The sequence below is a fragment of the Sorex fumeus genome, unplaced genomic scaffold (genome assembly GCF_029834395.1).
Source record: "Sorex fumeus unplaced genomic scaffold, SorFum_2.1 ptg000044l, whole genome shotgun sequence".
Classification (NCBI taxonomy): Eukaryota; Metazoa; Chordata; class Mammalia; order Eulipotyphla; family Soricidae; genus Sorex; species Sorex fumeus.
Genome location: NW_026606101.1, coordinates 21,555,000 through 21,627,088, shown reverse-complemented (window position 1 = coordinate 21,627,088; position 72,089 = coordinate 21,555,000).

The following is a 72,089-nucleotide window of genomic DNA, read 5'->3' as shown; positions in this document are numbered from 1 at the left end:
TTGCAAACCACAACACCCAAAAGGAGAGAGAGAACAAAAGGGAATGCCCTGCCACGGGCGGTGGTGGGGGGGGGGGATGGGGGAGAGGGATACTGGGAGCACTGGAGGTGGGGATTGGGCACCAGTGGAGGGATGGGTACTCAATCATTGTATAACTGAAACCCAAGCACAAAAATTTGTAAGTCTACAACTGTACCTCATAGTGTTTCACTAATAATCAAAAAAAATAATGGTGATGGGACTGGGATTGGAATATTGAGTGTAACAAATTACTGTGAACAACTTTAAAATAAAATAAAAAATAAAATAACTGTTCAACTTTCAGAATTTGCATGCTCCACTTTCTTGCTTGTTTGTTTGGGGGCCACACTTGGCATTGCTCAGAGATTACTCCTACCTTTGCACTCAGGGATCACACCTGGCAGACTTGGGGATCATATGGGATGATGGGGATCAAAGCTGGGTTAGCTGTATGCAAGGCAAATACCCCATAGTGGTATTGCTCTGGTCCCATAAATGTTCCACTTTTAAAAATATATTCTTCTTATTGGATCCCCATTAAGAATGTGAGTCTCTTGGACTCCTCTCCCCTACATGGTCTGCTTACTAACTCCCACTCTGCCCCCAGGCTGCAGGAGGTCTACAACTGTGCTTGCATGGAAATGACACATAAGAAAACCAAGTTGGTCAGATCTTCCTTCACAGGCATCTCTCACCAAACTGGCATTTTGGTTTCTACTTGTTTGGATCCTTTTGTGATCTCCTCTTTGGTATAACATTTGGAGAAATATTGACGAAAGAGTGTGGTTTGTATTCACCTTAAACATCTAACTCTGGTGGAAAGGCCTGGAAATTTGATTCATGGGCACAAAGGCCAAGTATTTGGGACCAAAGGGGCAGCAGCTCTGAGCTCAGCCAAGGCTAGTCATTGTCCTTAGACTTTGTCAGATGGCAGCAGCAGCCTATATTGTGGCTCTTAGAGAGGGAAAATATCCTTGTCTGTCCTGTGTCAGAAGTACCGAAGCCCAGAGATATCTAACAGGAAAGAATTGCAGGAGTGACTTTCTCAGAGACAGACTAGATTTAAGAAATAATTGAACAGGGACTGGAGCAATAGCACAGCGGGTAGAGCATTTGCCTTGCATGCGGCTAACCTGGGTTTGATTACCAGCATCCCCAAGCACCGCCGGGAGTAATTCCTGAGTGCAGAGCCAGGAGGAACCCCTGAGCATCGGCTGGGTGTGACCCCCCAAAAAAGAAATAGTTGAACAGCTTCAGCTTTTTAAAGCAGAAGGCAGAGTCACTAATAAACTGAATGCTTAGAGAAGGGTCAGAGTTGAGAGAGCCTTAGTAAAGGTGTGTATTATGGTTAGCATACAACTAGGTGTAGGGAGAAATGTAGGAGAAGGGACACAAGAAAGAGCACTAGAAAAGACAACAAGAGGAGTTAGGAAAAGCAATAAGATGCGGGTCATACAGCTGAGATTTCCTGGTTCAGAGAAGAGAAGGTAGACAGACTTACCAGAGATGTGGACTTTATAACTCTGAGGTAGTTTGCTCTGGGTCAACTTGATTAAACTGGAGACTGGGTTTCCCCAAAACTCCCTATTCGGCTCTAGTTGAAAGTTAGCCAAATAGGGCTGGGGATGTAGCCCTGTGGTAGAGTGCAAGGCTCTGGATTGAATCTCTAACTCCACCAATTGTTGTTTTGCACCAATCTCCAGCTCCCTGCATTACCAGGCCTGAGCATCACTAGGTTATGCCCCACAATAATAAGATACATAAAAATAAACAAGGTGGGGGAAGGAACCTGAGAGCTCTGATGGAGGGAAGAAGACATTGGTGGCAAAATTAATGCTGAAACATAGAATGTCTAAAATCCAACTATGAATAACCTTAGAGCTTTAATAAAAAATGGAGGGGGAGGGATACTGGGGACACTATTGGTACACTTGTGGAGGAATGGGTGTTTGATCATTGTATGACTGAAACTCAGACATAAAAGTTTTGTAACTGTAGCTCACAGTGATTCAATTTTAAAAAACTGTAAAGGGGCTGGAGCGATAGCACAGCAGGTAGGGCGTTTGCCTTGCAAGCAGCCAACATGGGTTCGATTCCAAGCATCCCATATGGTCCCCTGAGCACTGCCAAGAGTAATTCCTGAGTGCAGAGCCAGGAGTAATCCCTTTACATTGCCAGGTGTGACCCAAAAAGCAAAAATAAATAAATAAAAGTAAATAAAATAATAATAAAAAATAACCAAATGAAGCTAGCCAAAGTGAATCATATACACAATTAGATGTCATTAGTCAAACAATGGCTATTGCTCTACAAGGGTTGTCATAGTCACATGTGTGACAAGATGCAGAGATGCCAGAAGTTTCCAAAAGGTTCCACATTGTTCATCTCCCTATTCAATTTCAAATTCTTTAACCTACTTGCTATGATCAAAATGCAAAAATATTATCCAGGTTGTCTGATATAAGTCACAAGGAAACAAATATTAAAGCTCTATGTGAATTTGAGCATGGTATGGAGATCCAGGTGACAGGAAAACTATCTTAATTCCCATTTAAGTGGTACAAATCCAAGGCTCTGGGGAAAATGACATGACCAAACAGTGACCCTTAACAGACCTTTGGTACCAAGAACTGAGACTATCACTGGTAGCTTCAGGCCTAGAATCTCAGAGGGAATGTGTCCAGCTAAAACACATGTGGGGATAATGACAACTTTTCTCAAGATGAACTCTATGAGCTTGATAAATTCAATATGGTTGGTGAACAAAAGGAGTTAGAGGTTCCATCTCTAATAAAGTAGACTAGGGCTCCCCAGAAACAGTCTGAGACAAGGAACTTGGTAGAAGTAGTTCAGTGGAGAGATATTCCCAAGAAGTACCAATGAAAGATGCTGAAATAGAAGAATGAAGGGAGGAAAATCAGGAAGAGATGCTTCTTAGGGGAAAAGGAGACACAGGCCACTGGGACCTCTCTGTGAGACAGTTTGTGTCCTACTTGAGCCTAAGGAAGTCAGGCTATCTGTCTACCAATCTCTCCTTCACCGTTTTATTAAGGACACAGCCTCTGGGAACGTCAGCTATCCAGAAGTTCTGGCCAATTCCATATCAGTTTGAACATACTCCCATACCCAGAGAGAGCCCTCAGTGGAGTATCTCAGGTGCCTGCAAGAAGAAGCCTTCAATATCACAGTTGGGTCAGTGCTATAAGGAGCCAGAGAGGGTGCTCAGAGCATCAGCTCTATTTGGAAAACAAAGTGTTCTAATTAGCCTCTCTCCCAGTTGAGTTGAGTTTTCTTGACTTAGTTCAACTGATGTTGCCTGAGGCTGGCATCACAATGAAGCTATAATGAAGATCTTGTCCCACTACCCTCCCTCCAGACACCATTGTGTTTATGCTACATTTCAGCGTGGTAATATACATTTGGAAAAAGCAATGAGTTTTGTTTTGGATAACTAAATTTGGGACTTTCTGCCCCTTGAATTTCTTAACTTCCTGACTGTGTAGTATGAAAACCTGGTGTTTCCTTTTAACTCTCTTCTCTCTAAAATGTGCTAGACGTTGGGCTGGGTGAACCAACTTGGATTTCCTGAAGGAAGTGCAGCAGGGATAGTAAAATAAACCAAATCTGTGACTGTAGACTCAATCCAAGTCAGCCCTACAGTTGAGGCAGAAGAGTTAAAATGGATAATGTTCGTTTTAATGTTTTTAAATTTTTTGTTGTAGTTTTTGCACTATGTTCAATGATGCTCAGGAGGATGTACTGTTGCTGGTAGGGGCATCTAGCCAGGGGTCAGCTGCATGCAAAGCAAATACCTGGTCGTTGAGGTTTTGATTTTTGTAGAGTTCTTTGTTTTATTTTCAATATCTTAGACTATATTACCAATCTGGTGTTCAAAAGTTTGGTGACAGGAGACTGAATTCAATCTTACGTTTGAAGTTCAAATTGAGTCTCTACCACCATTATTATAATAATTGAGTTCTTAAATATTGAGTCTTTCATTTGAGCTCATTACATGACTTTAGCCGAGCCATTTGCACCACAAGGCACCATCTGGGATGGGAACACAGAAGGGAGCGAACTGTCAGTAAAGGATGTAGATCTTAGAGTTGATTTAGTTAATGTACAGCCCTAACATTTTTTTTGGAACCTTTAGAGAAAAAATAAAATTGCCACCCTCGGGTTTACTAAGATTTGAAGATTCCTTTGATGTTAGAAAATAACACAATAGCACCCAGATAGATGAAAGGCAGAAATTCATTACTCACAGACTAAGGAAAGAGACTGCTGGTCAGGGTCACACACAGAGGCAGCACCCAGAGCCTAACTTGTGTGATTGGAAGGGGGTCGGTTATGTGTGATGAACAGTGTGGGCTTAGCTTGGCTTCTAGGACTTTCTATGACTTGACAATGCAAATCATGTCTCTGTGTCCAGGGCAGAAGGATTGTCCAGACTTGTCTGGTACTTCGACCCAAGGCAATGAGGGCTGGCATTTAGTTGCTAGGGAATCAAAGACTGGCCAAGGATGTGGTCAGGATTGTGGATTTAATCAGTTGCTCAAAAAATAAAATAAAATAAAAACCAATGGAAACTGACCTGCCTCTAGCCAGGGCTTCAAAACTGGATCAGGAAAGAAGAAAAGAAAAAACAACCCCCCCACATTCCATCTAGGTCTCAGGATGATGAAATAAAAGAGTAGCTAGAATTGAGGTATGAACATATAATTGCATCTATTATTCCATTATAATATAAAATACATTATATTTTTCTGTTTATTTGGAGGTCAACCTGATGATACCCAGTGCTTATTCCTGACTTTATTCTCAGGTCTTACTCCTGGCTCTGTGCTCCGGGATTACTCCTGGTTTAGGGCTCAGGAATCATTCTCCATGGAGCTCCAAGTACCATATTCATTGCCAAACTGGGGTTGACCTCATGCAAAGCAAATAGCTTAACCTGGTCCTATATCCAGCCCAAATTAAACAGTTAAAAAATACTCCTTGAAAACCAAAACTCGGGGCTGGAGAAATAGCACAGCGGGTAGGGCATTTGCCTTGTATGTGACCAACCCGGGTTCGATTCCCAGCATCCCATATGGTCCCCCGAGCACCGCCAGGAGTAATTCCTGAGTGCAGAGCCAGGAGTAACCCCTGTGCATCACCAGGGTGACCCAAAAAGCAAGAAAGAAAGAAAGAAAGAAAGAAAGAAAGAAAGAAAGAAAGAAAGAAAGAAAGAAAGAAAGAAAACCAAAAATCCTGGAGACAGACAAACAGGAAATGACAGAGTGACAGAGAGAGCATGTGCCTGACCTGGGTTTAATTCTCAACACTACATGGTCCCCTGAGCTTTGATGGGTGCATCCCAGAACACTACCAGGTGTCAACTCTGGAGGTCCCCTGCACCGATGGGTGGCCTGGGTATCCCCGGGTACCATTAGGTTCAAGCAACAACACATTCTCAGCTCTTGTACTGAACTGCCAGCTTGTTGGCTGAGAATCACCATGGCAATTCTGTGACTCCTGAGCACTGCTTAGAGAAGCCCCCAAATGAAAAATAAATAAAACCCCTCCTATTTTAACTACATGAAACCTTTAAACACAAACAAAAATAATGAGCCACATTTATATCCCACTCTAGCATTCCTGATTCATTTGGTTCGGGATGAAACCCAGTGTAGCAAAACTAATGTTTTCTCCCCAGCAGCCATGAACAGGCTTATTATTTACATCCATATGGACTGCTCACTGCCTGAGCCCCAAGGGGTATAGTCTCCCTCAATGTGAGTTATGTACAATCTTCCCGAGTGCACATGATGGGCTTCCACAGTCCACTTTATTGTGTTCACTAAACTCTTCTCTCATTTTTTCAGCACTTCTTGTCCTCATTCACCTGCTGCTTCTCTGACAACCCTTTCTTGTGTCTGGGAGTTTTCCAGAGGAAACTCATATGCTCTTCAAGTCCCCAGGGATGGCCCATCTCAGAATTCATAAGCCAGGACTCCAGAGTTCTAAAGCTTACTACTTGCAAGCCTTTTTAACATCTCAAATCCATCTCAATAAAATATAAATCACTGTCTCTCGATCTATGGATTCCCCTTCTGATAGTGGTTAATGACATGCTCTCAGCTCAGAATAAATTGTCATCTTCTTTGGGTCCAGTCTCCCCCCTGCTCTGTTGCCACCTTTCCCTCATACCTCATTATTTCTGGGTAAGTGTCTTATAGTCACCCCCAGTTGTTCACCTTTTCCATCACATCCCACCAGGACTATCTTCAGAAACAAGTATTGAGTGCTCTTATGCCTCTGATTAGAATTTTTCAGAAGCCTCGAACACTCACAAGGATAAGATCCCAAGTTATTACAGTGACACATAAATAAAGTATTAGTACCATCAGGCTCAAACCTGACATCCTGCAACTCATTTCCCTTCCCCTTAGCCCCTGACACCCATCAGATCCAGATGTCTTTATGTCTTTTCCCATGTGCCTGAATTTTGTTGTTGTCTTCCCTCCAGAACTCATATATAAACACTGTAATCTCGAAGTGCTGGTACTTGGAGACGAGCCATTGGGAAGTAATTAGATCACAAAAGTGGAGCTCTCGTGATAGAATTAGTTCCTTACAAGGACAAACAGGATAGAATCTCTAGCTCTTCCTCTTGATCTCTCTTTGCATTTCTCTCTACCTTTTCCTCTCCTTCTCTTTTTCTTTCTGCCATGTGAGCATACAACATGAAAACAGCCATCAACCAACCAGAAAAAAGCTCTCATCACACACTGGATCTGCCAGCACTGTGATCTAAGACTTCCCAACTTCCAACACTGTGAGAAATAAATGTACTGCTTAAGCCATCTATGATGTTTTATTATAGCCTGAGTGAAGACACCATAAACCCCTTTTATCTGATTTCATCTGCCCTACACTCATATCCACGTACTCTTCTAAGCCTCATTCATTATCTACTCCTTCTCATACCCCCAAGCCCCAACTAGAAGTTCCTTTCTCTCTCTGTTTTCACACCTCATCACTTTGTACATTTCTCTCCACCTCACCACCTGATAAGATCTTCAAGGAGAGAGTGTTGTTTATATTCCCCTTGGATCTCCAGGGTCTGGCAGAGTATTTGACTCCTATTCAGTGGTCAATAAATGAGGGAATGGATATTCTGTTAAGCAAGAGGAAGCAAAGGTGAACTTGACTCACAGGTGCTGGACTAGATGAATTAGTTTGGCATGCCCAATGCAATTACAGGTCTTGGGTGATTTAAAGGCTGCTTCTGTGGGAGCCAATAAATCTTTTATGAGAGACTTGTCATCCAGCATAATTGCCCATCTTGTCTTTGGCCATTTAAATGTATCTGGGTCTGTGAGATGCCCTACCCACAAACCTGCACAACAAGGTACAGCCAGGCTAGAGTGGAATGGGTTCTTTGTGAGGGTGCCTAAGGGAATCTGTCCTAGAAACTCAAGGTCAGACATAGTGGGTTGCTGTGACCTATTGAATTAATTGACTCAAGGGTCTAGGTCATTCACCATGTGACAAGTGACGTGTATTTTGGGTTTTGTGTTTGATCACGTGCCTTCTCTTGCCCAGTTGAAAGAGGAACACGTGTGACATGGCCTGTCCTTTGTCTCTTCCTCCAGAGGCCTAGCCTATTTCTGTCTGACACCTTTGCTATACCCAGGGAAATGATTCCCATGCTGGGTCACCTCTCCCTGGAAGCTGAGGGGACAGATACGTGAATAAGGTACTCTGATTGCAAAACGGTGCTGAGGGTATTTTCATTCTGCATCCTTGTTGGGTTTCTGCTTTATATGAGGGGTCATGACCCACATAACTGGAAATGTCACGGGGTTAAAGGGCAATGGAAGAATGAAGTCTATGAAGATTGGTGATCTCTGCTATCAGACCACCCACCTGTGTTCTCAGTGCAGCCTGTAAGGAGAGGAGCCTTGTGGGAAGAAAGATACCATGCAGCCTCCTCAGGAGCAGACGAAAAGAGGATACTGAGGACTTTCCTTTGAATGGCTCTGTACTACATCTCTGGGCTTTTTCTTAAAGTCTGCAACCTTAAAGGTCAAGGAGTCTTCAATCACACTCTTACCAAGTATAACATTCAAAGTTGGGGTGACTGTTAGCCGGGTCCTTATTTTATGCTTTCTGCAAGTTCTCTGTGTCGCCAGAGCAAGTCTCTGTTCCTCTCTAATCCTCAATTTCCTCATGAGAAAAGCAGGGAATTACATCATGCAGATGGGCCAGTAATGACTCCTGCTCCCTAGATTTTAGTTGTTTGTAAACAAGCCAAAAGGATAGTCAATTTCTAACTTGTTACAAGCCAAAATGATAGTCAGTTTCTAAATTGTGACCAGTTAATGAAGCCAAGTGAAAAAGAGAAAGGATAAGTATTGGCTTTTCATTGCCTACCTGGAAGGGACATGCTTCCACTCACTTCTCTTGAGTCAAGACATAGCCCATGATCAATTTTTATCTCAAAAGGGCATGGAAACGCAGTTTTGCTCCGATCCTGGAAAGAGACACAGACTTTTGCAAACGGCACTAGTCTCCAGTAAGCTTTCTGTATGGCTTAGTATTTTAATGCTTTAAGCCTCAATATTTCTTCCAACTGCAATCATAAATCCTGTTCCTTTATCTAATTATTCTCAACTACATGCACATAACCTGGAATCTCTTTATTCTGGGTGATAGGGGAGAATTGCTTAGGTTACACCTGGTAGTGTTCAGGCCTTACTCCTTCATCTGTGCCCAATGACCACTCCTGGTAGTGATTTGATGATCAAATGCTGTGCCAGGGATCAAACCAAGGTTAGTGGCATGCAAGGCAAGCATCTTACTTTCTATTCTCTCTCTCACCAGACTTCAGACTTTGAAAGTACCCTTCAAAGTTCAAATCTTTGAGATTTGAACAAAACTGACTTGTATCCCCATCTCTCATCCTGTGAGAAATCTAATGTCAGCTTCAATCATTCTGAGAAGTCCTGGTGTTTCTTCGAGGGTTGCCTCCAGCAAGTTTTGTTCAAATTTGTATATCAACCTGCCAGGAAAGCCTTTTTCCTCACATGCTCCATTCTGACATGGAATTAGCCACCTTTCTTGACACCTTTCTTTGACTTTCTCTACATTTACTGAGATAAAACATCTCTGGGCAGAACAGATTTTGAGGAAGGCTTTGTTGGTTTAGTTAAAGGGGAGACATAAAACCAGTTCATTGTTCCTAGATCTTGTTATTGCCTTCTGGAGTCCTGGGCCATCAGGCTGTGGTGGCTATCAGAAGTCCCATACATCCCAGTAAACATCCCAATCAGCACACAGGCATCTGTGGGACTATTGCTCTTGACACCAGGGCTGACCAAGAAGCCACCCATGGCAGGCAGCTCTCCCCACTCCACTCATTTGTGAACCTTGGCAGAGAAGGCAAGAAGCCTTTTAGAGGAAGGGTGAGTGCATGGAGGCGCAAGAAAGACAAGGACTCCAAGAGCACTTCATAGAGACGGCTCCTTTATTGCAAGCAGGGTCAACCTTATGGACTATATACTATAAGGGGCAAGAAACAAACGTCTTAAGGGAACTTCCAGAACATACTTGGACAACGTAAAGAATGCACTTGCACAAAGTAAAGCAGGATGTTGCTGTCCTCCATTGCTTTTTGGCTGGGACTCCCAGCCAAACCATCCCCTCATGTTGTTTTACTAAGCTCAGGGGGTAATTAGAGGAGTAGAGAGAAGCAGAGATTTGCTCTGATGACACAGATAACTTGCCTGAGGGGAGAGGGACTACTACTGGAAAGCCATAAGGGGAACTTCTGGGGAGGGACCACCTACCACTCGTCGTGTTTGGGTCAAGTCTCGGGGACTCACTCCTCACCTCTAGTTGCCCCCAACTATGCCTCACAACATGTCCCACACAGGACCAGAGAGTCTTACTACAAAATCTTGTTATTCGCTACTTCTTTGAAAACACACTCATCGTAAAATAATGGTCTTCATTTCTGAAGAATTGCCTTACAGATCATTTACAGAGGGGAAGTTCCTAGTCCAGCATTGCCCTAATAAATGATAGCCAGGATGTTCAAAATGATATCTGAGAAGAAAAAATAGCATGTGCTTTTCCTACAACATTTCCTTCCCAAGTTCTGCATTTCTAAAGACATATAAGAGCAGGTGTCAGAAAAGGCTGGATACGAATGTAGCAAAAGAGAACATAGCCTTAAGAGGGGAGTCTACTGCCTTCCTCTCGGCATCTTGGTTATCTGGGAGGGTCAGGACTGATAAAGTCTCCCATGAGCACCTCATGGTGTAGACCTTGCGTCACACCAGCTCCACAACAGTTGTCAAACAGTGTCAAAGTTCCATATGATCTTCCCAGCACAGGAATTAATCCTTACCAATTTTGGAGGGCCATAGGCTCAGTGAGGTTGCTCTTGGTAGGAAAATGGAAAACTCAGCCCTAACTTCCACCCAGGTTCTTTTCTTGGCTCTATCACCAGCCCTGACAGAAAGGAATTCCAGGAAGGAGACAAAGAGTGCAGTAAGATATTTGGGAAATATGAAGAAAGGGAAAGATAGAAACACGCTTTAGAGAAAAGCTGGGCTTCAGAGTGGAGACAGACGAGTCCACATTCCAAACAGAGATGTGGACGGCCTCTAGAATAGGGAAAACTCACCATGAAGTAAAACAAAGAAATTACACATCTCAAGCGAAAACGCAGGCAACCCCCAGAATGAGTGAATGTGTATTTTTGCCTCTGTAAAGTTAATTTTTATACAGTTTTCTCAACTACCTCCCAAAGTCTATTGTGAGGATGTTATGAAGAGGGAAAGCTTAGAACTGTTAATGGTCTCCTTTTGCTATTCTGAGTGTGGCCTTTGTCTCAGCATTGGAGCCTTTCTTCCCAGGGTGTCCAACCTATGGTCTGGGTCTAAAGTTTTGTATCTCAAAGATTTCCAGGCTCCTCAGAGAGGTCCTGTATTTAAAAGATCTCCACGTCCGCTGCCTGGTTTCTGTCCCAGGCAGTGTCTTTTCCAACACACATTAACAAGGCCCATATTCTTCTACTTGCAGCACTAATAAAAGAAAACTGCTCTAAGATAATCCATTCCTGCAGTTTCAAAGGCTCTAATGTTAGTAAGGACCATTGAGCAATCTCACAAAAACTCTTTCTTGCCTTCTAAGTGCCATTTCCCTTTCAACTTTCTTCCAGCCTCCCTCCACCCTAAGAAAGAAGGTAAATAATTCCCCCTGTGCCATGGCTAAGATAAGATATCCCCAGGGCTGTCATGCACCACTCACTGCAGGTTTTCCACCTCCTGGGTTTTGCACTAATCCTTGAGCAGATCTCCAGCAAAACTTCCTCCCTCTTTGATTTCCTTTCCTTGTTAAAAAAAAAAAATCTAAAGATCTGGATTCAAATGTTCCTTTTGTGAATCCCACCTAATGTGGGATTTGTAGCACTTTGTTCAACTTCTTTGTGGTTAAATTTCTTTCTGATACAATGAGAACAATAGAAGCAAGATCAGCAGTAGAGGAGGAAAACTTATGTTTTTTTTCATAATGAGACATTATTTATAGATGTATCTATACATCTCAGAAGGGTCCAGACCCCTGGATGAAGGGCTACCATCTTGATAGCCCAATGCTCCATTCAAGCACCCTTGATAGCCCAATGATCCATTCAAGCACCCTTCAAGCACCCTTCCTTTTAAAGGGGCTACCCCAAGAAGAGTGAGAGACAGCTCCACTTCCTCCTCTGGAAACTACAAGGATGCTTTTTCTTCATGTTTCCCAAGGGTCCAAGTCCCAGGCATGGCCAATTGGATATTCAGTCCAGGATTTTTAATAAAAAGAGTGATACATGAGGGTAGATCCAGTGGAAGTCCTGCAACATGATCTGAGAGATCAGACATGGTGTCTCTTCTCTCAGAACTGCAGGGCAGTTCCTGGTATAGCCCTGCCATTGTCCCTGAGACAGGGACCTTATGGGCTGACTCGTCTTTATAGCAGTGTCCTGTTGACTCTTTGGTTTCTCATGTTGTCCATGAGCTGCCCTAAACCCCTCTGATAAACGTCATTCAGGCTTAAGTTCCTTAAATTAAGCTGTGTCTAGCTTCTGTTGCTGCTGGCCATAGTTCCAACCCAGGTTCTCTCATCTGAAAACAGAACACATCTGACACTTAAATCATGACTTATTTCTAAGTTGTAGGTCAAGTAGAAAATGGGAAGTTTGATTCTTTGGAGAGCTCACCTTGCTAGAATTTCTAGGTCTGTTTTTCCATGGCTCTCACTCAGAAGAGTGATTCCTGCTTGTGTGCTTCAAAGTTGTCAGCCATCATGAGGAATCAATTCATAGGTATGATGAATTGAATTTCTACGGTATGCAAGAAAATCAGCTGAACAAGAGCAAAGAATACAAAAGTAAAGTAACTCTCTTTTCTTTAGCTATAACTTCCAGTGATCCTGAAATAGAGTTTCTAGTGAAAAAGCCTCATAACTGTTTGATTCTTCCCCCTCCATAATGCAATTTCAAAATGTTTGCTTCGAATAGTGGTGAATGAAATTTGTTCTTTCCTGTCCCCTTCCTCTTTCCCTCTTTGTTTCTCTAGTCCTCCCTTTAACTCTCCCCTCTCTGTCTTCCTCTCTCCTCTTCCTCTCCCCTCTTCCTCTATCTGTCTCTCTCCAAGATTAACCACCTGTAAATGACATGGTTGGGTTATTGTGGAAAGTTTGACTATGGCTGAATATTGGTAATACAAAAACGTACTCTAAGAGGGATAGGTTGGAGACCTCACCTGGCACAGACAGAGGGAAAGAGACAACAAAAGTGAAGAAATAGGAGAAGTTTATTGGGGTGTGCTCCCAAGCAAAGCCTACTGGGTCCTGGCATGGCTGAAATAGAGGTGTGGCCTGAGAGAAGCTAAGCGGGACTTTAAGTTTTCTTGGATGGAGAAGAAGGACAGAGACTGGTATGACTTGAACGCTGGTGCTCTTGATCTGGCTTCTGTTATCTGTAGGAGGTGGATGTGAAGAAGCATGGAATGTAGCTTGGTAGCTTCCTGTTGCCAGATGAACTGTAAGTCCTGTCTTCCATGCTGGAGGCAGGGTGATCTTTGATTCAGGGAATGTCGCTATCGCATCAGCTGGCCACCATTTGGTCCTGAGCAAATTTACAAAGAGAAAGACACAGCTTGCAGCTAAAATGTGCACTCAACAAAGCTGGAGTAATGGTATAGTGGGTAGGGTGCTTGCCTTGCACATGACCCACTCAGATTCAATCTCCAGCACCCCCACATACATGGTCCTTGGAGCACATCCTCTGCATGCAGAAGGCCCTGAATTTGATCCCCAGCATCACATAGTCCTGAGTACCACCAGGTAACACCAGGTATAGTTCTGATGTTCCCTCAGTACCACCAGGTATGGGCCTGGTTTTCCCTAGCAACAAGCCTAAGCAGCACTGCACCTTGAGGTACAAGCTCTATCAGGTCCCCACATCCGGATCAATATCACCAGGAATAGTCCCTGGGGCCCTGAGCACTGCTGGGGAGGCCCCTCCAGTAAGTCAATAAAAATAAAATGGTCACATTACAAAACATAAAACATTGTTACATATATATGTATGATATGCACTTGGGAAAAGATCTGGAAGCATGTGTACCAGTTCGCAACACGTTTTTTTTTTAATTTTTATTAGTGAGACACCATGAGGTACAGTTGTAAACTTACAAATTTTTGTGCTCGGGTTTCAATTATACAATGATCAAATACCCATCCCTCTACCCATTTCCCACCACCGTGGATACCAGTATCCCTCCCACCCCCTTCCCCATCCCCCCATCCCACCCTGCCTCTGTGTCAGGGCATTCCCTTTTGTTCTCTCTCTCCTATTGGGTATTGTGGTTTGCAAAAGAGGCAATGGGTGGCAATCATGTTTGGTCTATAGTCTACTTTCAGCATGCTTCTTCCATCCTGGGAGGATCCTCCCAACACCCTTTATTTGGTGCTCCCTTCTCTATCTGAGCTCCCTTTTCCCCTAGCATGTGTGGCTGGCCTCCAAGCCATGGAGTAAAATTTCTGGTACTAATCTCGACCATTCTTGGGTGTTAGTCTCCTATTTTGTTACTTTATGTTCCCCAGATGAATGCAATCTTTCTATATCTATCCCTTTCCTTCTGAGTCATTTCGCTTAACATGATACTTTCCAAGTAGTACCACTTGTATGTAAATTTCATGACTTGTCTTTTCTAACAGCTACATAGTACTCCATTGTGTAAATGTACCAAAGTTTTTTTTAACCAGTCATCTGTTCTCAGGCACTGAGGTTTTTTCCAGATTCTGACTATTGTAAAGAGTGCTGCAATGAACAAACAAGTGCAGATGTCACTTCGACTATACTTTTTTGCCTCTCTGGGATATATTCCCAGGAGTGGTATTGCTGGGTCAAATGGGAGCTCAATTTCTAATTTTTTGAGAATCGTCCATACTGTTTTCCAAAAGGGCTGAACCAGTCGGCATTCCCACCAGCAGTGAAGGAGGGTCCCTTTCTCTCCACATCCGTGCCTGCACCAGTTCGCAACACGTTTTTAAATTTTGTACAATTCACCTATAATTATGTGGTAATAATAAGAGGAAAGAAAGAAAAAATAAAAAGAAAGAAGGAAGGGAGGGAGGAGGATATACTATGCATTAAGAAAATACTAAGCACTACAGAAATAGACATGATTAAAGTAGCACCGTAGCACTGTCCTCTTGTGGTTCATCGATTTTCTCGAGTGGGCACCAGTAACATCTCCATTGTGAGACTAGTTGTTACTGTTTTTGGCATATTGAATACATCACGGGGAGCTTGCCAGTCTTTGCTGTGAGGGTGGAATACTCTCGGTAGCTTGCTGGGCTCTCCAAGAGGGGCAGAGGAATCGAACCTGGGTCCTCCGCGTGCAAGGCAAACATCCTACCCACTATGCTATCACTCCAGCCCATCATTAAAGTAATTCTCCTTAATAAGAGAACTACATCTCAACATTTGGTAGTTTCTAATTACTTAGAAAAAAATGATAGGCCATTTTAGTAATTTGAGAGAGACAATAAGTAATTGGTTACAACCAAATAGCTTAACTTTTCTGCTTAGACTTAATTTTCCTTAACCACTGCTTTATCACGACATAGCACCACTGAGTCTAACTTTGCTTTTGCTACTTCCCATTCAGAACTAGTCATTTTTCCTTCACTATATTTTGGTTGTCCTTATATCTCAATAAGTGGAAATATACTTTACTAGATTAAAATTGTACCATTCTGTGGGAAGCTGGCCCTTTAACTGACCAAGGGCCTACGTGCCTGTGCTATGTATGGTCATCTTGACCTACGTGACCCGTTGCAGGCAAAGCCTGTGCTATTTATGGTTATCTTGATGTATGGTTATCCTTATGTATGGTTATCTTGAGAAAACATCTGTCATGGCTGTCAGTAATAACAAGAAGTAATTGACAGTGATTAACCTGGTATGTGAAAAGTATAAACTTTGTAAATCATATATGGACATGACCCTTAGTGTAACTACCTCATGCCTGGTATGTGAAAACTTATAGACTTTGTCACCTTCCTAACCATATATGGACATGACCCTTTTTGTGTAACTACATTGTGCTTTTCCTGTACTGATAGGTATTTAAGCCCCTGCTGCCCTGAATAAAAGTCCTGTCCTGTCCTATCCTGTCTGCTGTCCTGTCTGCTCTGTCCTGTCCCTTTTTCTCTCTGCTTCTAAACTGCATTATGTCTCTTGTGTCTTGTGTTCATTCGGTCGGTCCCTCCCTGCACCTACAAACCCTAGGGCCACCTCCGCGGGCCGGAGGATTGGTCTGGCGGGACCCCTCGCACCATTCTATGTTGTGCCCTAATTTTTATCAAGTTTTCTCAATCTCAGCGCTACTGATACTTTGGAATAGATAATCCATTATTGTCAAGGACCATCCTGGCCATTGTGGAATGCCCAGCAGCATCCCTGGGCCCTCCCCACAAAACACTTAGAATGCTTAAATAAAACACATCTTAGACAACCAATGCATTAAAGCATTTTCCCATACACATTTTAAAAGTAAAATGGGCAAAATAGGCCTACACACTTACCCTACCACAAGCAAGGCTATCCAAACCTTAACTTGTTTATATACATCTTTGTTTTACTTAATATTAGAAACATTTATAGAAATAAGAGATATAAAATATTATGGCATATTTTTAAGAATGCTGATACACACCAAATTTTTCTCTCTATAGGTTATATCTGTATTCACACCTTCAGGTATAAAGATACCACATCCATGTTAGCCTTGGGTATTGCTATGTTGATAATGTTTGCCAATCCAAATGTTCGGTGATGGTAGATATGAATTTTTCCATACAAAAATATAAAACATCTATGTATTTTTAGTTCCTTATATTTCTTCTTTTGAGGTACAATTTTGCTCATTTTACTCTTAGCATGTGCATCCAGTTATTTATATATTAATGGCATAATCTTTGCTTGTTATCTATGTTAAAAGAATATTTCTAGTATGCTAACAATCTTTTATGTTTTTATTTCTACTGCCATAAAAATGTTATTTTTAACTTATACAATTATCAGTTTTCCACTTTGACTTCATAGACTTCATATCTGCTTAGCAAAGGTCTTTTTACCACCCTAAGATTATGAAGTTATTTGTCACTCGTGCCTGCACATTATTTTGTGTAATGATTTAAATCCTGAACATTATTATATACTAAATTCTGTGCCTTGAATGTACTTATCTATTTTGTTGATCTACCATTTTGTCAACACTACATTCAACACTACACTCTTATCATTAACTTGGCTTTAAAATATCCTTTCATATCTGCCAGGGCGTCTCTATATTAATTCTCTTTTTTAAAAATTGACTTGGATATTTATATATAGTGACTTTTGTCACATATTTTCAGAACAAGATTTTATCCATGTTTTCTGAAGTTCAAGTAATCGCAAAAATATTTGGTAAATGATATATTTAGAGCTTGTAGAACTTGCACTAGTCTTATTTTTCTTTGCAAGGCCTTAGAAAATAGAGAAAGGATACTTTTGAAAGAATAAATGCATGGGTATAATGGATAAAAAGTAATGTCATTTGAGAAACAAAAATTACAAGACAAAATGAAATATCAAAATCATAAAATGCAGATGGAGCACTGATGAGCTAGTACAAGAGGCAAGGCATTTGCCTTGCTTATATCTAAGTCTGGATTGGATACCTAGTACCACATATGGTCTCCTGAAAACTGCCATGGGTCACTCCTGAGCATAAAGCAGAAATAGCCCTGGAGAACCACAGGGTGTGGCCCCTAAATCCCAACAAAAACCAATTTCTCACTCTAATTGTACCACTTATAGCAACCTATACTCACTTTATGGATACCAACTCTTGTCAAATATACCTGTTAAGTTTTAGCATGATTTATAAACCACTGTGTTCATGGAATTTCTTCCTCAGAAGTCTGTAATCAATAAAAATATACTTCCCAATGACCTATAATTTTCCAGGTACTGTTTCAAGGGCTAAGGCACTGGCTTTGAACCATGCCCCTGTGGAGTTCAGGTTATAGTTCTGTGAAAGAAAAATATACACCCACATGCACAATAAGATAATTGTAGGTATTTTTAACTGCTCTGAGAACTGAAAAATAACTGCAAAAGTTGACTCAGAGTCTGACTTCAGTAGAACTTGGTCAATAGTCAGAGGACTTAATCACCTGGGACAGGCACAAATAGATCACGGAAGTACAATAGAAACTGGGCATAATGTGATGAATGAAGAAGCTGCAACATCTGATTTATAATATTTTCATTATCCAGGGCCTTGAGCAATATTACAGCAGGTAGGAGGGTGCTTCCTTTGCACACAGCCAGTCTGGATTCAATTCTTGACTTCCCATATGGTCCACAAGCCTTCCAGGAATGATTTCTGAGGGTAGAGCCAGGAGTCAGCCCTGAACATCACCAGGTGGTCCAAAAACAAAACAAAAGAGTTTTATTATACATCTCTTGGGAATTTAATTTAAAGATATCAACTTGAAGCATGGGCTAGAGCGATAGCAGAGCAGTAGGGCATTTGCCTTGCATGCAGCCAGCATGGCCGACCGGAGTTCGATTCCTCCGCCCCTCTCGGAGAGCCCGGCAAGCTACCGAGAGTATCTCGCCCAAATGGCAAAGCCTGGCAAGCTACCCGTGACATATTCAATATGCCAAACACAGCAACAACAAGTCTCAATAAATGGAGATGTTACTGGGCCTGCTCAAGCAAATCGATGAACAACAGGAGGGCAGATCAGATCAGATCAGAATCTGAAGCAATAGCAGGACTATTTTTAATGACCAGGAAATGGAAACAACCTAAGTGGCCATAAACGGACAAATGGATAAAGAACTCCGGTGTAGGGACTCAGGCATAACTCAGTGGTAGTGCAACCTTACAAGCCTGAAGCCAGAGGTTCATCCTGGTAGCACTGTCATTTGACAATCTTGGAAGACACAACAAAGTGTGATCTTTGAAGCATCACAACACAGTGTGAGCAAACACCACAACTAAAACAACCAACTGAAATGTGTTTGAGCACCATTACTAAAGAGTACAGATACGCGTAATCAATACTGCCTTCAAGATACAAAACTATTCCACAACCTACAGATGTCTCTGTGCTTCACTGAGGCTCTTTATGCCTCAACGAAGGACTTCCAACTTCAAAAGAAAATATTGAAGACTATTAAAAGTGAAAAATAGTGGAGTTCATGCAAAATTCAATCAGCCTAATCAGTGGCTGAATAAATAGCAGTACTCCTACATAAAAAATAAATAAATAAATGAAAGTGAAAAAATATAGTTGTATATAAGGGAGGCTTCTCACCATCAGATATAGATAGTAGAAAAGAAAAAAAAGATGGATGGAGAGATAATAAAGTGGGCAGGATGCTTGCCTTGCATATGGCCAATTTGGTTTTGATCCCCTGCATGGTAATTGGTCTCCCAAGCCCAACAAGAGTGATCCCTGAGCACAGAGCCAGAGCTAATCCCTTAGCACCCCTGGGTGTGACCGAAAACTTTTTAAAAAGACGAGAAGATAATATATTAATGTACAGGGAGGGGGGAAGGGGAAGAATGTCCTTCTCAGGTAAGCTTTTATTCAAGAGTGAGAGCAAGTTACATTTTTTTGTCAGACATAACAAAGGTTGAAAAAAAACTTTATAAAATCATTCATATCAAGAGCGAAAAGAAGCCCAGAAAGAAGAAGTGGGAGACATGAAGTGAAAAGTTGTGTTTTTTTTTTATTTAAATGCTAAAAAGAAAATTTTATGTGATAATAGCAATTATTTTTATGTTTAAAAGAGGAATGGGATGAAATAATGAGAGAGAAATAGCATACAGAATCCATAGATAGTAGGAGTATTCAAAGATGATTGTTTTATTAAGGTAAAAAGGAGAGATTGAAGTGATATTTGATTGTATGAGAACAATATGGTTAAGGAAGCATAGTAAAATTTTAAGTTTAGTGATTACAAGAATGTAATTTAAAACTGTACCTCCAGGGGATGGAGAGATAGTACAGTGAGTAGGTGCTTGCCTTGTACACTGTCAACTTGTTTGATCCCCGGCATCCCATAAGGTCCCCCAAGAACCTCCAGGAGTGATTCCTGAGTGCAGAGCCAAGAGTAATTCAATAAAACCTTACTCTAAGTTGCAAAGAGATCCCCAAAAAGTCCAAGTATATCCCTCATCCTGCTTTTCCAACTAATTGTTTCTTACATGATTATAGTGCAATATCAGAATCAGAAATTTTACATTGGTACAATGTATTATACTTCCATATCATATTATTTGGTGTCAATTTGTAACTGCTGTTGTATTCAAAATACGACAATTCTGTTACCACAACTTTCTTTTTCAAGCTACACCTTTCCTTCACTTTTTTTTCCATCCCTACCATTTCTATTCCCTGGAAACCACTAAATAGCTTATTCCCCATCTCTGTAATCTTGACATTTTGAGGGTAATTGATAGATAGTAACTTAGGAAGTGACCTTTGGAGATTGACCTTTTTCCACCATATAATGTTCTTGAGATTCATCCTCGTTGTTGCTTCTACCAATAGTTCATTCCTTCTTACTGATGAATCCCATTTTATGGGCTGAATTTTCCAGTTTTCTTCTCCATTTATCAAACAGTGAAAGACACGTTGATTGTTTCCAGTTTTGAGCAATTTCAAATAAAATTGATATAAATACCTTTATATATTTTTGGTACAGACAGAACTTTATTTCTCTCAGATAAATGCCCCAGAAATTGCTAGGCTGTATTATAGATGTATCTTTGGTGTATTAAGAAACTTCCAGGGACCACATGGAAAGTATCATGCTGAGTGAAATGAGTCAGAGTGAGAAGGACAGACATAGAATGATGACACTCATTTGCAGGATATAAAGAAACAATCAGAGAATAATACCTAAAAACAATAGAAATAAAGGCCAGGAGTAGGAGGACTGGTTCTTAGTAGAAAGCCTTGCCACAATGTGGGAAGGACTGTCAGAGAAGAGACCACTATGACAATGATAGAGGGAAGTGATCACTCTAGACAAAAACTGGATGTTGGAAGGAAGTGAAATAATATACACGATACCCTTTCTTTAACAGTATTGAAAACCACAGTGTCTAAAAGAAAAGTGTCTGCCATAGAAGCAGGCTTGGGGGCAGGAGGAAACCGCAGATGTTGGTGGAGAGGAATGGGCACTGATAAAGGGATGGGTGCTCAAACATCATGTGATTGCAACTCAGTCATGAACAACTTTATAACACTGTACCTCGTGATTATTCAATAAATTAAAAATAGTAAATGAAATGAAATAACCACACCAAAAAAGAGAAAAGGAAGGAAGGAAGGAAGGAAGGAAGGAAGGAAGGAAGGAAGGAAGGAAGGAAGGGAGGGAGGGAGGGAGGGAGGGAGGGAGGGAGGGAGGGAGGGAAAGGGAGGGAGGGAAGGAGGGAGGAAGGAAGGAAGGAACAAAGGAAGGAAGGAAGGAAGGAAGGAAGGAAGGAAGGAAGGAAGGAAGGAAGGAAGGAAGGAAGAGAGGGAGGATGGAAGATAGTTCTGGCATCAGAGGCAGATACTTTGTATAAATATGACCCAGGTTGGATTATTCCTGACATGGCGCTGTGTGCCCCTAGGACCCTGTGAGACCCCAACATCTTAGGTAGGGTCACAGTGGTCCCTGGTACCACAGGGCCAGAGCAATCACAATCTGAGGCCCTAGCATTGAACCATCAGGCCTAGCTGTCTAAGTATTGCTGGGAATGACATTCTTGCCCCTTGAGCTCTGCTTGGGAACCCTTTGCCTCTCCCCAACCCCCATCAAAAAAAATAATAATAAACTGCCAGACAGTTTTCCAGAGTGGCTGCAACATTTTGCACTCCCACCAGCAGTATATGAGATCAGTTTCTCTGCTTGCCAGCATTTGGCATTCTCACTAATTTAATAGGATATGTAGTGACATCTCATTATGGTTTTGATTTCCATTTCTAATAGCTAGATGCAATAGAATGAATATCTTTTCGTGAGCTTATTTGCCATATGTGTATATACACAAAACCATATTGTTAACAAGTTTTTAACTTTAATGAAGTTCAATTTATGGAATTTTTTTCTTTTATACACCATGCCTCTGGTTCTGTGTTTAAGAACACTTTAAGTCCTACATCCTGAAGAGTTTTTTCTCATTATGTTATCTTGTAAAAGTTATATGATTTTTTTCATATTATATTTAAATATATGATTTATTTCCATTTCTATTTTATGCAAGGTTATTTTATGTGAGGGTTAAGGCAAGGTTCCTTTGTAGAACCTTTGTTGGAGTTGCTCCAGTACCACTTAGAAAAAACGTCTTCCCTCCATCTAGTTGTTTTGCACCTTTGTCAAAATCAACTGACCTGTACTAGAGAGATTGCTCGAAGGGCTAATGCATATGCTTTGCATGGAGAAGGTGTAAATTTGATCACTGGCACTGCATGGTCGCTGTAGCATAACCGGGAGCAAGCCCTGAACACAGACCAGTATGCCCTCCCCCACAAAGTAGCTGACCAAGATTGTTTCCAGTTCTCTATTCTAGTTGATTGTCTAGCCCCTCTGCCAATTTCATGCAGTCTTGAGTGATGGAGCTATAGAGTAGGACTTGAAATGGAGTAAAGTCTATTGCTCCCAACTTCTTTTTCAAAATTTTTAAAAAAAATTTGTTCTTAAAAAAATCTTTTTAAAAATGAAAGTAATTGCTCCCAACTTCTTTTTAAAAATGTTTCAGCTATTTAAGTTTCTTTAATTTTTCATGTAAATTCTAGGATAACCTTGTTTATCTCTACAAAAAAATCTTGTTGAAATTTCAGATATTACTGCTAGCATATAGAAACAGAAAATAGGGCCGGAGTGGCTAGGCACTTACTTGCCTTACATGTGGCTGACCCAGGTTCAATCCTCAGCACCCCGTGTAATCCCCCAACTGCCTCACCTGGAGTGATTCCTCAGTGTAGAGCCAGGAAAGAGCCCTGAGCATAGCTGAGTTTCCCATAAGCAAAATAATAATAAAATGAAAGAGATTTAAAAGGGTATAGAATAGTCTTGTGTTAATCTTATGTTTCATTGCATTGCTGAGTTCACTTAGTTCTACGAGGTTTTTAGAGAATCCTTGGGATTGTTTATATATAGACCACATGCTACGAGAAGAGGTTTTATTTCTTCCTTTCTGCTTCACATCCTTTCTTTCTTTTTCTGGCCTTGCTGTAGTTGCTCATACTTGTAGTACTATGGAAAATAGCAGAGGTTTTTTTTTTTGTGTGTGCCAAGTTGGGGGTTTTCAGCCATTGATATTGAGGCTACTTTTTTTCTGTCCTTCTTAAGCATAAACATCCTATCTTTCGTTATGTTCCCATATAGTCATGTGGCTCTGATTATTTTTTCGGTCTGTTTTAGTTTGCCCTTTTTTTAAATTAAAGTGGGGTGGAGCTACACTTGGCAGTGCACAGGACTCTGCGATCTCTCCTAGAAGGGCTTGGGGGACATCTGGGGTGTCAGGGATCCAATCCGGTCGGTCACATGCAAGAAAAAAGGCTTACCCACTGTGCTATCTCTTCAGCCCCTGTTTTTCCAGTCTGTTTTATGTCTTGGTTAATGCTGAGTATTGTTCCATCTTTGGTTTTGCCAATTCTTTATACTGTTTCTGCATCCTGCTATTAAGTCCATATATTTTAATTTTTGTGTTATTGTAAGGTTTGATTATTGATGTTCCATTTTGTTTTTTCTTTGTTTTATGTTTCTTTGCTGAGATTTTAAAATTTCTTTTAAGCATGTCCATAATTGTTCACTGAAGCATTTTTATGATGACAAATATCAGATCATTCTAACATCTGAGTTATTTCAGTGATGGGATTTGCTGACAAACTTTTCCCATTTACTTTGAGATGTTCTTGACTCAGTATAAATAGTGTGTGTGTGTGTGTGTGTGTGTGTGTGTGTGTGTGTGTGTGTTTTCCCTTAGAGCCACACCTAGTACGCAAGGCTTACTTCCTGTCTCTGTGCTCAAGGATCACTCCTGGTATTGCTCAGAATTAAACTTAAAGATTAACTCTGTACTGAGAATTAAACTCAGGTTGAGGCAGCAAAGTATAGGAGAAGCAGGAGGGGCCTTTCCCGTACTATCTCTCCAGCCCCTAGTGTGAGTAATTTTTAAGGAGGATCCTGGATACTTGGAGCTTTATCCTTTGAGATTCCAGAATTAATTGAAATATTGTATATTCTTGGGTTTTTGATGACTATAAAAACCAGCGCCTGGAACCTTATTATGACATCTTAGTATCTCATTCCTACTTTGGACAAACTTGCAGGCTACCAAATGTAGCCTGCCCACACGGCAGAGTCTGGCAAACTCCCCGTGGCGTACCCAATATGCCAAATACCAGTAACAATGATGGGTCTCATTCTCCTAAAGAGCCTTGAATATAATCTCAGGGCTAGGATGAAAGAGACGTTACTGGAGCCTGCTCGAGGCAATCGACGAATAACAGGATGATTTGTGATTTGTGATTGTATCTTCTTGGGTCTTTGATGGGGGACTGGATGCCGTACCTTACTCCAAGAGAATTGGAAATCCAAGATCTCCATTTGGTTTCCAAGGACATCCAGGTGGAAAGACACGCCTCATTAACTTCTGGGTCAGGTGTCAGCCCTCTCCATGGTCCTCTGAGACACCATGTGGGGGAAGAACCTCATGCCTAAGTAGCAGTAAAGTCCTCACTTTCCTAAGATCACCCTGATGGGAAGGTACAGGGACACCCCACCACTGCTAGCCAGGAATGTCTCCCCTGTGATATCCACTGACAGTGTGGAGGGAGAAATGTTGTACTACAAAGTCCACACTCCCTGCACAACCTTTCCCCAGGCCACGTGGCATCCTGTGACACACAGAGACACTAATGTGACGGAAGCATCTCAAAACGGCCTTCAAGGTCAAAGCTAAAGTTCCCTACCAGGATTTTCTGGACATGACAAGAGGTGAGGATGCTACTTTCTTCATACAGTTAAGCTGAAGTAAGACCCTTGTTGTATATAACATTTTTCTCCTTTTAGGTTGTTGCTCCCCTGGTCTAGAGCAAAACTTTCTTGGGCTTCATTAGTCTGCACAGTGGTATTTCTAGGAGACAGTTTCTCCAGCATCCACCCTGGGATATGCAGAGATAAATAAAAACATAAAAAATTCATCATCAATCCATTTGTTCCCTGGGCCCTCATTGTCTGCCTTTTAATCTTTATTTCATATGTAATTTCCAAAGATTTAAGTCGTCTTTGTAGAAAACATATGCAGAAAACACATTGGCTTGTGTCCTCAGAAGAACAAATTATCAGCCTTCATTGTAGCCAACAAAATCTTGCCATGGCCATGGGCAATTTATAAGATATACATCTTCCTAAAACAAACAATATAATCTAAAAGTTAAACAAAAGAAATTTTAAAACATATACCAGATAGCCAAAACAAAGTGGGTTTAGTAATGCCAAATAAAGTAGAATTTATAGTGGAAATCACTCATGGATAAGAGCGTTACATAAAAGATATAAGGAAGATGAAGAATAACTACAAGAAAGCAAATATCTAGGGGCCCAGGGTGGTAAAGCACCTGCCTTACATGTGAGCCCATAGGTCAGTCACTGGCACTGCCCTACACTGCTGGATGCAATCTAGAGCAATCCCCTGCACCACAGCACAACACAGGAAAACATGTGCAGGAGCCAACATCCATGCACTACTAGGACCGTACACACATCCCCTGGCACTACAACCATGTGACCTTGACACAAGTGCAACAACAATAAAGGGAGGATGGAGGAAAAGAAATCAAATACCTAGTAGTATCAATTTAGAAAACATAAAAAATTAATTTTCTAGGCAAAAATTGACAAGTCCATATTTAAAGATGCTATTAACAGACACATAACTCATAATTGACAGGTCAATCAGAGGGCATATCTGTGTGCAGAGATTTAGACTAAGGAATTGACACAATCATAGTACTTGTTTAGTGACCATATAGAAGCCCACAGACAACTATGGTGCTTATATCTTTCTTTTAATCACAATAGGGACATGTGTGTGAGATGTATGTATTGTAAACATGCGATCAAAATACAATTAAAGCAGGCCCACCAACCGGTTATCAAAAACACAAGATGAAGAGGAGGAGGAGATGGTGGTGCTGGAGGAGGAGAAGGAGGAAGAAGAAGAAGAAGAAGAAGAAGAAGAAGAAGAAGAAGAAGAAGAAGAAGAAGAAGAAGAAGAAGAAGAAGAAGAAGAAGAAGAAGAAGAAGAAGAAGAAGAAGAAGATGATGATGATAAAAGAGAAGGAGAAGGAGAATATGAAGAAGAGGAAGAAGGGGAAGAAGGGGAAGAAGAAGAAGAAGAAGAAGAAGAAGAAGAAGAAGAAGGAGGAGGAGGAGGAGGAGGAGGAGGAGGAGGAGGAGGAGGAGGAGGAGGAGGAGGAGGAGGAGGAGGACGACGACGACGACGACGACGACAATGAGGAGAAGAAGAAGAAATTCTTTATATTTAGACTCTAAAAGGCACAATCCTAAGTGATTCATTATTTAAGGGAAAATACCAGGAAAATCATGAGATATTTAGGAGGGAATGGCAGTGGAAGAAAGCAAACCTCAGAGAGAGCAGTGGAACTCCTACACTGAATTCCCCGAGGGATGAGCTCTTCCCTTTATCTCAGAGACCGTATGTCTTCTCCCTCTCTGTTCTGGGGGATTTCCTGACATTATCTTCAAGTTCAACGATTGAAATTTTTTGTTAGTATTTTGCAACCACAAGTTTAACTTCCAGGAACTCTTTTTTGTTCCCTGATTATTTCATCCAAATTACAACTTGTTTTTATTTTACCACTGTAGACATCTTGTTAATCCTATTGATATTGTTATCGGTGGGGGACCCAGGGTGACTTAGATGAAGTGAGGAGGAGAGAGATCGCAGCCTAAAGAAAGAAATCTACCACGTCCCCTCTTTCCACCTCTGCTGCTCTTGGAATGCCTGGGAGATTTAGGGCTGATTAAGTCTGTTCTGAGTCCCTACGCGATACGGACTTCACAACCTGCTAGCCCCACTAGGCAGCCATCAAACTGCACCTGTCAACCACTTGTTCTGAAGGGCGTGGAAGTTGATTTCTACACCCAATTTTTCAGGGAGCCTTGGACTCAAGCTCTGTGCAGGAAAGGAAAGTCAGTCCTAGACCTAATCCAGGCTTTTCAGGGCCAATATCTTTCTCCCAGAAAGGAATTTCAGGAGGCAAACAGTGAAATATAATAAATGTATTGGGAAGTTAAGGGAGATAAGGAGAGAAGTAAAGTAAGGTAGGAGCTCAAGAGAGAGCATTGGGCTTTGCCAGAGTGGAGGGAGCCGGTGCACATCCCAGCACTATGGAAGCACACATCTCAGGAGGGGGAGTGTGAGGGCCTGCAGCCGGGCATGTGTACCCAGCAACAGCACATGAGCAGGGGACCACACGAATACCCTTTCTTCAGATTGGCTTTACATCTCCCAAACTGAAACCCCCTCCCTACCCTCCCTCAGACCTCCCCCTCTCTCTGTTACTAGGGAGGTTGCAAGGGGTAGTGTTGGAGTCTCTCCTCACAGGGAGTCCAGTCACCCGTCCTGAAATTTTACATTCAATGACTTTCCAGGCACCAGAGAAGTGTCCTTTGTGTCAAAGGCCTCTATGCTTGGGCTGGTTCAGGTTTCGAACTGTTTTGCCCAAAACATACCTGACAAATACTGACCCCCCCCCCACTCTATCTTCCTGCCTGCTGCAATGTTAATTTGGGTCTTGTGGGGTTTAAAATTGCTTCACTCAGGAATGGCTCATTTCTTTAGTAGTCTGTTATGTTACTTTCTTGGGCTTCCATTTTCAACTACTAATTTTCTTTGTAAGTGTCTTGGTTTTGGGTATCCCTGGAAGCAGATTTTGCAACAAGAACTTTAGTGCAAGTGGTCCATTTGTTAGCCATTCACTTTTATTGGTTTGGTTTTGTTTTTGTTTTATGGGGTTCATACCCGGCGGGGCTAGGGGCTTACTTCTGGCTCCATGCTCAGGCATCACTCCTGGTGATTAGGCAGGTAGACAGGAAAAGGCACTTGGCAATGAAACTTACGTCAACAAAATTTTGGGGAAGGGAACAAGACCTGATAAGACCTTCAGTAGACCCTGAAGAAATTTACCTTTTCCCAGGAAGGAAATTCCCAGATGCATCCCTTAATCTCCCCAGGAAGGAAGTTCCTGGAATACCCTCAGATTGATCTCCTAATCTGATTAACTTTAGTGATTCAGTCAGAGAAGACTCCAGAACGTTCCAGACCAAGACAACCCGAGAAGAGCCTATAAAATCCAGTCCAGAAGCCATTCAAGGCTCTTTCCACCCTTGGAGAAGCCCGTGTTTTCTCTTGAATGCATTACTCCCTCTCTCTCATTCTGTCCCCCTCCACACCCTCAAAAGCCCTTCAAATAAAATCTGTTTTGCTTCACCGCTTGTCCACTCTTGAAATTCTTTTCTGCAAGCGAGACAAGAACCCCGAAAACCCTGGGTAAGGCCTGGGATAGGTTTCTCCTTTCCAGCAAAGGGCAAATCCTCGCTCCTGAGTGGGTGGGTCCCTGAGAAATCGGGTGGCTGGGATCAACTCCCGTGCCTAGAACACCAAGCGAACTTCAGGTGTGGCTTGACAGCCACCTTGTGGGGTTGGCGAGGCTCAGTCCCATGCCCAGCAGGAGTTCTTCACAGACTTTACTAGTCCTAGTCTTGCCAGTGGGTCCGGGTGGCAGAGGCGAAGTGGGAGAAGGTGACCATCTTTCCCTCCTCCCGACTCACGTGAGTCACCAGTGGGGTCCACCAACATCACTGGCAGTTCTCAGAGGACCACATGTGGTGCTGAGGATGGAACTGCATGCAAGATAAGTGCTCTACCCACTGTACTATTCACTCTGTTCTCAATCCTCACTTGTTGAAGATCCTCTGGGCTGATTCCAGGTTAGCTACTCTGTGGAAATTTTTGATAAACATACATTTAAGATTTTTTTTTTTGCTTTTTGGGTCACACCCGGCAATGCACAGGGGTTACTCCTGGCTCTGCACTCAGGAGTTACTCCTGGCAGTGCTCAGGGGACCATATGGGATGCTGGGAATCGAACCCAGGTCGGCTGCATGCAAGGCAAATGCCCTACCCGCTGTGCTATCTCTCCAGCCCCAAGATTTTTTTTATATGAGTCCAAGTATTCATAGTCTTCCATGAATTCCTGGAAGTATAATTTCTGGGTAGTATGCTAATGACATACTTAATTCTACAAAACCTTGCCCCATCTTGCCTGAATCATTTCACATTTCTACCAGAAATGTATGCATGAGTGATCCAAATTTATGTATCCTTCACAGCATTTTATGTCACTTTAGCCATTTTAGTAAGTGGGTTGTGATTTTTCATTATGGTTTTAATTTGCCTGTCTTCAATAATTAGTAATGGTGATATTTTTCATGTCCATTATTTGCCTGTATAGCCATATATCTTCCTTAGGGAATTTTTTTCATGTGAGGCATCCATTTTCTACTTGAATTGTTTGTTTTTCACTGAGGGGACTTTGTTTCCTGGGTTTTTTCCATTTTCCATAATTTTTTGTCAGATAGGTGGTTTGCTGAGTACTGTCTCCCATATTCAGAGATGCCACTGATATTTTTATCCTCTTTACAGAATAAAGGTCTTGGACAAATTTTCATTGTTTATAGATGACCATATTCTTTTTATTTTATATTTTTACTAGTAAAACACCATGAGATACAGTTGTAGACTTACAAACTTTCATGCTTGGGTTTCAGTTATACAATGATCAAGTACCCATCCCTCCACCAGTGCCCACTCTCCACCACCAATGATCCCAAAGCCTTTCCACCCCCTCATTCCTCCCCCCACCCCACCCCACCCCAGCTCTGTGGCAGGGCATACCCCTCTGCTCTCTTTCTCCTTTAGGGTGATGTGATTTGCAATAGAGATATTGAGTGGCCATCATGTTTGGTCTATAGTCTACTTTCAGCATGCATTTCACATCCCAAGCAAATCCTCCAAACATCCTTTACTTGGTGTTCCCTTCTCTATCTGAGTTGCCTTTTCCCCGAGCATGTGCTGCCAGCTTCTGAGCCATGGAGCAGACTTCCTGGTACTTATCTCAACTATTCTTGGGTGTTTGTCTCCCATTCTCTTACTTTATATTCCCCAGATGAGTGCAGTCTTTCTATGTCTGTCCCTCTCTTTCTGGCTCATTTCACTTAGCAGGAAACTTTGGTACATCTACACAATGGAATAATATGCAGCTGTTAGAAAAGATGGAGTCATGAAATTTACATACAAGTGGTTCTACATGGAAAGTGCCATATTCTTTTTTTAAAAAAAGTTAACAAGAGTCCAGAGAAGTTGCTGGATGTAAATCGTGGCTTACAAAGATCAAGGTGCTCCTCTACAGCAGTAAAATCCAACTAGATTGCATAACTATGTTTTAAAAACACAACACCATTGATAAGATCAGGACAAAATATTTCATTGCTAAGATTTAGCCTAACAAAAAAAATGCATGTGATTTTTGTGACTAAATTATTTAACACATAAAACAAGATCTAAATAACTGAAAAGATAACAATCATAATTTGGAAGGCTTAATACAACAGGTTAATCTATGGTTGGATAGAAAAAACTTTTTTGTTGTTGTTTTGGGTCACACCCTGTATACAGCACTCAAGGGAAGGTTACTCCTTCCCTATTCTGTGCTCAAGGATCACTCCTGATGGGTTTGGGGGACCATAAGGCAAGTGCTTTATCCACTGTAATAACTCTATGTCCTCATAAAAAAATTTTAATCCTCCAAAGATTTTGAAAGGTTTTGAAAAGATCATTTTGGAATTAACACGGAAAAATAAAAACTCAAAAGAAGCTATGTCAATTTTAAAGAAAGAAAGCAAATAAATAATAAAACCATGGTTTAAGGTAGCCATTTAAAGAAAACTATTTCAGATAATAAGCTGAACATCACAACTGTAATCAATAGTCTAGATAAAAGGCATATGTTGCAGCGGAACTGAATTAAATACACTCAGTAGTTAGATTAAATATACCACAGAGAGATCATCAAACTGAAGGCCTTTCTCTTTCACATGTTTCTGGCCCACCCCTTCCATTGCTCTACTGCTTCAAGCTTCAAGTTGCTGACTCAAGCAGTTTGGATTGAGACCCAGAAACTGCTTTCTTTTCTTGGGGGGAGGTCTATTTTTCTTCTGTTTGTTTGTTTTTAGCCACACCCGGTAGTTCTCAGAGCTTATTACTGGCTCTGCACTCAGGAGTCACTCCTGGTGTTGTTCAGGGACCATAGGCATGTTGGGGATAGAACCCGGGTCTACCGCATGCAAGACAAGAGCCTTACCCGCTGTACTGCTTCTCTGCCCCCCAGAAACTGCTTTCTTAAGGATGGGTTAGGGGGACCTCAGTAATGCTCAGGGGGCCTAGTGGTAACTCCTGCATGTCCTCGGCCAACGCTTCTGATGGTTTAATGAACAACCAGGTGATGTGGTGCTGCTCCAGCCCAGTGGTGTTGGCATCACTAGGACCACACCTGACAGTGGTTAGGGGGGCATGCAGTGCTAGGGAGTGGACTCAGCACCTTATGCGTGCAAGACAGGCACTCCTGACCCCTGAGTCATCTCCACCAGGAACTGATTTTCTAGTAACTTTTTAGATGATGCTGATAGTTCTGCTCTGCATTGAGGCTAAAGAAACTCTGTCTCATAGTTCTGAATGTCTATAAATGGTTATAAAGAGGGTGACTCTAAGAAAAAATGATTCTTTCTAATCCTCAGTAGGAATGTCTTTCCTTGATTTTGGCTCTTTGCATTTCCAGATCCCTCCATGTACCAATTCCAGAGGTTGAGTGCAGTTTAAGTAATGATCCTCAGTAGGATTTGGATGATGCGAGCTTATTATACCACCACCACCACCGCCACGCCCCAGATTGTCACTCTTCAATTAATGTTGCTTATGATAGTGAATCAGGCACGTAAATAGGCATGGACACAGGGGAATGACAATAGCAATGTCATGTTACCTCTCTTTGGGGAGGTAACAAAACCAAAATGTAAACTAAAAAATCCACTTTGTTGCAGACCCCAAACATGAACGAAGCAAACCCTTTGAGATGCAAAACCAAAGGTTGTCAGCATCAGCCCAGAAGTCTGGACCCCCTCCCCAAGAAGCTATAACAGAAGCAAAAGGCCAGGATAAGAACTTCAAGACCATCAAAAGCTCCATGCTCCCTTGCCAACACCCAAGCAGAGCAAACAAACCCCCACCTACATAGAAAACCTCAAATGGGGACAGATAAAACTATCTTTGGAGGGCTTGGAGAAACAGCACAGCAAGTAAGACGATTGATTTGCACGAGGTCAATGCAGGTTTTATCTTCAGGATCCCATATGGTTCCCCCAAGCATCACTAGGAGTGATTCCTGAGTGTAGAGCCAGGAATAACCCCTGAGCATAGGCATGTGTGACCCAAAAAAACAAACAAACAAAATTTAAAACAAACAAAATATCTCAACAAACTACCTTTTGCATTTTTGCAAAGGCAAATGGCATGTATGCCCCATTTGGGAAGAGGGTGTCAGCCACATCTCAACTTGGGATGTGTGCTCTTGGCTCTCGCCTCTCTGGAAAAGCCCATGTTGTCTTGAATATGACCTTATTCTCTCCCCTCATATTTACTGAATAGAGAAATTTTGCTTCATGGTTTGTCTACCTTCCTGAAGTTCTTTACTGCAAGGGTAGATAGACCTCAGAGCCTGGGAACCTAGGCAAAGGTCAGGGCTAACTACTTTTTATGTGATGACCAATTCTTCACTCAGACTGAGCATTCATGATCTTGAGTGGTAGCGGGGGGTCAAGCTCCCATGCCATGAAGATCAAGTGAACCTCAGGTGCTTCTTGGCAGTTGCCCAGTGGGGCCAATGGATGCCAGCAACATGGACCAGTCCCAACCCTGCCAGGCACTTCCATAAACAAATCAAGGTTGATCCAACAGAAACAAAAACTCTCTCTGTCTCACCCTCTCTGTTTCACCCTCTCTGTATCTGTCTCTGCCTGTCCATCTCTCTCTCTCTTTCTCTCTCTCTCTCTCTCTCTCTCTCTCTCTCTCTCTCTCTCTCTCTCTCTCTCTCCCCCTCTCCCTCCCACCCCTTTCTCAAAACTCTCCAAACAAAATCTGTTTTGTTTTGTTTTTCACTTCACTGTCTCATTCTGAAATTCCTTCTGTGAGAAAGCCAAAGGACCCCAAAGCGTGGATAAGGCACTTAGGACTGACTTCCCTTTCCTGCAAAGAGCAATTTCTTGCCCTGGTCCAAGTTTATGGCTCCCCTAGAAATCAGGTAGCAGGTGGTGGCATGATGTCCCCATGCCACAGAGCAAGTAGACATCAGATGTGACGTGATAACTATCTAGCAGGGATGGTGGGGGACTTGAAGTCATCACAGACTTTATCAGACCTAGATTTCCAGCCGGTCTTGGAATGGAAGAGGTAGATCCAAAGAAAGTTGCAGATCCACTTCTTGAGGCTGCTGTCTCCCTCCTCTCCACTTCACAAATAAGTCACGCGGGGCCCACCAGCATCATGTATCTATCCCTTTCCTTCTGACTCACTTTACTCAGCATGATATCCTCTAGTCCCGTCCATGTTGCTGCAAACCGCATGATTTTGTTCTTTCTTAGAGCGGCAGGATATTTCATTGTGTGTATATACCACAATTTCTTTATCCATTCATCCATAGTTGAACGTTTGAGTTGTTTCTATATCTTGGCTACTAAGCACGGCAATGGACACAGACATGCATTTATCCTTTAGAGTTAATGCTTTTGTGTTTGGGGAATAGATGGCAGGAAGTGGTGTCACTGAATTTTATGGCACTTCTATTCCTATTTTTTGGATGGAAACCCCCTGAGTTTTCATGCTAACAAAGAGTGTTTTACCTGAACTTTTGTGCTTTTGAGATTTGCTGACTTTCTCTAGCCACCAAATAAGACAAACAGGTTCTGCTACTATATTGATCACCAAAGATTGCTAAGGTGGGAAGCCGGAATGAGGTGCTGGCAGCGCAGGTGCGCTGGAAGGTGCTAAGGAGAACGTAATTTCCGGTGTGGCCAGCCACCTTTGGTGTTCTTTGCATCCCTACACTCTCCATCTCTCTCATCTGCATTGTCTCCCTTTTGTGCCATTTTGTCAAAGCTTCTTTGTCTAATGGGTTTTTTGTTTTTATGAGAACACAGTCATATTGGATTAGGACACAGGGAGTCCAGTATGACTTTATATATTACACTTATAAAGACCTTATCTCCAATTAACATCTCATTCACGAGCACTAAGGGTGAGGACTACAGTCTGTGGTTTGAGGGAAGACAATTCAATTCACAATAGCTTTTTCCTTTCTTTTATATGTCTAGAGTCCATCTACTAAACTTCACTTTGTGCAGTGGTGAAGTAAAAATAGTTTGGTTGGGTGTTTTTTTCCTCATATAGTAAACAAATTTCCTATCAGTATTTACTTCGCTGTGGTATCCAGACCCGCGGCATGGGCATCACCAGGGTACTTGCCAATTCTAGCATCCACTCCAGTAAGGCTGATTTAGGGATTCTGAATATGGACCTCCAAAGTCTGCAATTCACAAACAACCTGGGGACTTCAGTTCACATGCAAATCGAGTCACTTAGCTGAACAATTATCTTCTCTCCACTGGTTTATGATGCCACCAATCTTGTATTTCAAATTCCCAACACTAAAGGTCTGAGAAATTTTGATCTGTTGTTATTTTGTCCCTATGACAGTACTTTGTAATTACTGTTGCTATTAATACTAAAGCCTTTATTTTTATAAATTAGGGATATACCAATTTTACTGTTATGTCAATTTATATATATATATACACACACATATATATTAAATATATATCTTATTATAAGGAATATAGTAGGTCCTTTCTGTTGGTTCTGTTGCTTCTGTTGCTTCTGTTCCTCTGGAGAGGCCCGACTGATAAATTATCTTAAAACTATCTCACTTGACTTGGAACTTTCCAAGTGCCCCCCAAAAAGCAAAGACAAAAGTTCTGGGTTCTTCCTGCCTTTCCTTAGCAGGACCAGGAAATGAGAATAAGAAGACAAAATATCCTGCCTGAGAGGATACTGGATGATCATCTGGGCTCCTCTACTTCTCAAAAGTCCCTAGAGCAGTGTGACTTAGAGTTCTGTCTGTCTAAAGGATTTAAAAAAATACTCAACAATGCTGCTTCAAGTTCCAACAAGTGGTCTCTAATAAGCGGAAGGATATTTGGTTCATTGACTGAATGTTGCTTCATGTCACTGTCTCTAAATCATCTGCAATAAGAACATAAACTTTCAGTTCTGGAGGTTTGATCCCCAATACCCTCTATGGCCCCCCAAGCACCATTAGGAATAATTCCTGAGTGCAGAGAGGAATAAGCCCTGATCATTGCTGGGTGTGGCCCCCCAAAAACCAAAAAAAAAAAACATAAGTCCCACCAAGTCTTGACTTAGGACAAATCCTTCATTGGGACCCACTTCTGCCCACCTCTGTCCATCTTCTTTTCCCATCTAGCTGAGAAGCTTTAGCAAAACTGCAACACCTTGTCTTCCTGCAGAATCTTTCTAGAACTGTTTTTTAAAGAACCCAGGTCTTTTTAGCCCATGACATTATAAAGTAACATGGAGACTAAGAATTCAAACAGAGCTTTAACATCATTGATAGATTACACAATTATTTTCTCAAGCTGCCTAATGATGGTCATTTTGTTCCAAGGGAAATCAGAGACACATTACCCAAGGGGGCATGAAACTCAGTTCACACCTTTTTGAATGGTTTGCACCCAACGCTCTTCAAAAGGAGTCCTTGAAACACAAGGCTTTTCCATTCTCCCTCCTTGGGCAATAATTTTCTATTTCCATTTGCGCTATGTGGTAGAAAACAATCACCATTCTAGAAATTACCATTATTGAGTGCCAGCATCCTGCTGGGTGTTAATTGAGGCCCTCTGGACAATGGCTACACCTGGACAAAGGTGGGCAAGTCAAGGACAGCTGCTCTGGAGTGGTGCTTGCATGCCCCTCCCCTGTGCAAAGTGTGGGCAGAAGGAGCTTAGCACAAAAAGGCTGTGGGAAATGTGCTATGGACCTCCAGGGGACTTTTATTTTAAAATCATTAGACTCCCAAGACTCTGGTGTGCTCCCAGAGTGCTCATAAAACTCTAAGGCAAGCCTAAGTACAAATTAGTGGCTTTCCCCTTACTTATCAAAAGACACAATGAATTGATAAATGAACTTATTTTATTGCTATTTAAAAAAATTCATTATGCTTTGCTGCATAATGCGGCATCTTTAAGTTCTAGACAGGCATTGAACCTATATAGCAGAGCCCGGTGTAAGACAAAGAGTCAGCTGGCAGGCCCTTGGGTTGTGGCCAGTAAACTAAGGTTAGGGTCACCTTCAGCCAGTGCCTTGGGCTGTGAGCATCCTGAGTCCTAAAATAGTCCTAGTGCTACCACTGTTCTCACCCACACCCTCATAATCCCTGCTGTCTCACTGTATCTCTGAACACTCTTCAAAAGCTTTTCCAAAGAGGGAAAGAGAGACGCCAAGGATGGAGGCAGAAGGGGTGGCCACCAGGATCAGAAAGGTACATTTCATTTATCTTTCTTTTTATTTCTCAAATTTATTTTAGTAACTGTTAAATGGTTACTGTTAATGGTAGGGTTTCCTGTATATAATGTCCCAGCACCACAACCCTCCCCCCAGTGTCCATATCCCACCACTATATTATCCCAGTGTCTCCCTCATCCTATTCCCCCTCCATCACTTACTCCCTCCCCACCCCCAAGCTTCCTATAGAAAGGTGCATTTTAACAGAAACGAACTTGGCAACCCATACTTTTGCTCTAATTGAGGGGATTCATGGTACAGGTAGCAGATAATAGCAAAGTAGGTGATTTCTCTGCAGGGATGGGGATCTAGTGAGTAACTCCTCTAAATTCTCTGTGGGACCCTCTGTTATTTGCACTCTCGGCTGAAGCCATTCCAAACTGTTTGTGTGAGTGTGTGTGTGCGCGCGTGTGTGTTTGTTTGTGTGTGTGTGTGTGGTGTGGAGGGGGGTGGGAGGGAGGAACCATTTTGGTTCTGTTGTTTGGTTTCATTCTGTTCTTGTGCTCTGGGCTTACTCCTGGTTCTGTGCTCAAGGATCTCTCCTGAAAGTGCTCAGGGCACCACAAGTGGTTCAGTGCCCCCTTACTATCTCTCTGACCCAGGAGGAAACTGGGTTTTCAGCCCTTGAGCAAAACAAACATGAGTGTGCACTGATAACTCCCAGCATGCTTGTGAGAACAAATTCCTGGACCCCACCTGCAGAGACTGAGATACAGCAGAACTGGGCTGAGGGTCTATAATTTTTCATTGCCAACATGTTCTCTGATGGAACTGGCAGAGAAAATCACTCACAGCTAAGGAACTTTGTCTTGCCCTTTCATGGTTGGCCATGCTCTGTCTCTCTTCCTTCTTCTGCCCTCCCTTGGCTAGAATCTCTTGTGTTTGATTCCAGACCATTGGGCAAGAGGGAGAGAGAGGGCAGGCAAGAGGCTAACACCCCACATTCCATCCTGGTATGCTGCAGTTCATTAGCAACTTTCACTTCAGGGAGGAGAAGGCCCAGCTGAGGCCTCTCAAAACAAGAACAACAACAACAAAAAAAGGTCAGGGATCAGTTCTTTGTGGGATGCTCGTTACTACCAGTGGCTTCCAAAAAGATCTGGCGCTTCAGATTCAAAACAGTTTAGCCCTCTTTTGAAAATCCCAAACTGCTCGGCAAGCCAGAAATAAATGCAGAAAGTTTTGAAGAAATCTCCAAGGTTCTCATATTAACCAGGGAGTCGGAAAAGAGGAAAGAAGCATCTTTCGAGGAAATTCCCGCAAAGAACAAAGTTGTGAACTGCGTGAGGAGTTGGGTGGGATAAGGTCATCCTGACTTTAGGAGCACATGCCAGGGAGAGAGCAGAACTCTGCCAAGCAGAGAGACATGAATGACTCCCAGCCTTCCAGAAAGTGTGGTATCATGACCAAGGGTCTGGCCCCCACCTCCCTAGGAGTATTCATTCACTAAAATGCATAGCCTGGCTTCTTCTTGGGAGTCAGGAATCATAGCCTAGACTCAGGTCTGGTTGCTTATCTCAGTGAGAAAGCATTTGTCTTTGTGTGTAAGGCCCTGGGTTTAAGCACCATAAACACAAACAAACAAAAAATCTTAGGTCTGGAGCACAGAGATTCAGACACATGCCTTGCACATGACCAACTCAGGTTCCTTCTCCGGTACTACAAATGGGTCCCCCAAGCCCACTAGGAGTGAACCCTAGGCATGAACCAGGAGTAAGCACTGAGCACAACCAGATGTGGCCCAAAACACAAAAACTTACTATTGAACTTGACCCACAAGGGCCCATCTACCCAAAGGTAATGCCAAGGGAAGCCTGATCCCATGATCAAGGTCAGACTTTGTGGAGCATGGCAACAGGTGCCAGAGCAGACAAGACCTGTCATAGCAACCCAGCAAGGAGTGTCTGGGCACATTTGACAAGCACCAGGTATCTGGTCTTAAGTCTCACCCAACCCCCCAAGAACTGTCACCTACAATTAGCGAGTCATTCCTAACTGTAGCATCTAGCCCTAATTGGGATTGGGGTGGGGAGGGGTGGGGGAAGCAGAGAGAGATGGAAAGGTGATAGGTCAGTAATGCTAAACTTTATGTGATTGGACCATCCTCTTAAACCAAAACCCTCTATAAAACATGTGTGTATTTGGCAATAAAGTGAACAGCCATCAGCTGTATCACAGAGTGGTTTTTCCACCTGCCCATCATACTTTGCCCCACATCTGCCCAGACCCAGTGCGCAATATGTCCGGGCACCTTGGGGAAAAACTGTTCCCCAAGAAGTCTTCTAGACTGAAGCCCTGGGATGTACAGCACTCACATGGAGCCAACTGTTTTTCTGAATGTTCCAACAAGGTAACTGGAGGTGAGGGAAGGGGGCAGGTGGAGATTGACATTTCTCTTTTATTGTTCGTTTTAGCTTTTTTTTTTTTGCCCTGAGATTAACATTTAGATTGGCAAACTTTGAGTAAAATATATTGTCCTTTACAGTGTGAGTACATGTCACCTAAACAGTTGAAAGCCTTTGTAAAACAATGAGAGAACTCCCCTGAGTAAGGAGTTCTACTCGCAGACTTAGAACTAAACTGAAATACTCACCTGAGTCCTACCTCTCATCCTACTGATGTAGGCAGGTAGACAGGGAAGGCCCCCTCCCGAGGCAACGACAAAAGCCAGCCCTGCAGAAAATAGGAAAACAGGAACTAAGGCTCAATAAGACCCTCACCTGGTTCCAGCAACAGACCCAAAGAAGCTCCTGCAGCTTCTTTCAAAAGGCCAGGAAAGGAATTTCAAAGAAGACCATCACTACTCCCATCCTCCCTGGTAACCTCCTTAGCAACGTACTTTTACCTGGGAAGAAGCCCCACGTGGGGGCAGGTTGGAGAAACCCTATAAAGGCCACCTTGAACAAAGGAAGGGCATGCATATGCTGCCTGAGCCCATGTGCTGCTTACGCCCACGTGGCCGAGCACATGTGTCGCCCGCATCTCCCCTCTTGAGATGTGTACTTTCATGCTTTCATGTCTAATGCCAGTGTGTGTGTAGGTGTGTGCCAGGGTGTGTGTAGGGGCTCTCTCCGCCCATGGAGAAGCCCGTGTTCTCTCTTGAGTACATTACTCTCTCATTCTCTTCCTCTCCAAAACCCCCAAATAAAATCTATTTACTTCACTGCTTGTCTACTCCTGAAATTCCTTTCTGCGAGGCGAGACAAGAACCCAGTAACCCTGGGTCCCAGGTGGCAGAGGCGGGTATGGAGAAAGTGACTGTCTTTCTCCTCCCCACTTCACATAAGTCACCCATGGGGCCCACCGACACCACTACTAAGTTAGATTTTGGACATGAGCAAATTCTTTCAAATCAATATTTCTGTCTCTGTCTCTCTTTCTCTGTCTCTGTCTCTCTCTCTCTCTCTCTCACACACACACATACACACAAATACCTCAACTCATACTACTTCTAAGCCTTAATTTAGAAACTTCCTAAGCTGTTAACAGGTTCCAGAGGCAACTTCCCTGAAACTGACTAAGGTTTTTGTCACAATCACATCACAACCCAATTTTTTCAGCTCTGTCTGATCCTCCTCTTTCACTCCCTTCAGATATTTTGTCTAAGAACACTCCCCAGTAAAATTTCTGCACACAAATCACTCTCTTGCAACCAACATATCCAGAAACACAACTTGCCAAAGAAGTTTTGAGTATGTGTCTGTGTGTTTGTGTATGAGTATGTGAATGAGTATGTGCATTCCTTCTAAATTGTTTCCTTTCTAAGCCAAAGAAACTTTTTTTAAGGATCCTTCATAGTTGTCTATACAGAGTTAGACAAGCAATAAGGATTTGAACTTCGCTGGTTGGCTACTAGTGGGCATATTCAGTTCCAAATGACTTTATGAGACATGTCATTTAACAGGCTGCCTGATATGACTTCTGTGGGTCTTCTGAGAGTAGGAGTGTCTCTGGTTAAAATAACCACTTATGAGGAAGCGCTCAGAGGACAACCTCATAGAATGTTCTTTGATATAGTGAACTGAAAACCTAGATTCACCTGAGTAAGTTAGGAACTTTTTCAGTCTTACAGTGTTGCCTTTGCCAAGCCTTCCTTTCTTTAATTTCTAAATTCAGGACTGGATTCTGGACTCTTTTCCTTGCGGGCTTCCTTCTTTTGGCCACACACACACACACACACACAAACACACACACACACTCACATCCTACAGGAACTCGGAGGCAAATAGGTAAATGAACAGTCCCCAAACAGCTTGATATTTCATATGTAGGATGAATTTGAAACTACAGGGCATGGCATAGCAGCCTTTCAGAAGCAACTTACCTCTCTATCTCCCCCAATTCCTTGGTCTGCCCATGGTTAATGCCCTGAGGATGCCAGGACCAGTCCTGCAACTGTCCTTTACATACAAACACGGTTTCCGGTGTTTCTTCCTAGATAAAGCATTTAATGCTCCCTTCCTTCCTCTCATCATGCAGCCTTGGCCACTTAGCTCACACCACCTCCCAACACCATCCCAAGAGCTGGTCATAGACTTCGTCTCTCCTCTATGTCCCATAAGGCTATATATTTCTTTCTAATTCCATAGCTAAACAGAGAATTTCATCCGAGGGTTTAGTTTTTTTCCATATTCGTTTAATGATAAGCATATCTGCCTTGACTAGCCCCTAGATAGCTTTGTGAGGAAGAAATGCCTCCAAGATACTTTGAGTTAAGTTTGAAACTACCAAAATAAAGCAGTTATTGCAATAGAGTCTCACAAATATTTGGTGTTCCAATGCATATAAAAATGACACTATAGGCCCAAGAGAGATAAAGAGTTAAGGCCCTTGTTTTGTGTTCATCAGACCTGGTCTGATCCCCAGCACCACGTATGGTCTCTTGAGTGACCCCTACATATGATCTAAGAGTGACCCTCTGAGCACAGAATCAGGAGTAGCCTCCGAGCATCACTGAGTGAGATCCAAAAATAAACAAACAAATCCTTCTTTTTAAGCTACACTATGGACTATACTGTATTCTATTAAGTGTGCAACAACATGTCTTTAAATATACATATAATCAAATGTTTAGCAGACATACAAAGTAAGCATATGTTGCTTGGGAAAGAAATCAGCAAATGTTACACACAGGGTTGCCATAAACTTCCTATTTGTAAAAAAAAAATAAATGTGCAATATATTGAAGCACAATAAGACAAATAGCAATACAATGAGCAATAAACACGTCTCACCTTCATGTGAATTCCTCGCCTTGCAGAGCTCAGGCCTCCCTCACCTCCTAGGTTAGATTAAGCTCTCCCTGCTACAGCTGCTTTGCTCTGCCTTCCAACTAGCAGAAGGAAACATTTTCTTGTTTCAGAAGAAGCGGAGGAGTTTCTCCTAACTTTACTTATAGCTCTGTGGGGTTTGGTCTCACTCTCATTTGAGAAACATTGAAGGAACATTTTGAATCTCTTAGATTCTCCCTAAGGGAGTTACAGCTCTGTACAGAAATATCAGCCAGCTTTGCTGCATACATACCCCACCCCCTTCCTTCAAAACAGAAGGAAACTTCATCATTTATGACAGCCATCTACTACTGCTCACTATTCTATGGGTCAGCTGGTCAATAGTGCTAATCTGGGTGGGACATGTATCTGCTCACACAATGGCCATCGTGGACTAGGAATCACTTTGCTGAACTTGACTGGGCTCTCTCACCTTCGGAAGTCTGGTCCCCTCCTCTCTTCCCTCATCCATCAGCAGGATAGATAATCTAGGCATATTGACAGGGTGGGAGCAGGCTTCTGATCCTCAAAACACAGTGACGAGGGCTTCTTGAGACTTGAACACTGGTACACTGTCACTGCATTCTATTGACCAAATCAAATCAAGAAGTCAGCCCAGATTCAGGGAGAGGAAAACATTGCAGTTATTGGCTGGTATGAGTTGCCAAGTCATGTTTGCAATGGATAGGGTAGATAACTGGGGTCATTTTTGCAGACAATTTCTCATTTTCATTTAGGATCTTTCAAAGCTCAAAATGTTGCAAGAGACATATTTTGCTGGAGAATTTTGTCATTACCAAAGAGTAGTATGGTCGCTCTCACAGTTTTTCTCTAGCTTGCTCACAAGTCTAAGGTTGATAGATTAGGAGAGCTTAGATTGCTGTTTGTGCATTTCTTACACAAATGTGTTCCAAGGTTCAGAGTGGAAGCAAGATAGGAGTTTTTACTTTGACTTCAGATCTTATACAGTTTCTTTAACCTATAATGAGGAGGGTTCTGAATTTGGTGGTCTATTATTATTTCCCAGTCACATCTAAATCAAGAAGGTTTAGATTTTTACTTGTGACCCCTCAATCATCAAAACCCAGACTGAATAGGGCAATGTGATTCCTGGGATTAAATCTCCAAAGATTATTAACTATTGACTCCCATAGGATAGGGACCACACGTATGAGGCTACAATTGTCCCTCCAGCCTCTAGCAAAGTGGGTGCTCAGACATGCGTTAACTAATGGGCAAGTTTAGCCAGAAACGCATCTTCCAATTTTGTTTTTCCTCTTAATGGTGACACGTTGACAAACACTGAAAGCGAAAGAATTTCACTTAGCCCACTGGAAAGAAAAGCTATACCTTGCTTCTGCCAGAAATCCTTTGCAAAGCTTGCTTTGCCAGAGAACCCTGTGTGGGAGTCTTCTACAAAGCAATAAATAACAATTTACACCCACTCTCCATAGGCACATTTCACTTTATTGGCTAAATATAAATGGGTAACTGCAGTTTTCTTTGAGGAGGACCACTCTGCCTCTCTCTACCTTTCCCAGATGGGATTGGCCCCTTAGTTCTCCTGTCTCCACTCTCCCCGTAAGCAGCCCCATCAGCACCAATCACCCATGTCGTAGGGCCCCAGAAGGACTGGTTCTATCAGCTGCCAGAATGTGCTCATCTTGTCATATTGTGCAGACAACATCATTCCTTCACACAGTGGAGGGCTATGTCTCAGAGGATCCCTGGGGATGTTTCAAATTCCAAGTCCCCATAAATGAAACAGGACAGAAAAATCAGCATTTCCCTCAACACTTCTACACAAGTGAAGGAAGGACTCCTCAGAATTTGATGACTGCTCCTCTTCCATCATCCCCTGGAAAGAATTTCCTTTGTCATTTAAGCTTCAGGTTTTGAGATTTTTCTTTAGAAATACCCCCCCATGGCTATACTCTTCCCATTATCTTGTGCACCACCTTGGCCCAGGTGTGACACATGACCCTTGGTATTAGTGAGTGGTATGTGGGTGTCTTCTTGATCAGACTCTGAGACTACCTGAGCAGATAACATGTCCCATTTATTTTGTTGTCCTAGTTTATAGATTTTGGATTTCCAGAGCCTAGCACACGGCATGCTCTCAATAAACATGAACTAATACTCTAATGTTCTTTACATATTGTTCACTTATCATGTTTACAAATAGAAGCATTTATACCCATTATATGTAAGGAAAAATTGAGATCCAACACATTAAACCACTTGTACAATTTCACCCAGTAACTGGCAGAATTCAGATGAAATTTGAAGGACTCCAACTTCAAAACCCATCCCTCTTCCTATCAGTGAAGAAATATTCAAGCCAGTTAAGTTTTGTGACTCCCAAATCATACCCATTTGACAGTTTGTTACCTTCTCAAAACTTTGTTTTCCCTTGAGGATGGTGGGTTGGGGAGGAAGGATCAGGAAGAAGCAGAACAATATTCTTTCACTTCTTAAAAAGGGAGTTTTAAAATACAAGTCTTGATGGGGCCAAACAGAGACCTAATTATTGAAACCCCTATAATAACTAGTTATTTAACCCTTTTCAGTGGCTATTTGAGGCAAGTCTAGAGAAATGACAGCATTCTCTTGAGGAAATGTTGAAGCAAAACTGATTGACATAGCTTTCTTTGAACCATAAAGCCCATAAACTATAAATGTGTGTGTATATACATATGTGTATATATATATATATATATATATACACACACACACACACGCACACACATATGGGCTGGAGCAATAGCATAGCAGGTAGGTCGTTTGCCTTGCATGCGGCCAACCCAGGTTCAATTCCTCCATCCCACTCAGAGAGCCCAGCAAGCTACCCAGAGTATCCCGTCTACATGGCAGAACCTGGCAAGCTCCCCATGGCGTATTCGATATGCCAAAAACAGTAACACTAAGTCTTACAATGGAGATGTTACTGAAGCAAATCGATAAATTGATGAACAACGGGAGGACAGTGCTACAGTGCTGTGTATACACACATACACACACACACACACACACACACACACATATATATATACAAACACTGTCCTCCCATTGTTCATCGATTTGCTCGAGCGGGCCCAGTAACATCTCCATTTTTTGAGACTTATTGTTACTGTGTTTGGCATATTGAATACGTCATGGGTAGCTTGCCAGGCTTTGCCGTGTGGGCGAGATACTCTCGGTAGCTTGCTGGGCTCTCTGAGAGGGGCGGAGGAATTGAACCCGGCTCTGCCGGGCTTACTGCGCACAAGGCTGCCCTACCGCTGTGCTATTGCTCCAGTCCACGTATATACATATATATGTATATATATAATTAGAAACAAAAATGCCTCCAATTTAAAATAATTTATCTTGTACACTTACTGCTTCCTACTCTTCTATGTCTGTCTAGTCTACATCACTATTACCTTCATTTTAGGGCGTATGGTGCCGCCAGCAGGTCAATTTGTACCTGTGAGGTGAGTGCATCAGCAGCCTGATGGCGCCTTTAGACTTCCAGATACCCCCAAATTGCTGCTGTGCCTTTGACCAGACCCCAAAAACTTGGAGCAAACTTTAACAAAAAAGTAAACGGCTAAAAATTAAGTATGTGGGAGACACACACACACAAACCACCTCCGGCTCAGCTATATAATTGGAGACATGGCCTCTCTAGTTCCTGATCGAACTGGTAAACAGCCATGATCCCTGAGACTCAGAAACAAATCTTGAAACCCAGCGGCTTTTGGCAGAAATGCGTGTGGACAGTGCAGTAGGTTACTGTTGCCAGGCCACCCCAGCGGGAAAAGGGTGTTGTCCCTCCGCCTGATGCCCCTAGGCGGCTCAGTAGATACTATCTACTAGAAGATAGTATCTACTATCTTCCAGAGGCCATTGGACAGTTAGGTTTGGGCCCAAAGGATGGGAGTGGAGCCGGCCCTTTCCTCCCCGTCCCAACGAGACCCCGAGTCGCCACCCATGAATGGCCTCTCTGGCTCCTGATCAAGCTACTTAACGGTCATGATGTCAGAGACTCAGAAGCAAATCTCAAAGACCAACGGCTTTTGGCAGAAATGTGTCCAGTCTCTGCAGTAGATTACCAGCGCTGGGCCACCCCAGGTGGGAATGGGTTTTGTGCCTTGGCCTGTTCCCCCTGGCAGCCCAGTGGCCGCCATCCTCCAGAAGCCACTGGACAGTCAGGTTTGGGCCCTCAGTGGCAAGACACATGGGGCCTCACAAGATGGTGGTGGAGCAGGCCCTTTCCTCCCCATCCCATCGAGACCCCGAGTTGCCGCCCACGAATGGCCTCTCTGGCTCCTGATCAAGTTGATTAACGGCCATGATCCCAGACACTCAGAAACAAATCTTGAAACCCAATGGCTTTTGGCAAAAATGCATCCAGACCTCGCAGTAGGTTGCTGTCGCCGGGCCACCCCAGGGGTGAAAGGGTGCTGTACCTCCACCTGCTCTCTATTGGCAGCCTGGTGGCTGCCATCTTCCAGAGGCCAGCCATTGGACAGTCAGGTTTGGGCTCGCAGTGAAGAGACATGCGGGGCCTCACGAGATGGGAGTGGAGCCGACCCTTTCCTCCCCGTCCCAACAACACCCTGACTTGCTGCCCACAAATGGCCTCTCTGGCTCCTGATCAAGCTGCTTAATGACCATGATCCCAGAGATTGAGAAACAAATCTCAAAACCCAGCAGCTTTTGGCAGAAAAGCGTGTGGATTGCACAGTAGGTTGCTGTCACTGGGCCACCCCAGGAGAAAAGGGTGTTGTCCCTCCACCTGCTCCCCCTAGGTGGCTCGGTGGCTGCCATCTTCCAGAGGCCATTGGATAGTTAGGTTTGGGCCCAAAGTGATGAGACACGCGGCGCCTCACAGAATGGGTGTGGAGCCAGCCCTTTCCTCCCTGTCCCAATGAGACCCCAAGTCACCACCCACAAACGGCCTCTCGGGCTCCTGATCAAGCTACTTAACAGCCATGATCCCAGAGACTCAAACAAATCTCAAAACCCAACGGCTTTTGGCAGAAATACGTCTGGTCCCTATAGTAGGTTACCAGCACTGGACCACCCCAGGTGGGTATGGGTTTCATGCCTTGGTCTGTTCCCCTTGGAGGCCTGGTGGCCACCATCCTCCAGAGGACACTGGACAGTCAGGTTTGGACCTTCAGTGGCGAGACACACAGGGCCTCATGGGATGCTGGTGGAGCCGACCCTTTCCTCCCCATCCCAGTGAGACCCCAAATCACCACCCATGAACAGCCTCGCTGGCTCCTGATCAAGCTGCTTAACGGCCATGATCCCAGACACTCAGAAACAAATCTTGAAACTCAGAGACTTTTGGCAAAAATGCGTCCAGACCGCGCAGTAGGTTGCTGTCGCCAGGCCACCCCGGGGTGAAAGGGTGCTGTCCCTCCGCCTGCTCCCCCTTGGTGGCTTGGTGGCCGCCATCTGCCAGAGGCCATTGGACAGTCAGGTTTGGGCCCGCAGTGACGAGACACGCAGACTCATGGGATGGGGGTGGAGCTGGCCCTTTCCTACCCATCCCAATGAGACTGCGAGTCACCACCCATGAACGGCCTCTCTGGCTCCCTCTGCTTAATGGTCATGATCCCAGAGACTCAGGAACAAATCTTGGAACCTAGCAGGTTTTGGCAGGAAATCCCTCCACATTTAATTTTTGAAATTTTGGAATTTAAAATCGTGCGGCCACTACTGCAGCCACGCGGCATCATATGTTATTCATAACCAGTAATAAAAAACAAATTGTCTACTCTTGCCTTTTTAGCAGATCTGAGTGTTGGGGTAAAATCCCAAATAATAATGGTGTGGTGTCGAAATGTTGAGTGTAAGCAAAGTATAGAGAGAGTAATTTGGAAATCATCTGCCCCACAGGTAGGGGGAGGGTGTGGGTTGGGGTATACTGGGGATTTTGGTGGTGAATAGTGGGCCCTGGTGAAGGTACAGGTGTTTCATTGTATGACAAAGACTTAAACCCAAAAGCTGCTTTCACAGTGTAACTGCTTTCACAGTGATTCAATAAATAAAATTATAAAAATGGGGGAAAAAAGTAAGGCAGAGTTCATGCGCAATTTAATGAGCCTAATCAGTGGCTGAATAAATAGCAGTACCCCTACATAAAAAAAAAAAGATATTTTAACTTGAAACACACAACTTTTTTAAAAATTTTTATTAGTGAAACACCATAAGGTACAGTTGTAGACTTACAAATTTCTGTGCTTGGGTTTCAGTTATACAATGATTGAACACCCATCCCTCCACCAGTGCCCATTCTCCACCACCACTGTTCCCAGTGTCCCTCCACCCCCCATTCCCCAGCCCACCCTGCCTCTGTGGTAGGGCATTCCCTTTTGTTCTCTCTCTCTTTTTGGGTGCTGTGGTTTTCAAAAGAGTCATTGAGTGGCAATCATGTTTGGTCTATAGTCTACGCTCAGCACGCATCTCCCATCCTGGGAGGATCCTCCCAACACCCTTTATTTGGTGCTCCCTTCTCAATCTGAGCTGCCTTTTCCCCTAGCATGTGCGGCTGGCCTCCAAGCCATGGAGTGAACCTCCTGGTACTTATCCCGGCTATTTTTGGGAAAACAGACAACTTTTGAAAGCATAGTTTAATCCACATGAATAGTTAATCCTTTTAAACATAAGCTAATGTTTTCAGGTTTCATTGCTTTGTTTGCAAATTAAAGTCTCAGTAGCCTGAGTCAAATTTTTGAGAAGTAACAAAACCTAATGCAGACAACACAAGTTCCTGACACTGATCTGCCACTTTTTTCTCCCACGTATATGGTAGACATTTTTAATTTAATTTTATTTGTATAAAGCTGTTCACAATAATTTATTACATTCAATATTCCAATACCAATTCCACCACTATTTCACCTTTCCACTTCCATTATTTCAAATTTTCTTAACCACCACCCAAACCTGCCCCAATAATAGGCCCTAAATAATTTATTTTGTATTGCTTGAATAATAATTATTAATAATTCGCTAAAAATTATCAAAAGAGGCTTCCTTAGAAGAAAGTGTGTGAAGATTCTTGTATCTCACCCTGGAGCCATTAAGCCCTGTATAAGAGATTACTAACATGTTGTTACAGGTTGAGCCTAATATTTTTTTTTATGGAGATTGATTTTCTTATACTTTATATCCTATCCAATGTGTTGAGCTACTCATGGTTTATTAATGGTGTAAAGTACGTCACTCTAGGAATTCTAAAATTCTGATTGGGGCCATACAGCTGGAGTAAAATTTCTAACTGGACAGTGACTTTTGGGTCAGGAAGCCTCTCTGCAGCTTATTGATCTCTTCTCAGAGTGAGTCTTGAATTATGGCTTAATGAGCTTAAATGGCTCCAGCAGCAGTTCATGAGCATGATTGCCAGGCTCCTGGAAGAACAGGGGGATGGGGAAATCACCTATCCCTGACTCCATGAGAGCCTGGAGATTTTGGTCACAAAACCCGTATACCTGAGTTTTTCAACAAATTCATTCATGGATGAGGTTTGTCCCAGGCCTGTGGCAATCCGTCATAAGTCTGGCGGCTACTGGGTTCTGGAGGTTTTCAGCTGCCGGGGCTCTGTTGTTGATCTCTTCCAGGATTTATTTGTGAATCTCTCATGGCAGACATTTGTGATAAATCACAGCATTGAATTTGGACAAAACCTCAGAACCACTGTTAACATGTCACTTTTAGGATTTACCAATATGCTAGAAAATCAAACAGACAAATGGGGTTTGCTAGTATGACGTATAGTTGGAAGCTGGAATGCTACAGGGACCATTTGTTTCTATGGGTTCCTTTTACATTTCTGCCACAACTGTAAATGAACATATCCTGACTAGATCACTGGTTTAAAAATAAAACTTCAGGTTCAAGAATAACTGTTGGACAGCCTAGAATTAGCCTGAAGTTTAGAGCCCAACCCCAATGAAGCTAGATTAGCAAACCAACTCAACCAATAAATGTATGAGCAAGAAATACTACTATTGTATTAATCCACAGAGTGTCAAGTGGTTTTAAATAATAATACTGGGGCAAAAGCTGACATGATGAAGAAGAGACATTTGATAAAATTCAACACTGGTCTCTGATTTAAAACATACCGCAAAATTGTCATATGACTACCTACAAACTGTGGTCAGTTAATAGAAGGGAAATCTTAATATAAAAATATATAAATAAACAAAAATTCTAGAAGATACCTTAGACAAACATCACATAGAATGACAAAATATAAGAAAGTCATATAAAAGTTAAAAGCCATAAAAATATCATCCATCAGGAGTATTTTGGAACGATAGATCTAAAAAATGAATAAAAAAAGGAAAAAGAATGGCATGAATATTGGAAGAAAAGAGAGAAAAATATTTTTGGTCACAATAGCTTATCAAAAAAATCAAGCAAAAACTTTCAGAAACAATGCATGAAATACGTAAATAATCAAGCACTCTATCAATCTATGAATATATTCAATACATTCCAGCCTGCATCTACACAAAAGAAAATTGTTTTTAATTATAATTTTTTAAATCCCACTTTGATAGTAATGGAAACAGCAGACCAAAGCCAATGATTGCCTAGGAATAAATCTAAAAAGAATTGCCTAGGACTAAATCTAAAAGGAAAGTGAAAGACTTTTGGAACAAAGAAAATGTAAAGTGAGAGCCAGAGAGATAGTACAGTGGGTAGGGCACTTGCGTTACATGCTGCCAACCCTGATTTAATCCTGAACACTACATATAGTCCCATGGGCACAGCCAGGGGTTACTCCTGAGCACACAGCCAGTCTCTGAGCACTTCAGGACAAACACAGAAAGAAAAGAAGGGAAGGAAAAGAAGAGAAAAGGAAATAAAATTGGAGGAGGAGGGGAGGGGAGGAAAGCTGAGGAGAGGGCTGCTTTAGGAAACGTGCCTGCAAAGATGGTACAGGGAAGTTTGTCAGGGGTCTGGGAAGCAGCGTTGAGGCTAAGGCGGTCAGGACATGCACTTGAGCTGGGCCTTGGGGAATAGGCATCAGGCAGCTGCAGAAACAGTTGGAAGGCAGGATGCTTGGGAAAAAGGAGGCGGGGAGAATGAGAAAGGCAGCAGCACAAAGACAGCAGGGGGCATGGCCCTCCTGTCAGCTCTGCTCCCAGAGGCCCGGACACGGGACTGAAACCCACCCCTCACTTTCACCAGCTCCGACTCCACGTTGCGTTCCAGCCAATTCTCAGAAAGGCAACACCTCACTTTGAAACCTGGTTATCTCCAAATCAGAGGTCGCCTGGAAAACCCCCCACATGTGTTTTGAATTGCTGACAAAGCTCACGGGAGTTCCTCAACGGCCAACATAAGCGAACAGGGTCTCCCCTGGGTGAAAGCCAGCCCCCCGGTCTCTGGTGTTCTCAAGAGGCAGTGTTCATGCGAGCAAGGTCTTGGACAGAGTTCCAGACCCAGCTAGGGGTGACCTCCCAGCTTGGTGACCTTGCCGTGCTCCCTAAGTTCTTTGCTAAACACAGTTTCCCAGCTGGGGAGTGGGAATAAGATGCTGAAGGCATTTCCCTTTTCCCCAAGACTGTGTGGAAGCCCAGAACTCTGGAGGTTCAAGGCAGAGCACTCTGGGGGAACCTCAGCTGGTAGGCTGAGGGGATATCTCATTCAGTTGGGAAAATGAGGGTGTTCTCTGTTTGCTGGACATTGTGGGAAATGCAACAGGCACAGGACACCCACTGAAGAGTCAGTTGACTCCCCTTTTCTCCTGCATTCTCACCCCATCTCTATCCTTCACGTTTCCTCGTCCAACCTAGTCCCACAGCACCCTCCCCCAGGATTCTCACTCTATCTCATTTCCATCACTTTCTCCCCATTGCTGATTTTTACCTCTTATCTGGAGCAATGGGCTGGAGTGATAGAACAGTGGGTAGGGTGTTTGCCTTGCATGTGGCCAATACAGCCACTTCCTCCGCCCCTCTCAAAGAGCCTGGCAAGCTACCGAGAGTATCTTGCCTGCACGGCAAAGCCTGGCAAGCTACCTGTGTGACATATTCAATATGCCAAACACAGTAACAAGTCTCACTATGTTACTGGGCCCACTCGAGCAAATCGATGAACCATGGGAGGACAGTGACAGTGATCTGGAGTGATAGTACAATGGGTAGGGTGTTTGCCTTGCACACGGCAGACCCTGGTTTGATTTCTCCGTCCCTTTCGGAGAGCCCAGCAAGCTACCGAGAGTATCTCGCCCGCATGGCAGAACCTGGCAAGCTCCCCATGGCATATTCGATATGCCAAGAACAGTAACAACAAGTCTCACAATGAAGACGTTACTGGTGCCTGCTCAAGCAAATCGATGAACAACGGGATGACAGCGCTACAGTGCTACCCCTCAATATTTCCCATCTGGGGAAATGCTCCTCTTGAACACTTTTTTGATAGATCTCTCCCCAGCATGATTCGCCAAGCCATGCATTTGGCTCTTGACATCCTGGATACACCAGCCTGTTTGGGTAAAGGATCAAACCAGGCCATGATGTCTCTGTTCCAGTCCATCAACTCTGGTGCAGTCAGGAGGCTTCCACAGACAGTACACTGAGGTGTGGATGTCTGTCTTCCAGCTTGAGCAGTTTTACAAACACAGGCTAGGCTGTGTTGTGATTCAGGCTCTCTTTTGCCAAGCTTCATCTGGGCAGGATTTCTTAAATGAGAATCCACCCAAATTGCCTAGGAATCTTGTCAAAATGCAGTCCCTGACACAGGATATCTGGGGCAGAGTCTGGTGCTCTGAATTTTTAACCTATGTTGAGTAGGAAAGGCAGATTCTGCTTGTCTTAGAATAAGGCTGTTAATAAGGCCCCTAGGTCAGGCCAAGCTGACTCACTCAGTATTCAAAGTGTCTTCTGGGGTCAGAATTAGTACTACAGGAAAGGCACTTGCCTTGCACATAGCCAAACTGGGTTCAATCCCTTGGACCACATACGGTTGTTCTCCTGAGCTTCACCAGGAGTAAGACCTGAGCACCACAGGTGTGGACCCAAAACAAAATGAAAAACTCCTAAAACCTCTTCTCTTTTGCTGGTTTCAACAGACAGCCTGCAAAGGCACTAAGTGATTTCTCATCTCCCTGCTAACTAGTGACTGAGGATATTTTGACCATAGTAATATCACCACAGTGTTTTGAAGAGGGAGAGAATCTTTAAAGGTGCTTGCGAATTTCCCTTTTCTCCTTTCTGAGATATCAAAAGTTTGAGAATAAAGACAAGGAAGTGGCTATTACCTCCAAAATCACTCTTCACATCTCTGAGGACCGAGTTGTTACAGAGCACAGTATTTTGTGAAATGGATCTGGTCACCATTGTAGCAGAAGGCAGCACATTCAACCATTCAAGGTTCACAAGGACAAGCCTTCCCATGTGGATAGAATCTGGATAGACAGCTAAGAAAGAGGATAACTGGTGTGTGAGATAGAATTTCTCCCACAAAGAAAATTGTAGTTCTAAAATGTATAGTCGAAGTGACATCTGCACTTGTTTGTTCATTGCAGCACTCTTTACAATAGCCAGAAACTGGAAGAAACCTGAATGCCCAAGAACAGATGACTGGTTAAAGAAACTTTGGTACATCTACACAATGGAGTACTATGTAGCTCTTAGAAAAGATGAAGTCATGAAATTTACATACAAGTGGTACAATATGGAAAGTATCATGCTAAGCGAAATGAGTCAGAAAGAGAGGGATAGACATAGAAAGATTGCATTCATCTGGGGGACATAAAGTAACAAAATATGAGATTAATACCCAAGAATAGCTGAGATCAGCACCAGGAGGATTACTCCATAACTTAGAGGCCAGCCGGGTATCCTAGAGGAAAGGGCTGTTCAGATAGAGAAGGGAGCACCAAATAAAGGATGTTTGGAGGATCCTCCCAGGAGGGGAGATGCATGTGGAAAGTAGACTATGGACTGAACATGTTTGCCACTCAATGCCTCTTTTGCAGACCACAACACCCAAAAGGAGAGAGAGAACACAGGGGATTGCCCTGCCACAGAGACAGGGGGGATGGGGGGATGGGGGTGGGAGGGATATTATCCATGGTGGTGGAAAATGGGCACTGGTGGAGGGATGGGTATCTGATCATTGTATAATTGAAACCAAAGCACAAAAAATTGTAAATCTACAACTTTAAAATAAATAAAATAAAATAAAGGGGAAAAATAAAAAGAAAATTGTAGTTCTTTTTTTGTTTGTTTGTTTGTTTGTTTGTTTTTTGCCTTTTGGATCACACTCGGTGATGCACAGGGGTTACTCCTGGCTCTGCACTCAGGAATTATCCCTGGGGACCATATGGAATGCTGAGAATTGAACCCAGGTTGGCCGCGTGCAAGGCAAACACCCTACCCGCTGTGCTATTGCTCCAACCCCAAAAATTGTAGTTCTTGAGCTAAGCAAGACTTGATTTTCCCCAAATTTAGCAAACAGTCACATCATCCTTTCTCTCTTGGGATGGGATAGAGGGGCAGAAAGAAAAGGATCAAAGTAAGGGGTGGGATAAACATATGAGCCCCTCCTCCATGATCTCTATGTTTTTATTCTCATAACATATTGGGCTTCACTTTTAAACCTTTAGTCAAGAGAAGGGGTGCAGTCTCCTAGGGGACTCCCAATTCCATCTTCATGAGACCACAATACCATTATTTACCTGTGACATTGTCTGAGGAATACAAGTGGATAATTTCTATTTCCACCCAGAAGGTTCAGAAATGTGTTTGAGTGTATATTAATTAAACCCCAGGGCTATACTGGACAGAAGGCCAAAAATGTATTCCCTTGTCTACTTATTTCCCAAATTATATCCAGCTTGTTGTCCATATAACTAACAAGATTTTTAAATTCCTTCTTTCCTTCAATCATTCATTCAATAACAGTTTTATGAGCATCTGCTTTGTTCCAGGCAGTGTTCTGAGTGCTGAAGAGGAAACAAAGAGCAAAGGCAGACAGTATTCCAGAAAGGGGAATGAACAAGAAATAATCCTCATAGCAAATTGCTCTGACTTCATAGGGGTCAGAGCAATAGTACAGTGGGTGGGACATTTGTCTGGCATGTGGCCGATCCATGTTCAATACCTGGCATCCCAAGCACTGCCAGGAGTAATTCCTGAACATAGAGTCAGGAGTAATCCCTGAATATTTCCAGGTGTGGTCCCAACACAAAACAAAACAAAAAAATTAGCTATAGATATCACAGCAGGTAGGGCGTTTGCCTTGCATGCAGCCAACATGGCCGACCCAAGTTCAATTCCTCTGCCCCCTCAGAGAGCCCGGCAAGCTACCGAGAGTATCTCGCCCGCACGGCAGAGCCTGGCAAGCTACCCGTGACGTACTCGATATGCCAAACACAGTAACAATAAGTCTCATGATGGAGACGTTACTGGGCCCGCTCAAGCAAATCACTTGAAAAATGAATCTTTCATATTGGGTAGAGTTATTTCAAAGACCTCTGGGTATGTATGAACTTGGTGTGATCTGTAAGGAGCAGATAGTTGGAAATAAACAGAAGGAAGAGGCAGATAGATAATGCAGAACCTGATCACACAAAACAGATTGATCTAATTGAGGCATTTAAAAATCTACCAGGATTTTGGATCAGGACCTTAGAAACAGGATAACAGAAGTTAATGCAAGAACCCCAGCAAGATCTTCTTAGAGATGAGGTAACAGAGAGCTGGAATTAGGATGATCAAAGTGGAGGAGGAGAGAAGCGGTTGAATCCTGGGTATACTTACAAATTAGAACCAACAGGATTTCTCAGCAAGTTGCGTATGAAAATGAAAAAAGCAAGCAAGAAAGTGTTGCTTGGTGGATCTTGCATTGAGATAAATAATAAAATGAAGACCTTGGAGGGTGGGAGATGCAGGGATGAGAAATAAGGAGACTGGCAAAACTTCAAAGAAAAACAATAATGCATTTGACAAGTTATTAGTTTAAAAATTAAAATTATCCTAAGGAGATATAATATATATAGACATCTCATAATTGAAGAAACACTCTACAATATCTTGGCAAGTGTGTGGTATTGGAGTGTCATGGAAATTCTATTCCAGGTAAAGGTGACTGAGAAGATGGGTGTTTCCATTTGATCCAAAGTGTAGTTGAGGGCTGTAGTTCCACTCTGGAGAGAGCAAGCCTGGATCCCGTGTTTTTTCTGACTCTCCAGCTCCACAGTTTAGATGTACCATTGTTCTGGGTTACTGCAGATGAAAGAACTGAACTCCCCTTCCCTCTTCCAGTTCCTACTTGTAAATCAAATGAATAAATTATCCAATCAAAAAGAAGAGTGTGAGTTCACAAAGTGTGGGGGTGTGAGGTTTGCTTTTGGTGGTTGAGAGCCGCCTCCCTATCCTCTCCAGGCCGCCCCATCAGAGGAACAAAGAGATGGGGGACCACAGACTGATGGTAATAATGGCCCGTTTAATGCAGAGCTCTTAGCATACTTACAGAACATCTGGAGGGTTTTGAGGTACAGGACTGCACATAGGTGTAATATACATTTACAGAGGTATAGCATTTCGGCAGAGGCAATTCTCTTGGGGCGATTAACTCAACCAAAAGCTCTGTCTCCCAAGGACATCTATATTGCCTTTCTCTTTCCTTTTGGTTGTTCATATGAAACAATTAAGTTTACTTCTTATTAATAATGGCAGTTATTTGGATAAACACAGTAAGAGATATAGGTTCCAAAATTTAGTTAATTTAGTTCTCTGGGCTCTTACGGCAAGCGAAGCTTCTACCATAAATCCATAAATCCCAGACTGAGTCCTCAGACCAGTTCAGCTTGTCCTTCCCTGTGGGGTCCTGTCTCTGAAGTCATAACAGCTTGCATCAAGATCATGCTTTTATGCTTTTTAGACTGTCCCATTTCCATGCCAGGTAGCTTTGCTGCTCGCCCCAGGTCTGTCCCAGTCCCACAGTAGGCCCTCCCTTTGTGGGGTATTAGGAACTATGGCAACCAAAGCCTGAGTCAATCAGGCTTCCCAGGATGAATACACAGGAGTAGATATATGTTAGAGTCAATCAACTCCCAAATATTAGGAGCAGCATTAATAGTCTTTCTGTGTTTAAGCAAAGAGCACTGCTCTATGGCAAATATGAAAAGGCTATTAAGGGAAATAGAAAAGTAGGTGATTCACTACAAATACAAAATCCAGAGTTACCAGAAAGTTTGGGTTTATAAGTAGCCAAGACTGACTTGGGGTGGGGCTGGAGCAATAGCACAGCAGGTAGGGCATTTGCTTTGCACACGGCTGACCCGAGTTCAATTCCCAGCATCCCATATCATCCCCCGAGCACCACCAGGAGTGATTCCTGAGTGCAAAGCCAAGAGTAACCCCTGAGCATTGCCAGGTGTGACCTAAAAAGCAAAATAAAAAGACTGACTTGGAGACTTGCAACAATGAGAGGTAAAACACAAAGGAAAGGTTAAAGATAAACTCGGGACATTATGGGTGCTCACATACCACTGTGAGCACCCATAATCTGTTGGGGAGTAAAAGGGGTAATACACCTAAAACACTTAGGGTCAATACCCAACAAAAGAGAAATAAATACTCTCCAGGATGGGATATTACTTAGATACATATATATATATGGATATATATATATCCATATATATATTTATATCCTCCAGAAGAGGATATAAATATATATATTTACTTATATCTACACAAACACACAGCTATATGCTGAGGAAAAACGCTTTCGTTGTTTTTTTTTTAACAGTTTTTATTTTGTCTGGAGCCATAGCACAGTGGGTTGGGCATTTGCCTGGCACGCAGCCAACATGGCCGACCCGAGTTCAATTCCTCCGCCCCTCTCGGAGAACCCAGCAAGCTACCGAGAGTATCTCGCCCTCAGGGCAGAGCCTGGCAAGCTCCCTGTGAGTATTCAATATGCAAACACAGTAACAAGTCTCACAATGTTACTGGGCCCGCTTAAGCAAATTGATGAACAACGGGAGGACAGTGACAGTGACAGTTTTTACTTATTTTCTGTTTTTGGTTTTTAGGTCACACCCCTCAGGGCTTACTTCTGGCTCTATGCTCAGGGATAATCTTAGCAGAGTTCAGGAGACTATATGTGATGACAAGGACTAAACCCAGGTCAGCTACATACAAGTCAGGTATCCAACCCACTGTATTATCTCTCTGTTCCCATATTATTTACATAACATGTTTTTCCTTTTGTGTGTATGTGGGTATTTGTATAAAGTACATTCATACAAAATATGCACCTTATAACTGAACCACATTTCCAGCCCAAACTTTTCCATTTTAACTATTTCAGTATATAGTTAAATGCTTTTATGTTGTTGGATAACCAGCTACCAAATATTTCCATCATCCCAAAGAGAAACTCTATTAAACCCACCTACCCCAACTCCTTAGCCCTTGGTGACCATCATTCAACTTTCTATTTCTATAAAGTTCATTATCCCAGGTACTCATATAAGTGAAATCATAAATCACTTATATTTTTGTGTCTAATTTTCTCACTTATATGTTTAAAGTTCATTCATGTTTGTATCAGAATATCAATTCATTTTATGGTTAAACAATATCCCACCCGGAGAGTATTTATTTCTTTTTCAAGTTAATTGAGGCATAATTGACAAATAAATTGCATATATTTGTTCACAACATCACCATTTGTTTTGGGAAATGGTTACCAAACCTCAGTTAGTTAACATAAATCAATCACCTCAGATAATTATGGCATTTTTTTTTGCTTTTTGTATATATGGTGGAAAGGATTAAAGGGTATTATAGCAGCAAATTTTAAGTACACCGCATAGTATTATTAACCATAGTTACCATCCTGTTCATTATATATCCTCAGACCTTCATTATCTGATTACTAAAGGTGTGTGTCCTCTGACCAGCATCACCCCATTCTCCCCATCCCCAGCACCTGGACACCTCCATTATACTTTATTTTCATGAGTTCTACCTTATTAAAAATGTTTTGTGTATGTGAGGCCATAGTGTTTGATATTCTCTATCAGGTTAATTTTAATACGGAAAAATAGCACTTTCAACAAATGGTACTGAGACAATGGGACCTACATGCAATCAATCTACATACAATTCAGAGCATTCTCTCTTGATATTTTGTTTGTTTGTTTTTTAATTTGGGGCCATACCTGGAATGCTCAGGGCTTACTCCTGGCTCTGTGCTCAGCGATCATTCTTGGTGAGCTCAAGGGACAAAATGGGGTACCAGGGATCAAACCCAGGTCAACCATGTGCAAGGCAAGCACCCTACCCCCTATAATATTGCTCTGGCTCCAGCATTTCCACTTGAAATGGATCTTATAGACCTAACTGGAAGAGCTAAAATTCTCATAGAAGAATCTACTGAGGCAGATCTTGATGATCTTGGGTTAGAAGATAATACCTTGGATAAGGCATCGAAAGAACAAGCAATGAAAAACAAATACTACACAGTCTAAAAAAGCCCCATCAGAAGTGATTCCTGAGCAAAGAACCAAAAGTAATCTTTGAGCACAACTGGGTATGCACCCCCCCCAATAAAAAGGAAAAGAAAATATACAGCCTCACTGAAACATATGCATGAATATTCATAGTAATGTTATTCATAGTTGCCCCAAAGTGGAAACCACCTAAATACCCATATGGTAATGAATGAACAAAACACAGTTCATCCTAAGAATGAAACATTATTTGACAATAAAAAAAATTAAGTGTGGTACCTGCTACAAAATAAAACTTGAAAAAAATGAGAAATGAAAGAAGTTAGCCACAGATACCCCATGTTATAAGATTTTATTTTTATGAAACTTCCAGAACAGGCAAATCTATACTGACAGAAAGTAGGGTTAGGGAAAAAGTGGACTGATTAGTAATAGACACGGACCTTCACCATCCAAACCAGGCTTGTGAATATACTAAATGCCGCCAAGCTGTAGTTTCATGGATGAGATTAATGGCACATCTAAGTCAAGATATTTTTAAATGTTCATATTTAGACATTTCAATCATGAAACGCTTAGGTATTCTAGGAATAAAGTGATAACATGCAGTGATGCAAATATATTACCAAATTTGTAAATTAAGCCCACTCTGTTCAAGTCTTATGTTCAGCCCCAACCTCCTCCTTCTGAAATCCAGTCTACTCATGCCTAGTGTGTCTCCAACCCTGAATTTCAACTGTTGAAGTTTCATGTTTACAAATTAACCCCAAATATGGTTCTTTCTTTAGGTGCCTCTTGCTGATAATAGTCCAACTGTTTCTTGTGATCATAGACTGAAAAACTCAGCAACATCTCTGACCCCTACATCTCCCTTGTTCCCAGGTTCAGGGAATTTCACTTCTGCCAAGGTTCACCCTTTCCCTGCCTTCCCTCCAAACCAGTTGTTGCTGTTTGAGTTCAGATTCTGCATTTTGCTCCTGAATTACAATTAACTTCTAGCTTCTCCCACCCATTTACACCAACCCCAGATTCGTATGCCAGGAGGAACCTGACCCTGTCTCAGCAAAGCTCAACCACTCTCTGGTTCCTTCTGTTCATTGACTAGACTCAAATTATTTTTTTGCCAATTCAGACCTTTCCCCCAAAGGATCTTCATCTGCCCTTGATGATTCCCTTCACAAATCTTTATATTAAAAAACATCTACTACTCCCATTGGAGTCACCAAATCTCTCCACTTACTTATCTATCTCTCCACCTAACACAGTTCTTTCTGAATGGTCCATGCATGGCCAAAATCCTAATCAATTCCTCCATGAGGTTTAAAAACGGTATCTCATGTGGTCTGGAGCAATAGCACAGCGGGTAGGGCGTTTGCCTTGCACACAGAAAACATGGCCGAGCCGGGTTCGATTCCTCCGCCCCTCTTGGAGAGCCCTGCAAGCTACCGAGAGTATCTCGCCCACACGGCAAAGCCTGGCAAGCTCCCTGTGAGTACTCAATATGCAAACACAGTAACAAGTCTCACAATGTTACTGGGCCCGCTTAAGCAAATTGATGAACAACAGGAGGACAGTGACAGTGATCTCATGTGTGCATGTGCATCTGTGAATGCATGTTTGCGTGTTTTCATATGCATGTGGGTTGCTAGGGTTGGAGCTATGCAAAACCGCATCCATACACAGCATGCACTCTCCCACCAAGCTACATCCCTGACCCTCTCTCCTTTTAAATTCCTTTAACCCTCCTCTGACACTGGTCACACCCGGGTCTCTGTCCCACAGGCACTGCAGCTCTTTGTGGGCATTACGGATTTTATTGCTTACACTCTCTAACCTAGTTCTTCCTCCCATCTCTTCCCTTTCTTCCATCTTGCATTCAGTCTTTCATATTGGATTCTATTTGTAAATGCCTATTCTGTCTTGTCTTGCAATTCCCAGAGCTTCTAACACAGTCTGGGCACTTGGCAACTTAATAAATGCTTGGAAAAAAAAATAAAGAAAGAAGGAGGCAAAACAGAAGGTGTGCCTCCAGGCTTTCAGGAATGTCAACACTCTTGAAGAAGCTGAACAGAAATTGTTTTCACTCAAAAAGGGATAAGAAAGCAATAAACCTTTACCCAAGCACTATGGAGTGCAAAGGTGGTTTTTAACAGAACTGAAGGTGGTTACTGATTGGGTGGTGTTTTTACTGATTGGGGTGGTGTGTTTATTTGTTTGTTTGTGTGTTTGTTTGTTTTTAATAGATGGGTTTGGGGTGAAGAGCTTTCTAGGCAGAGAAAATAGCAGGGACAGATACCTAAGTAGAAGACCGTGAAACACATTGGCAAGAAGTGAATTGAGGGATGTGATTGATGAGTGGGGTGCAGGATGAAAAGAGAAGGTTCTGCAAGTTAGAGATAAGCTTTGAAAAGATAGATCACAGAGGGGATGAGTTCCAGCTTAGAGAACATGGACTTTATTCTGCAGGGAGTGAGAAACTCTGAAGATAGCTCATTAAACAAGGAAAGATCCCCCGGGGTTATAGGATCCTGAAAAACAATTTCCTATAGAGCAATGAAAACTGTGTTTCAATGCATAATCAGCTACATCTTTGCCTGATTTGGAAAACTCAGTATTCAGCAATGCATACCTCAATAAATGGGAGTTCAGCACTTTAAAAAAAATCATAAAGGGCCAGAGAAATATCTTAAAATAACCAAAATGCCTGTCTCACATTATAAGGCCCCAAATTGGAAAATTGGATCTCCAGTAACACACACCCTAACCCCCAATACCTCCAAGTGTGGCCCTCATAGACCTACCTCCCTCCCCAGAAGCATCAGTTCACTGGCTCCAATCATTGACCCATCCACCCTGTACATCTTGTGGAGAATCACTGGGGGTGACTCTTAGATCCCCTTCTGAGCACTGCTTGAAAAGCCTAATAATAAAAATATTAAAAATACTTAAATGATTTTTTAAAAAAAACTCATTTTGTTTAAAGTACATGTAAGTTGACCCAAATTCCAGGACTCATTTCTTCTTGGGTTATGTTTATTTTAGAACCTTGAAAACTTGGCAGTTGTTTAGAAATTCAATTACAACTCACCTTTCAACAGAACCACCCTGGGGCCTGGTGGGCTTCAGCTGATCTCTATATATTAGCTTGACACTATGAGGCAGTTATGTTGCAGGTTCAGAGGTTGATTAAACTTAAAGTGACACCAAACAGGTGCCAGAAGCACACTTTTTGCTTAAATAATAGAACAAAATGGGGGGGGGGGGGGGTATTGAGAGAGAAATATAAATGGAGGCTATTTTTATTGTTGTTTAAAAGGAAGCCTCCTCGGTGTGAGGGGAAACTCGAGCGACTGCTGCTATGGTTTTTCTTCAAAGCTGTGGACACACAGAGGATGCAAATTGACCGTGAAGCTTAAAAGGAAACTGAGGCTTTGAGCCACATAGAAAGCACTTGGGAGAAGGAAAGGAATGTTAAACACTAAGAAAGTACTCAATCAAAACTTCAACTTGCGGGGCCCAGAGAGATAGTACAGTGGGTTTGGCACTTGACTTCAGACAGCCAATCCTGATTTAATCCCAGTCACCAAATATAGTCCCTTGATGCACTACCAGGAGTGATCCCTGAGCACCAGTGGGTGTGACCTAGAAACCAAAAAAAAACAAATTTTAAATAATAAAAACAAGGGACCTGAATGACAACACAGGAGATTGGGCACTTGCTTTGTATGCAACCAACCTGGGTTCAATCCCTAGCACCCCACATGGTCCCTGAGCTTCTCCAGGAGTGATTCCTGAGCACAGAGCCAGGAGTAACCCCTGAATACAGCTGATTGTGACAAATAAACCTCCAATATAATTATGATATGGAAAGTATCATGTTAAGCAAAATGAGTCAGAACGAGAGGGATAGACGTAGAAAGATTGCATTCATCTGGGGAACATAAAGTAATAAAATAGGAGACTAACACCCAAGAGTGGCCTAGATTAGTACCAGTAATTTTGTTCCATGGCTTAGAGTCCAGCCACACATGCTAAGGGAAAAGGAAGCTCAGATAGAGACGGGAGCACCAAATAAAGGGTGTTGGGAGGATCCTCCCAGGATGGGAGAAGCATGCTGAAAGTGGACTATAAACCAAGCATGATTGCCACTCAATCCCTCTTTTGCAAACCACAACATCCAAAAGGAGAGAAAGAACAAAGGGGAATGCCCTGCCACAGAGGCAGGGTGGGATGGGGGGGGGGTGGGGGGTGGGAGGGATACTGGGACCCGTGGTGGTGGAAAATAGGCACTGGTGAAGGGATGGGTACTCGATCATTATATAACTGAGACCCAAGCACAAAAATTTGTAATTCTTCAACTGTACCTCATGGTGTTTCACTAATAAAAAAATACAAAAAACAATATAATTATGATAATAATAATAATAAAATTTGTTGGTAGCATTATATGCACACAAATATGCAGGGGCTTTTTTGTTTGGGGGTTTTTGGTCACATTCAGTGGTGCTCAGGGCTTACTCCTAGCTCTGTGCTCAGGGATCACTTCTAGTGATGCTCAGGGGACCATATGGGGTTCTGGGGAGCAAATCCAGTCAGACATGTACAAGGCAAGTGCCTTAAACCCTGTATTATCTCCTCGATTCAATTCAAGAGTCATGATCACATGGCAGAGAATTGTATTGCACATTTTAATGCTCACATTTTTCTGTGCTTGGTCAGGGGAATGGTTCAAAGGACTGGAGCACATGCTTTGCATGCAAAAGCCCTGGGTTCAATCCCTAGCACCTTATGATCTCCTGAGCACCATCAGTAATGAGTCTTGGGCCCCCCTGGGTGTGGTCAATAACCAGACACCCAGAGAAGGGTTTTCCATGTTCCTCAGTTAATTGGGTGGAAGCTACATAAGTAATTCTGGCCTTGAGGTGGAGTGAAAAGGTTTGTCCCTTGCAAGCTGCAGCACTTAGGAGCCATGATCCTATTTCTACCCTTTCTCTTCCCTTCTTGTAGCTGTCCTAGAAGCCCTGGGTTCGTGTAAATCTTCTAAAAGATGATCTGTCAACCTATGCTCCTGAACAAAAACCTAAACCTAGTTATGTTAAATCAGGGTGTACCAGAGCACAATCTAGTCTATGCAGACTAATGCATCACTTATAACCACCTTTTCTCTCACTGAGTTAACGCCTCTAATTTTTGTCTCAGCAAGTGGTTACCCAAGATGAAGGTTGTATTTCTCAATCCCCCTTAGTGGCTGAGAGAAGCAATATGTTTCAAATGCAATCAATGGAACACAAGGACCGTATCTTCCCTCCACCCACTCCCCCTCCTCCCCGCCCCCCGCCCCATTGTTGCTGTTGTCATCATAGTGAAGATAAGGGTTTGCACACTAAGTTATGGTGTCCACCAGGGGTGCATATCTGTGGCACTCAGCAGTCCTGGATGGTGCCAGGGATTGAACTCAGTATCTCATGCAAACAAGGCAGATGCTCTACCACTGAGCTACATCTTAGGCCCTCACTTTATCTCTTCCTTCAGAAACAGTTGCAATAAACAATAATCCTTGATTTCTTGATCTTGCCACCTAAAACGTCAGTGTTGTTAGACACAAAGTCAAAGCCACAAGGGAAACAACCTTAGTAGATGCTTGACACACAAAGAAAATGTATCTCTGATGGGATATCTGACTTTTTCACTTTAGCAAATGTCTTGAAAGTGAATGGCAGAGATGGCCAGAGTCAGCAGAAAAAACTCCCCAGAAGCATAGATTGCTTAGATGAGTCACACGAGTTGCTTAGCATGTATTGCCAGTTCTTAAAGCCACAGTATTCTGGAGGAAGCAGAAGTTGAGTATGTGTTAAGCCAGAGGTGGAATTCTTTCTGTCTTCCTGAAAGAGCCTCTGACCTGGGAAGAAGTCATCAGCATTCATAACAACCCAGAGTCCTTTTCTCTTCTCTTCTTGATCAATCTCCATGAAGAAAAATTCTCTCCCTAATTTCACTGGGGTACTACTTTTTTGCCTTTTTTTTTTCAGTTTCCTGCTTGAAGATCAAATTCTTTCGTGAAAGTGATTTATGGAAAATGCAACTATTTTTTAAATTCTGATCAGTATTTTTCTACCTTTTCTCAACCATGGTCTCCTTCTGAGCTTGTTTCCTTCTTGTGACCTTTCTATCCTGTCAGTTGGACCCATAGCCTCAAGTCATTGCCAGCCCCCATTTATACAGTTTTTACCTGTGACCCTTGGAAAAATCTACCAGTGGCCACGTGGCTCCTGATTGAGAAAGGCTGATTCAGACAACCAAGGTATATTTCTTCTACTTCGCTCAAGGAATCTTGTTTTCTTCTTCTTTTGCTTTTTGGGTCACAGCCAGTGATGCACAGGGGTTACTCCTGGCTTTGCACTCAGGAATTATTCCTGGTAGTGCTCGGGAGACCATATGGGATGCTGGGAATCGAATCCAGGTTAGCTGCGTGCAAGGCAAACACCCTACCCACTGTGCTATCACTCCAGTCCCTCAAGGAATCTTTTGTTATATCAATGCAGGTAACTTTTGGAGCATAGTTGAGAAGCGGGGACTAGTTGGAAGTGAAGGGAATCAATCAACCTAGATGGGGCCTACAGGGCTGTTCCACCAGGTAGGAAGAACTGAAGATTGAGTTCAATTACCAATGTCCAGTGAGGTCTTCATTTGTACCTATGTAGTAAACCCTCGAAAACCAACTCAATATGAAGAGACTCCAGAGAATTCCTGACTGGTGAACACATGGAGTTTTGAGAAGGGATTCCTGGGAAGGCCTGATGGAGAGCCTAAGGTAGTCTGGCCCAACATGGTCCTCTGGGCATACGACTGCAGCCCTGGGAGTCCTGAGGAGCTCTGGGGTGACCTGGGTAATCTCTGGCACTGCAGATGAATAAGCAGATGAATTCTACTCTCTGTCAGAGAAACATCAGCAGAACCGAGGAACTCCCACCCTCCAAAATATATTCTGTTGTTTATAAGAAATGGCTTGCTGTTGTTTATAAGCTCTCTGGTACAATGCATTTTGCTTGAGCAGCTCAAGTGAACTCGTGTTTCCTGTCACAGGCACTGTGAGTCAATACCAGATCTCCAGCACTGCTAACTGAGAGAGCTGCTGGCTGGTGGCCCTGAGCTGTCATCTCTCCCTGAAAACTACCCTTGGCCAGAAACAACTTGCCTTGTCCAAGAGAGCAGGTAGTTATTGGCTGTGGTCCCAGTGTTGGGTCACTGGAAGCATGTGGGAGGATGGAATGGCTTGGCTGTCTCTCTGCACCAGTAGGAGACCACTGGGAATGGCCATCTCAGCCTCTCAGATCCCTGCAGGCCAGCAGAGGCCTTTGCAGAGGCTGCATTACAGCCCAGTTTCTCCCAGTGCCTGATCCTGCTGTCTTCCCACCCACAAAATCTGAGCTCCAGCTCACTCAACTCTGAGCCAGCCTCTGAGGTATCCCTACCTGCAATACTCCCTCACTTCCTACCAGGGCCCCAGTCTACCAGACCTTAAATACACCCTCCCCTGATCTCTCGTTTGCTGTTATGCTCCAGCATGCTCTCTGGGGACTGGCACCGAAAAGGAATTTAATAAATGTTTAATAAAGTGAACTTAATCTGCAAATTTGGCTGGCCTGCAACAGTACCCTCCTCGGAGTTTCTGAAGAATTTTGGCAGCCTGGACATTGTTTGCTAGCGGGTCAAGTGAAACAACTCGATGTTTAAATAGCTATCTAGAGAGGCTCTCTACAAGCAACTAAGGGTCCTGCAAGCTCCAGTAGGTCAGTGCTCAGAGGCTTATTCCCTGGGGACACTTCCCCCTAAATCCAAGACCTTAGGGAGCCCCAGATTACAAGAACAGATAATTACTACCACCACCACCCCCGACACAAAGCTTTGTTTTTGTTCATGCACAAGAGAGTTGCCAAGGTCTGCTCCCCGAGGTTGATTCTTTTTGGGTAAGAGATATTGGGTTTGGAGAAGACACCCAGCAGTGCTCAAGGTTTTCTCCTAGCTCTGTACACAGGTATCACTCCTGGCAGTGCTCAAGATGACATTAAGCCATGCCAGAGATTGAACCCTGTTTGGCTGTGTGTTAGGCAAGTACCATGCACCTGTACTATCTCTCCAGACTTCAAAGGTTGAGTCTTAACCTGCAATCCTATTGTGCTTTATCTTTAGATCTTCTAGTTTACAATTATATTATTTTTGAGCCAAGCAAAGTTGCTGTTGTTGTTGTTTTAATAAACCACGGAGACTTTTACTTATTCAAACTGGATGTTTTCGTTTTTAACTTGAAATATGGTGGTAGTTCTTTTATATCTAGTGTGTCCTAAATTTTGCTTTATAATACAGATGGTTCCCAATGTTTAACTTGTTGATTTGTTTTGCTTTTATTTTGCAACAAGGCAAGGAGAAGAAGAAGAAGAAGAAGAAGAAGAAGAAGAAGAAGAAGAAGAAGAAGAAGAAGAAGAAGAAGAAGAAGAAGAAGAAGAAGAAGAAGAAGAAGAAGAAGAAGCAGTGTACATTCAGTAAAAACTATACTTCAGATTTTTGAATTTTTGTTTTTTCCTAGACTAGCAAAGTGTAGCACAATGCTCTCGCATTTTTATTTTGCTTCATTTTGGGTTGGGGGCCGGGGAGATAACCCGATGGACTTTGTAGTGCCAGGGATCAAAACTGGGAGTTCCTACATGCAAAGGATGCACTCCAACCCTTTCACTGTCTCCCTGGCCCAAGATTTCAACAATACTCTTGTTGCCCACTAAGGCTCCAGAACCAAACCTTGGGGCTCACTCTTGCAAGGCTACCCCCAAGTCCAGCTTTGATACTCTCACAATGCTGGGCTACAGCAGGAAGCACAACCCTCTGTCAGCCTCATGATCAGAAAGTGAACTGTGGAGCTCTTTCTAAATTAAGCATTATATATCATCGGTTGACTTTGTCCACCAGTCAGTTCATGTAAATTATCTGATCACATTTAAAATAGATTGAGCTACGCTGTTATGGCTCTGAGGCTAAGACTCCCATGCAGTGCTCAGGAGTCCCGGGAACCACTGATAGTGATTCTTAGCCAACTAGGCCATGGTGAGGGCCCAAGAATGCAGTTCTTACTCTGATTCAGCGGTGCTGGGGACAAACCAACCAACCCAGTGGTGCTCGGGACTTTCTGAGCTGCAGCCAGAGGTGCTCAGAGAAGCATGTTGTGATCAAAACAGGATCTGATGCATGTATGGCATGGCTTCTGAACCCGTGTACTCTCCTCTGATCCCCCACCCCCCACCCTCAGTTCTTTATTTGGATTTTTTTGTTTGTTATTATTGGTTTTGGTTTTGTTTGGGGGCCCCACCCAGTAGTGCTCTGTGGACTTACTTCTGACTCTGTGCACAAGGATCACTCTTGGGCAGACTTGGGGACCATATAGGGTACTGGTGATTAAGCCGAGGTGAACTATGTGCAAGGCAAGTGCCTTACCTGCTGTATACAGGGTCCCAACCTTGAGCTTATCAAGCTGTAATTCCATCCTCAGTTGAGGAAGATCTGTATGTCAATTTATGCCACTTAGACCATTTTATACAAATCACTTGCCACTTTATTCTTTTATTTTTTATTTGAGTTCAAGTTGCCATTTTATTCATTAGCACATTCTTGTAAGCTAGTTTTAAATTTTAACAAGCCATTTATTGTTCTGTGGTAAACAAAGAGTCTTATTCCTACCAATCCAAACTCTTGCAGACTGCTGGGAATGCAGTTAATGACCTCCCCATTAGAGAAGGTTGTGTCCCCTTCCCCCACCTCATCTACCTCAGTGTGGCCTCAAATATTACAATTCAGAAAGAATAAAATATTAATCCATGTGCCTGATGCTTTCTTTACTCAGGAATATCAGAGTTTTTATTTTATATTATTTTATATTATTATATTATTTTATATATTATATATTTATACTATTTTATATTAGTTTATATTAATTAAAACTAATTATTTCATATTAGTTAGAAGTTTTTAAAACACCAATGCCCAGGCAGTCTTAATTACCCCAGCACCTTAGAGCAAGGATCTGGCATCAACAGGGCTTAGTGATTTTTTTGTATCTGGGTGAGATGTGGATTCAGGCCACAGCTGGCCTGTCTCTGTACTCAAACTTGCTCCTGGTGGTGTTCAGGGGACCATGCTGTGCCAGGGTTTAAACTGGGTACCGTCATATGCAAGACAAGTGGCTTAAACCATGAGCTATCTCTTCCACTCAAGCATCAATATGTTCTTTAAATTACACAGTAACTTCAATAGAAGTCAACTTTGCAAGCCACTGGTCTATAACTTTGCTATCCCAGACACAGTCTCTTGTACCAGCGGCACTAACAACAAGTTACAAAACAACAACTTACTAAAGACACAGCTTTGGGGCTGGAGAGATGATACAGTGAGAAAAGCACTTGCCTTGCATGAGGGCAACCTGAGTAAATCCCTGGCATCATGTATGGCTCCCTAAGCATCACCAGGAGTGATCCTTAGGTACAAAGATAAGGAGTAAGCCCTGAGTGTTGCTGAGTGTGACCCAAACACCACACACACACACACACACACACACACACACACACACACACACACTCACACACAGAGAGAGAGAGAGTGAGAGAGAGAGATAACTTACTGAATTCTAATCTGTAGTTGGCAAGACACCCTGGGGATCTAGAGTGCACCGAAGCCTGAGAAGAATTGTATTGAGATAACATTAAGAATTTTGAAGGGATTTGCCTTTGAACACCCACTATTGAAAGATAATCAGCATGGTTTATATAATGACTGCATAAATAATATTTAACCAGAGAGATAGTACAGTTAAGGTTAAGGCCCTTGCCTTGCATGCAGCTGACCCTGGTTCCATCTCCAGCACGCATACAGTCCCCAGAACCATGCCAGTAATGATCACTGAGCTCAGAGCCAAGACTACATTGATTAATGCTGGTTAAAATGGACTTACTGACCCCAGGCACTAGATTATAGAACAGAATAACAGTTTTGAGAGGACCAGAAATAATAAGGTGAATTGAAGTAACACAAAGGCATTGATAGAGTGTCTTGAGCAATTTGATTGTAGTAAGGTGAAGTGACTCCAAAACCAAGTTGTCAACCCTAATGAAAACATATAACTCAAACTATATCATTAAGACCTTTTCAATCTGTCAGTGGTGGAGGAACATGGACACTTTGGTAATGATAAGATCACAATGTACATCAGAGCTAAAATCATTGATACTTTTTAGTAACCACGTCACTGAACTGCAAAACTAAATATAAAACTCCAAAAAGTCTGAATGCATCCAGATTTTACCAGAGTAAATATTTGATTGGATGCAGAAGGTAGGATTAAATGGACTGACGACAACGCATAGAATCATCAAAGATCCACAGAAATCACCTAGGGATGCCTGGGGGCCATCCAAAATCATGACACGGGAGGGTTGAGTCTAGTTTATTTGGATCTCCAAGACCAGGTCCTAGCTGTGGAATAAGTCAGAGGTTGTGCTTTGCCCCCGATGGCTAGAAATGGGTCCCCACTCTGGCCAAGGCTGCCTGAAAAGTACAAGCTTGATTCGAGTTTGTTTTGGAAAATCAGGCACCTCCCGCTTCCCCAACATCTCTAATCCTATGATTTATCCAAGCATATCTCTCACTCACACAGAGGTCCCAAGACTGTGGGAATCCTGCTCTCTCAGATTACACGGTCCCTAAAATACAGGTGTCGTGTTTGCCCCTCCAAGGGGACAAGCAAAGGAGGCCAAGGCCTCCGGATTCCAGCAGGACACTGAGCTGAGCAGGATTGCATTTCTTTCTTCAGCTAGGAGGACCAGAGGCCCCACGTGATTCCTGTCAAGGGGGAAAAACTTGGACGATCACTACAATTTCTGTAGCACTGTCCTCCCATTGTTTATCAATTTGCTGGAGAGGGCGTCAGTAACATCTCCATTGTGAGGCTTGTTGTTACTGTTTTTGGCATATCCAATATGCCACGGGGAGCTTGCCAGGCTCTGCTGTGCATGCGGGATACTCTCTGTAGCTTGCCGGGTTCCCCAAGAGGGACAGAGGAATCGAACCCAGGCCAGCGGTGTACAAGACAAACGCCCTACCCGCTGTGCTATCTACAACTTCTATAAAAGGCCCTCCCGTTGATCATCGATTTGCTGGAGCGGGCCCAGTAACGTCTCCATTGGAGACTTTGTTGTTACTGTGTCTGGCATATCGAATACTCTCGGTAGCTTGCCGGGCTCTCCGAGAGGGGCGGAGGAATCGAACTCGGGTGGGCCATGTTGGCTGCGTGCAAGGCAGACGCCCTACCCGCTGTGCTATCGCTCCAGCCCTATATGTCCAACTTCTATATGTCCTTTAAATTCTCTCATTCACTGAAATGCATCATTGCTCTGCTGCAGGATTTGGCAAGGTGCAAGCCAGCTTTTTCCCACCTCCAGTCCTCAGGAGATTCAAGACAAGTCCTGCCTCCCTACTCAGCCTGCTTCCCTCTGACAGCTCAGTGCTGATGAAGACACGTCGGCCACAAGCACCCCACCCCACAGCCAACAAAGTGTTTATAAAAAGTGTCCAGATGCTTATTTCTCTCTTCCCGAAACTGCCTTCTGTCGGATCCAGGTTATAAATTTGTGCTAGAACGCTGGGTCTTGAAAAACTATAAGGAATATTTGTCAAAGTCACCCAGAATTATTGCTTTACAGTCATCCCCAAATTAGAATGGGGGTATATATATATACATATATATATATCTCCTTTCAAAATTTTTTTTGTATTCCTGAATGTTGTTAAAATTTACCTAACATAATTTTTTTCTTTTTTTAACCAGTTTTTATTTACTAGTTATTTTAAGCCAGATATTTTAATAATTTCAATCAAAAGCAAAATAAA